The 72,089-nt window shown below is 33.5% G+C and overlaps 4 protein-coding genes and 1 pseudogene across 4 annotated transcripts; 3 read left to right on the top strand and 2 right to left on the bottom strand.

Moving 5' to 3' along the window:
- Positions 1-1,646: 1,646 nt before the first annotated feature.
- On the bottom strand, positions 1,647-2,576 carry LOC127552511 (olfactory receptor 4L1-like). The gene has a single exon (XM_051983018.1). It carries the CDS (start codon positions 2,574-2,576, stop codon positions 1,647-1,649), a length of 930 nt encoding a protein of 309 aa, XP_051838978.1.
- Positions 2,577-17,193: 14,617 nt separating this feature from the next.
- Positions 17,194-18,135, bottom strand: LOC127546618 (olfactory receptor 4K13-like). The gene has a single exon (XM_051973644.1). It carries the CDS (start codon positions 18,130-18,132, stop codon positions 17,194-17,196), a length of 939 nt encoding a protein of 312 aa, XP_051829604.1. The 5' UTR covers positions 18,133-18,135.
- A 2,795-nt stretch (positions 18,136-20,930) lies between these two features.
- On the top strand, positions 20,931-24,570 carry LOC127546617 (BTB/POZ domain-containing protein KCTD5-like; annotated as a pseudogene).
- Positions 24,571-53,113: 28,543 nt separating this feature from the next.
- Positions 53,114-54,052, top strand: LOC127552510 (olfactory receptor 4K13). Its single transcript, XM_051983017.1, has one exon. It carries the CDS (start codon positions 53,114-53,116, stop codon positions 54,050-54,052), a length of 939 nt encoding a protein of 312 aa, XP_051838977.1.
- Positions 54,053-68,600: 14,548 nt separating this feature from the next.
- LOC127546616 (olfactory receptor 11G2-like) lies at positions 68,601-69,545 on the top strand. The gene has a single exon (XM_051973643.1). It carries the CDS (start codon positions 68,613-68,615, stop codon positions 69,543-69,545), a length of 933 nt encoding a protein of 310 aa, XP_051829603.1. The 5' UTR covers positions 68,601-68,612.
- Positions 69,546-72,089: the final 2,544 nt, after the last annotated feature.

The following is a 72,089-nucleotide window of genomic DNA, read 5'->3' as shown; positions in this document are numbered from 1 at the left end:
TTATGAAGAAATTTGGAAAGAGGAAGAATTTGGTGGTAAGAAGGAAGATAATAAATTATGTTTTAGCATTTTGGACATTTTGACTTTGAATTATCTATGAGACATAAAGTTTAATCTATCCATTTGACAATTACTGTTCTATAGAGGCTCAAGGGATAGGTAAAGGATCTGATAATAATCTGCATAGTGGTGATAATTGAACCTCTGGGAGCTGATGAGATGACAGAATGGAATGTAACAGTATAGAGTGGAAAGAAAAGATGCTCGAGGAAAGAGGCTTAATTAATTATTTTATTAGGGAGTGCAAGCCTATTGATTTTAAAGTGTATTATAAGTAGGAAAAAGGAGAGTAGACTCCTTAGTTGCTGGATTCCTTGATACCTCTTTCTCCTAATTCCTGATCCAATGTTAGAAAGTGCCCACAGGTTCTCATAATGCTTATTTAATTTTATTTTTATTTCTTAAGAGGTTATAGTGGATATTCTTTACTTCTTAAGAGGCATCAAACCTGACAGTCACTGACTCTTGCTAAAGTAATATTTTACTGTTAATGCTTATTCTAATCTAGAAATAGCCCAGGGACCTGTTAACTTTCAAATATAGCTTTAGCCAAGTTAGATTATTCTTAGTAATTGTGCCACCAGGGATAGTGTCCATCAGGCCATATGCATTGAATTCTATAAGTTCCTCAGCTTTTTTCTCCATACTTCCACCTTATACCCAAAATACACACATCTGTTAAATTCAATTATCAAACTTTGATTTTATAGCTTTTTAAGTTAAAACCTACAGCAACAGATACACTCTATTAAATATCACCTCATGATCTGGGATGTGTGGATGTGAACAGATTCAGTCCTTAAACAGAATTGTATATGTTTAATGATTTCTTCTTTATTGAAATGTGTTCTTTTGTTCATCATCATGTATAAGCATAATCAAATGAGCCCAGAACAAATTACTTACTTTTTGACCTTTCTTTGAAAAAAATACAATCATTTTTTACCTAGAACATAATTTATTTTTCTCTTCAGACTGCTATAAGTTTTTCTTTTATATAAAATAGATTTGATATGTTATAAGTTAATTTTTTAAAGTTTATTTTCATCACAATAAGATGAGTAAATCTCAATCAATTTATCAATAAGAAATACAATAAATTAGCCAAGTGTTTTGCATCCAAAGAAAAAAGGCTTTATTACCAGGTTCACCACAAGGAGATGATTTTTCTATCCATAGAAAATCATAAAGACCACAAGTTGAGATCTTCATGAATTGCCCAAATAAATAAAATGTGGGTGAATTGAAATGTTGGATTTTTAAATGTCATCTATTATATTTTATAGAATGTTTATTAGTGACATTCTTAATATAATACCATCAGCTATTTGATTCATAGCATATGTTAAGGTTTACAAAACACTTTAAAACTTTTATTCTCACAAAACTCCGAGAGTTAGACATTATTAACTCCATTTTACAGATGATAAACTGAGGCAGATAAAGGTTAAATGATTTGGCCAGTGTCACACAGGAAGTATATGAGGCCAGGTTTTAATTAATTGAATTTTAGTCTTCCTTGACTCCAAAGCTAACACACTATTCTCTGCTACATTCATCTTCATATTAAGTTGCATACAAAAGGTTTATTTGGAGTTAATATGCTGGGTCCTAAGTTTTCTGATGGCTACCTTCATCTCTTGATTCCTCAAAGTATAAATAATGGGGTTTAACAGAGGTGTGATAACAGTATAAAACACAGAGAGAATTTTAGTCCCTGAAAAGTTGCTAAATGGCCAAGCATAAATGAAGATACATGGCCCAAAGAAAAGAGTCACCACAGTGATATGAGCAGAGAGTGTAGAGATAGCTTTTGACAGTCCACCAGTGGAGTGATTATGAACAGTGACCAGAATGACAGTGTAAGATAAAAACAATAGAATGAAACAAATCAGTGAGAGTAACCCACTGTCAGCAATGACAAAGAATTCTAGAATATAGGTGTCCTTACAGGCAAGTTTGATCACTAGGGGAAGATCACAGAAAAGATTATCCACAACATTGGGGCCACAAAAAGGTAAGTTTATAGTCAAAACCATTTGACTCATAGTGTGTATGAAACCAATGGTCCATGAGAATAGCACAAATCTTTGGAGTAGGTGACGGCTCATGATAGATGTGTAATGAAGAGGTTTACATATGGCAACATATCTGTCAAAAGCCATGGCAATGAGGAGAGTCATCTCAGCACCCCCAAATAAATGCATAAAAAACATCTGAGTCATACATCCCCATAAGGATATAGTCCTCTGTTCTCTGAGCAAATCAACAATCATCTTGGGTGTAGTGACAGTAGAGAGGCACATGTCAAAAAAGGAGAGGTTTCCAAGGAGAAAGTACATTGGAGAGTTCAGATGGGAACTAAATGTCACTGTGAGGACAATGAGGAGGTTGCCCACAACAGTGGCACCATAGAGCACAAAAAAGAACATAAAATAGAGAATCTGAAGTGTCCATGATCCAGAGAGACCTACTAAAACAAATTCAGAAATTGTGGATTTGTTCATGTGATCCATCAGTCCAACTAATAGGTATTGCAGATGTCCTTTAAAGGAAAAAAAGAAATAGAAATCAATTTTAGTTAGTATATATTTTTAATCTTTACTTTTTTCTTTTATAATAATACATAACTAGTTTTTAAAATAGTATATCATTAAAATATCTTGAACCATGAACTGTTTTGGGAATCCCTAAAATGGCATTATGTTGTAGATTAAGATGCCTTAGAAAGACAATTTGGTACTTTTCTAGGTAAATAACCTTTTAAGGAGTCTAACAACAAACTCTATTGATTAAATGCCTCTGAATAGCCAATAGTGCTGTTTTGCTAGTTTTATCAGACTTGTTATTGGTTCTGGGACTCTTCTGATGTGAAACACTCTCTACCAATGCAGATTCATTTTCAGTGCAACAAATTCTAATCACAGGAAATTACTTGAGAACACTGAGAGTTTAAATGGCTTAAGGACACATAGCCAGCACACATTGGAGGCAGAACTTGAACCCAGATCCTTCTAATTCTGAAATCAGCTCTCTAGTTATTACTCCACATGCCCTCTTAATGTTAGGGATCAAAAATTCTTACTTTTATCATTTTCTTTGATTCTTATCCATTTTCTTCTCTTATTTAAAAAAAATAAAAAGCAACAAAATTTCCTGCTAATATTTTTTGTTTGTTTTCAGAATAGCACACCAGATTTTCAAAAGGCTATGATTCTATTTTTCAGTCATATTTTCAAATAATGAGAAATGATTTGCTTCCAATTTATTCTATAATATTTTTCTAATGTTCCTCTAGTAATCTGAGATAATTTACCACTTTTTACATTTTTTAATTTTTTTATTAAAAAGCAAAATAAGGGGAAAAAAAGAAAAATGGAAAAGGAATATAGAACAAAATAAGACAAAACAAAGCAAAACATTGTCACATACCCAGCAGAATATTAGGGAGGATTCAAATACTTTATATCAATAATTTTGCAGTTCAAGAAAACATAACAATAGAAGAAATTATATTCATAAGTTGATAATTTACTTCTAACAATTTATCTAAAAGTGGAAAATATTCTCATTTTTATTACTTTGTAAATATTAAAGTACAATATATAGGCTTATCCATACATTCACAAAATGTGAGAAAAAAAAATTTTAGGGATCACCTACACCAACTTGAATCTGAGTAATGCTCCTTCTCACATAAATGATCAGCAGTATTATATCCTTTCCCTGGAGATGGCTATGTAAAGGCTAACTCATCCCAAATCTAGAAAAACTTTACTTATTTGGCCTTTCCCCCCACATCACATCCAAAATTTGCCACTTTTGAAAATTTCTCTCATTGATTCTATTTGGGTATTTCTGGAGATTTGCAGAATAAGCATATTTTCTTTCATAAATTTACAAGCACTCAAAGAAATCAATCCTAACCTTTCCTCTCTCATCTCCTCTATCCCATGCTAAAAATCCATAATTCCTGAAATTAATGCTCAATAAACCATACTCTTAACTTCTTTCAGTAACTTAGTCCCTCTCATTTAGATATGCTATAGACTGCAAAAGTTATTCCTAAAAATTAGCAATCATAATAGAAGCCAATGCTTCAGATGTGGTCTAACAAGGACAGAATACAATAGATTGTCACTTCATTTGTGAACACTGTACCTTTTAGTGCAACCTAAAATGAGATTTTTTGCTGTCATATCACATTTTTGAATATTTTTATCCATTTTTATTCATTAAAATTTTAGATCTATTTCACATGAACTGTTATCTAGTGACATTTACATTATACTTGCACTATTGATTTTTAAATGCAGAACTCCTGTTGGTACCTTTTCTTTTTTGGTCATCTTCCCTCATTTCCCATAAACTTGGATTTAGCTTCATTTCCTCTTTCCCTTATACACCATATCAATTTGGTCATAATTTATTTGACCATTATTCCTATTAAATTTTGTGATATAATTTTACCTCAAATATTCAAAGCCATCAATATATAATTTCTGCCTCTGACATCTTCTGATTATGTGATTTTAAGCCATTTAAACTCTTAATCTTCTCAAATAACTTTCTTTTTTTAAATGTCATTTTATTTTTTCAAATGCATGCAAAGTTAGTTTTCTCACTTTTGAAAAGCCTTCCCTTCCAAAATTTTCTTTTTTTCTTCTTCCTTCTTTCCTTTCAAGAGAATAAATAATCTAATATAAATTAAACATATGCAATTCTTCTAAAGATATTTCCATATTTGTCATGCTGCGTAAGAAAAATGAGATCAAAAGGGGAAAAAACCGAATTGAAAAAAACCCAAGCAAACAAACAACAACAACAAAATGTGAAAATAATATGCTTTGAACCACATTCAGTCTCTGCAATTTTCTCTAGGGATGCAGATGGCACTTTTCATCACAAGGCTATTGAAGCCCCAAATCTTTTCCTTTGAAACCTACAAGTATATGATTTTATGTCATGGAATATACAAATTGGAAATGACATCTCAAATAACTGGTTAGAAATCCTTTCTATACTGTCCCCAAGAAGTTGTCACTCACATTTGGAAACCTTATGAATGACTGGAAATGCTTTACCTATATAGAAAAGACTATTTTATAAACTTATTCCCCCTTTTCATTTTTTCTCCCCTCACTTCCATAAACTTGGAGTTAGCTTCATTTTCTTTCTTTCATTCATTGCCAATAACCATTTAGTCATCACTTGCTATCACTTCTTCTTCTTTCAACTGATTGTGCATTCCAGCTTACCCTTGCATTTTATCTGCCATTACTGTATAACTCCAACTGCCTGCTAGTTGATTTCTCTGTTTGTAGTCCCTGGACATTCTCAACCCATAGCTATTATAGTCATCTTTCAAAAGACACCATAATATGAATTTCACTCACAAATTCCAGAATTTGCTATAGATCCCCATTAGCTATTGACTCATTTCTGTTCATTTTATCCACCTCCAAGATGATGCTTCTTTTTTCTTCTTGAATACTTCTTTTATTATAACTAGACTGATCTTGTTTTTAACTAATTTTTTTTTTGCTTTAATGACTTTGCTTATGTGAAAGACTCTGCTGTTCTGACCTTAAAACTTCTGATAATTGATGTTTTTGATAAATCAATTGTTTGAAAACTAAAAGAAAATTCAACCAAAATAATTATTTGGCATCAAATAGTCTAGAAGTATAATTCATTGAATTAAGAAGGATTTTAAAATATTTACACACTGTCAGGTCAAAATAGTTTTGTATGTAGAAAAAGTAAAATGATTTTTCCTGTTTAATTTCTTTATAAGATATAAGTAAGCACATTGAAATATCAACTTATGGACATGTTGACAAGCAAGAGCATGTGCTCAGCCAGCATTAATAACACTTAATGTAATATCTTCTTTGTGAAGATTTTAGACCTCATGTAAACATGAGGGACATGTTGACATGTAGATGTCACTCTGAATCCATTAGAATATAACTTTACTGCTATCTTCTTAGTTCAACTTATATGAATATAATTTTCCTCATCTACCTATCTAAAGGCAAAACCAGAGACATAGCAATATGTTGAACTTGAGTATTTTAGCTTCTCAATCGTTATTAATATATACAACACATATGTGTCTGGACACAAAGACAAAAAAGAGAGAGAAAAAGAGAGAGGAAGAGACAAAGAGAGAGGGCGTGAAAGGGGGAGACAGAGACAGAGACAAACAGACAAGCAGACCTTATTTCCACCCCTGCCTTCAAGACATTCCTTTCTTTAAGGTAAAAAGAAAAAAAAAAAGCTGTTTTGGACAATTGAATGAATCCTAATATATACGGTACAGCCTTGAGAATTTAAACAGCTATGGGATTTATTACAACTCTAACCAGCTTCAATTAGCTCCTTTTGGTTGTTTTTGAAAAGAGCTTCACTCTTTGTAGGCCGGGGCAAGGAACACAGATTTCAATTATTAACATTAATATTGGAATAGTAGATTTAAAGCTGGGAAGACCTTTAAAGATAATTTAATTCAATTTTACTCCATGTCTCATTTTATAGATGCCAATGGAGATCCAATTTGCCAATAATATACTCAAAGTCATAGAGTAAATAACCAAGCCAGCATTTGAATCCTTGTCTTTTTTATATAACATTTTTTTCCAATTACATGCAATTTTTTGTATTATAACATTTTATTGACAGAGCTCATGCCTGGGTAGTTTTTTTTTTTTTTTTACAACATTATCCCTTGCACTCACTTCTGTTCCAACTTCTCCTCTCCCTCCCTTCACCCCCTCCCCCAGATGGCAAGCAGTCTTATACAAGTTAAATATGTCACAGTGTATCCTAGATACAATATATGTGTGCAGAACCGAACAGTTCATTTGTTGCACAGGAAGAATTGGATTCAGAAAGTAAAAATAACCTGGGAAGAAAGACAAAAATGCAAGCAGTTTACATTCATTTCCTAATGTTCTTTTTTTGGGTGTAGCTGCTTCTGCCCATTCTTGATCAATTGAAACTGAGTTAGATCTTTTTATCAAAGAAATCCACTTCCATCAGAATACATCCTCAAACAGTATCGTTGTTGAGGTATATAATGATCTCCTGGTTCTGCTCATTTCACTTAGCATCAGTTCATGTAAGTCTCACCAGTCCTCTATGTATTCATCCTGCTGGTCATTCCTTATAGAACAATAATATTCCATAACGTTCATATATCACAATTTACTCAACCATTCTCCAATTGATGGGCATTCACTCAGTTTCCAGTTTTTAGCCACTACAAACAGGACTGCCACAAACATTTTGGCACATACAGGTCCCTTTTCTTTCTTTAGTATCTCTTTGGTGTATAAGCCCAGTAGAAACACTGCTGGATCAAAGGGTATGCACAGTTTGATAACTTTTTGAGCATAGTTCCAAATTGCTCTCCAGAATGGCTGGATGTGTTCACAATTCCACCAACAATGTATCAGTGTCCCTGTTTTCCTACATCCCCTCTAACAATCCGCATTATCTTTCCCTGTCATTCTAGGCAATCTGGCAGGTGTGTAGTGGTTTTTCAGAGTTGTCTTAATTTGCATTTCTCTGATTAATAATGATTTGGAGCATATTTTCATATGGCTAGAAATAGTTTCAATTTCTTCATCTGAGAATTGTCTGTTTATAACCTTTGACCATTTATCAATTGAAGAATGGCTTGATTTCTTATAAATTAGAGTCAATTCTCTATATATTTTGGAAATGAGGCCTTTATCAGAACCTTTGACTATAAAAATGTTTTTGCAGTTTATTGTTTCCCTTCTAATCTTGTCTGCATTAGTTTTGTTTGTACAAAAACTTTTCAATTTGATATAATCAAAATTTTCTATTTTGTAGTCAATAGTGATCTCTAGTTCTTCTTTGGTCAGAAGATGCAAAAATTTTAATGTTACATTTTTTAAATTTTAAGTTTAAAATTTTTTTTACCTGTCCTCTCATTCAGAAATCAAACAATTTGATGTAGTTTTTAGATGGATACATGTGAAGTCATACAAAAATATTTCCATATTAGCCTTATTTAAAAAAAAATACAGAGGAAAAAACACACAACAAAAATAAAGAAAATAAAAAGAAAGTATTCTTCATCTGCATTCAGATTTCATGTTATTTCTGTGGAAATGAATTGAATTTTCCAACATAAGTCCTAAGAATTGTCTTAGGTCATTGAATTTCCAAGTCTCCCTATTCTACTTTGTTGTTAATAGATAGAAATGCTGGTGATTTATATGGGCTTCTTCTGCAACTTTCCTGAAATTGTCAATTATTTCAATGAGTTTTTAGTTAATTCTATTCTCTGCAAAAAAGAATGATAGTTTAGAGTGTTAGAAATGCAAAGGACTTAGCTATTAAGAGAAAGAAGAGAAAAATTAGAATGAAAAAAAATTTCTGTGGACAAAGAGATAGAAATATGTGGCAACAAACAACCAGAAAATCAAGAATAAAATCCCACAGAGTTGCTAGAGTCATTCATACTCTACCCTCATTTCCTTTTTGCTTAGGCACCTGGTGATGATTCCTAACAGTTTAGTTGTATAAATAGTGGGTTGGGAAAATGAGAGGACAGAATATCATAGAAGAAAAAAATAAGAAGATGAGAGGATTCAATTCCAGGAATGCCTATTCTTTTTAAGAACCAAGAATGTATTGAAGGTCTCTGTTAGTAGGGTGATCCTGGGAATAGACATGAGATTTTTGTAATTTTGGTAAATACCTAAAATATTTTTCAAAATCCAGAATTTATTGCAATTTTTAATTATTGCAATAATTAAAGATTTAAAGCTTGAAGAGTCCAATTCTCTCATTAATAGATGAATAAATTGAGGTTAAATGAGATAAAATAGTTTACCTAGGACCATACATTAATAAATAGTAGAGACAGCATTTCTTTACACTTTATAATTAATTTATGCTCTATTCACTATATCATTTATTTAAACAAAACATACATATAAGGGGAATCAAGATTAGTAGAGAAAAGGCAGCGACTTCCCTGAGTTCTCCCCATCATTCTTCCAAATAACTTTTAATAATGCCTCAAAACTGAGACCATGAGAGAATAAGGTACTTAACTATGTTTATACATGTTTTATATCTCCAAGGTAGGAGAATTTACTTGATTCATGATATATTTTGTTTTGTTTTAATAAAGCAAATCAGGAAACAATCTCCTAAGATGAGATATAATTGTGTCTTGATTTCATGGAGGGAATAGATCTACCTGTACCAAAATCACAGAAGTTTTAAAATAAAGAAGTAATACAGATTAAAGAATTTTAGAGGCAGAAAGAACTTGAAAGAGCATCTTACAGAAGAAATAACACTCTTAGGGAAAAATACACTCTGCTACATTGGCAATTAGACATATTACTCATTGAAATCAGGATTTGTTTTCTGTATATTTTTGAGCTATATAGGTAATATGAAGGTGAGGATTTATTACTCAGATTATAAATCCAAACTATGTAGATAAAATATCTTTACAATTTAGGCATAAAATACTACTCCCCAAAATCTTTTGATTGGGGAGAGGAAGGAAAGGAAGTAAGGGCCTAGGTGAATAATCCATAATGTTAAAATATTCAGAAAGTAGGTAAACCTTATCAATTAGTTTGTCTGAATTTTTGTTTCTTCAAAGAACATTTTTTGGTAAATGCTGCCTTCTAAAATGAGAGAGAGAGGAGAAAAAGAGAGAGCGAAAGATATATATATATATATATTATATATATATATATATATATAATATATATATATATAAGAGAGAGAGAGAGAGAGAGAGAGAGAGAGAGAGAGAGATTTTTAAAGTCTAAAAGCCTAACTATTTCCCAAATTTTTGACACTGTTATGGAAACCAAACCTCATAATAGTTCACATTAATAGAGTACATTATAATTTTAATTATTATTATTTTAACCAATTTAAAAGGAATATTTAGGGAATTCTTTAAAAATATATTTCCATATTAGTCATGTTGTGAAAGAAGAATCAGAACAAAGGGGAAAGACTATGAGAAAAGGAAAAAAAAAAACAACCAAAAACATGGAAATAGTATGTTTAAATAAAATTGAGACTACATATTCTTTCTTTGGATGTGAATAGTATTTTCCAAGATAAGTTTTTTTGAATTGTTTTTGATCATTGTATTGCTGAGAAGAGTGAAGTCTGTCATAGTTGATTTTCACATATTATTGCTATTATTGTATACAATGTACTTTTCATTCTACTCACATCACTCAGCATTCTTTCATCTAAGTTTTTCAAGGTTTTTCCTGAAATCTGTCTGCTCATTATTTCTTATAAAACAATTAATATTCCAGGGCATTCACATACTCTAACACATTCGACCATTTCCCCAAGTGATGGACATCCCCTCAATTTCCAATTCTTTGACACAATAAAAAGAGCTGCTGTTAATATTTTGTATATGTGGTTTCTTTTATATTTTCCATGATCTCTTTTGTATACATATCTATAATTCAGAGAATTCTAGGGCAATTGAAAACATAAGCCAAAATGATGATGTATGACTACTCTAGAAGTAATCTTGCTGCTATTAGTTTAGAAGCACATAATTATTTTCAATTTAGAGTATTGTCCTTACTGACAGTTTTTAACTATATCATTTGTAAACTATTAGTTTCCTCCTCAATTCACTTTTATTGATAATAGTTAATGCTGAGATTCTTCTTTTTTGAATGGATGGATCTGCTAGGGCAAACTCATGGGAGGACATGGACAAAAGTGCCACAGGAATGAAAAGAGACAGATGGTCGTAATCTGTATCACTGGAGGGAATGTGCAATTTTATGAGCTTGTGAATTAATTCATAAACATGCAAGGTAAAAATGAAACAACTTAAGATGTGATCTAACAGATACTTTTCATATCAAATTTTTTCTCAGTAATAAAAGCAAATTGAAAGGATCATAAGACAATCAATTAATAATAGGAAGATGACTCAGAGATCAAGTCCAACAATCTCATTTTGAGCATTAGAAAATGGAGTAGAAGGTATTTTTCTTTTTTTGAACAGCAGTCTTGATTTCTTCTAATGAATACTTGCCCCAGAAATATGGGGAAGCCATTAAATATTTCTAGCTCTCTGAAAGAATTTGCTAGTTAGGATTAGTTTGTTCATGGAATAAACAGTTGTTCATCCCATTTGAAACATCAAAGTGACAAATGAAATTTCAAAGCAATTTCAAAACGGATTGTTTCCATTCTCTTTCATAACCTTCCTTCTGTGTGAAGTGGTGCATGTGTGTATGTTGGAAATTGAGAGTGAAGAAGGAGAAGGTGAGTATAAGTACCACTTATATATGCTGTTTTCCTTATGTTGGAGCATAGTCATCTTTAAAGAATCATATGAAGCAGCAAACAATTTTGCTTTTTAAGGAATTACCTTCTTCAGCAGATTTTTATGCCTTTTCTACAATTTGGCCTAATCTGTTTGGCTTGAATGCTCTTGCATAGCCAAATTGATCTAAAATAACTATTGTGCACTTACTATGTAACCCACACAGCGGGAGCTGGCAACTTTGTTAGGTAGGTAGTTCTGATACATGTAGAGAAAAAGGAGAGGAGGACCTTTTGTTGCAAATGAAAGATCCTAATACTAGAGACAAACATTTGCTTTACTAATGACTTTTGTATATCATGAAATAAAGTATATTAAGTTAAACAGAAAACATAGAAAATAGTGTTCTATGTTATATCAATCTACTTTCTTCCTTCTGCTCTCTCTTCACTTAACATCTTTCTCTTTTTCTTCTTATCTCAAAGATAATTTGAAATTATAGTTCTTTAATGTCTGTACAAAGTGTGCATCTTATCTTATGCTATGTATTACTATGCTACTTTTGTCCATTTCCAATTTTACAATTAACTACTTGAATAACTTTTGGGAAAAAGTTTAATCTGTGTCCCAATGTCCTCAATCATAATATGAGAGAGAAGCTATCTCTATGATTTGTTCCAACTATGACATTTTATAATTAAGCATGCGTTAACAAACATTGAGTGCCTGGCTTATAAATTTGGATTTATTCTATAATATAGTAAGGAAAGCTAAAATTACATTTGTCTTTGTAATTGTGTGTTTGCCAGAGAACTTTTTTAGGAATTAAAGTCCATCATATATGTTTAATCCACATATATGTTTACGTAATATACAGAGTATATAAAATGAATGTATATACATATACTTGGATATATGTATGTGTGTATGTAATATCTAAAACAATGTAAATCTGAGTAGCAGTTCAATTTGAACTAACAAAATGGATATGTGGGAGGTACTGAAAATTTCTAACTTTGAAGAACTGTGTTAAATGTAGTATTTTCATAAAGATTAATCTAGTGGAACTAGATAGTATAAAATAAATAGAAAAATAAAATAAGAACTAATAATAATAATCCAGATCATAAGGACTTGAAATGTGCTGTGAAAACAGAGGACAAAAAGGAATATCTGATAAAATTGAATACACCAAACAGCATCTATGCTGACAAAATGCACAATGAATAACACACAGTAAGTACTAAATAAATGATTTTTTTTTACAAATTCAGGCACTGATTCATTTATTCAACATAGATAAAATCTTCAATATAGCAATAACTTTCTTATTTTTCTATTTGTATTCTTAGTGTATTCCTTTGTACATATAAGTGATTAATAAATGCTTTATTTGTTCATTCACATGCTATTATTGTATTTGTCTTTGGAATTGTTTGCTTGCTAGAAATAGAGTACTTTTTTCAGGGAACCAAATTTCCTCATTTCAGATGGTTGCATTACATCCTAATCACACAATATGATATAATTAAATGTGAAGCAATGAAAATTCTTATTTGAACATACCCTATTATCTGAATAATTAGCTTCTGAAATAAAATATGTACTATTTCTGACTGACTTTTATACTTCTCTTAGACATGTGTATGTATAAATGTATACATTTATGATTTACAACTTATAGTCTCAGAGAGTTGGTTATAGTTACAAAAGGTTGAAAGCATTACTTAATATCCCACTACCAATATATTTTAGAGGAAGTAATTCAATTCAGCTCTCCTCTAAGTATTACATTAAATTATCTTTCAGATTATAGCATATTTCATGTATATGATTCATCTTCCAGTAAGTTAAATTTTAGTTTTATTTATAGGTTTTGCATTTCTTCTTTCCTCATTTATTTTGCTGATGTCTTTCTTTGGCATTATGATTGAATATTTTTCTCTTGTTGTCATTTAACAAAAGAGATACATTTGACTTTCCCTTTCTTTTTTCTACACTCAGTCTCTCAGAGAGTTCATCAATTCTCATGTTTCAACAATTAATCATAGATGATAATTTCCAAAACAATAATAGTATCTTCATTTTCCAAAAAGATTGGTTAACTTGTATTTCAAGTTTAACCATGAAACTTAAAAATAAAATTGGACTTGGCTTCTTTCCCCCTTTCCCATCAAAACCCCTGCATTTAAAAAAAATTGAATCCAATTACTTATTTCTATCTTCTCTATTAGTGCCAATAACAGTCCTATTCTCCTTTTTCAAAGCCCCACCAAAACAGTCTTGGGATTATCTTTGTTTTTTTCCTTTCCTTCTCCCCCCGCCCTCCACTAAATCTAATCAATTTAATCTGCCATTTCCCCATTTCCAGTATCTTCTGTATCTTTATTGCTATTTTTGTTGCTCTTATTCAGTCATTTTCATTCTAGTGCACTTTCTGTGGCCCCCTTGTGGGTTTTCTTTGGTAAAGAATGATTTGCCATTTTTTTCTCCAGTTCATTTTACAGGTGAAAAACTCAAAAGGAGTTACGCACCCTGTCCAGACTCACATCTAGTTATTTGTCTTTTGTTCTTGAAGAGGACCATGGCATCAAACAAGTGCTATGACATGCAAATGAATTAGATTTAAGTGAGGAAAGGCTGTGTAAGATCACCTGTCTCACTTCCCCCTCCGAAGTCATCTCGATTCAGTAATCAGATATATAGTTAAGGATGACTGGAGATAGCCCTGAATGCAATGGAAGAACTTGGTCTTTTTAAACTAAGATCTTCATCAGATTTCAGTTTCATTGAGGTAGCATCTATTCAGTGATTTGTAGCAACTGAGGCAAAGAATCTCCTTTTTCACCTAGTCCCTCCCAAATCTAAATAAATAAATGAATCTGGGAGGGGAAGATCCTCAAGGTTTCTGGCTACTGCAGAAATTACTGATATTTATATTCAATCTAAGTCAATCAGGACCCAAACAAGCACAAAATGGGATTTGACCTCACAGTTAGTCAGTTTCTAATTTTGTTCATGGGTTTATATTTCATGAGATAAAGAATGCTGAGTTACTTGCTCAGGGCTACACAGCTAGGGAATGTGGCCAGATTTGAATCAAGGAAGTTAAGCCTTCTTGACTGTAGTCCTGACACTATCCACTGCACAACCTAATTGCCCCCAATATAAGCCCTGTTATTATTAATAATTATTTTAAATATTTCAAATAATGAGTAATATGCACTATTATAATAATTAATATTATTTAAGCAAATTTGTGATTATAACCATAGGTTTAGCTCATCATTTCATAATTTTAATATGAGATTTTTAAAGTATCTAGAAAGTATCACCTTTTGTCTATGTTGATTAACACATGGCTCCCAAATATCACTATGATTTGGAATTATAGCTTTTATTGGGAGTATTTAGGCATCCTCTAACTTTGAATTTATTAGGTTATGTAATTAGCATAACATTGTCAGAAGATTTGAGTATAATTTTATTCATCTACTTGTCCTAATGATTGAAGCTGCATATTGATCACAAGTATCTTTGGTTCTTATTCACTTCTTTTTATTCTCACTCTTATGATGCTGGTATATATAAAATTTTATTAAGAACCATTTCAATTAGAGGTTACTTTGTAATTATATATTTGAAGATATTGTCAAGCCTTGGGAATTCAACTTTTCATGGAATATATTAAGATAATAAGCCAATGCTTGACATCCTAGGTAAAAGATCTGATCGAGAGGACAATGGCTCTATGTAGAGATGTGCCAAAATTGGCAACATGGAATAACTACAGCTAGTGTTGGGTAGGACATTCTCTTAAGAAGAATGAACATTCCTACAATTTGTTGACCTTCCTTTTCCACAGATTTTTCCTGTTATGTTGTCCCCTTCTCTCCTCTATTCTCTATGAAAAGATGAAACTAACCTCTTGAAAGCCAAGCACTGGTTTCCAGATATTTAAAAACAAAATAATCTGAGAATAGGATTATTTATGTGAATTTTCTTGGCAATTTTGCAGCTTTAGTTTGGATTATTTGAATATTTTAAACAGCTAATTAGTATGACTGAACTCAGAATCAGGAAAATTGTTCAAGCTCAAATATATTTGAGCATCTAGCCTCAAGTATTCACTGGCTGTGTGACTTTGAAGAAATCACACAACCTCAATCTTCCTCAATTTCATCTCTTTAAAAGGGGAATAATAATAGTTTATTCTTAGCAAGGTGTTAATGAGGACAAAATGAGCCACTTTGAGGGAAAGATGGGAGTCAGCATGAACCATACAAGTCAAAAAATCATTCTGGGACACAATTACAGATAAGCCTGAGCCCAAGAATCTTAAGAATAGCAGAGTCTCTCAGACCACCAGACCTGATTTTAACTCAAACCTAGATCTTCATGTCTTTAGCATCTTACAGAGTGTCTGAAATATAGTAGGTGCTTAATACACGCTAGTTGTTTGATTGATAGTGAACCTGAATTTTATGTATTAATAATTTTTTTCTATTTTATCTATTGATGAAATTTTAAAATTTGTTTTCATTTCTTCATTAATACCTTTAGTGTTATTTACAAAATAACAGCATGGTATAAGGGATAGAGAACTGCACTAAGTCAGACTAAGATTTAAATTCTCCTTTTGACATGTACTGGCTATATGACCTTGTACAAATAATTTAACCTCTTAATGTTTCAAAAAGTTCTCTAAATTTTACAGAGAAGGTGGCAACATATATCATTAATAGGAGTTTCCCTTTGCCAATAAAAACACAATTTATTTACAAGTATCATTTAAAGATCATCTATGCCAGTTCTTCATTTTAGAGTACTGGGCCTGGAATCAGGAAAATCCAAGTTCAAATTCAGGCTTAGACATTTTTTAGCTATGTGACTCTGGGCAATTCCCTTAACTTTAATGTGCCTCAGTGAGGGCAATTAGAAAATAAGAATAATAGTAGAATCTACTTCACAAGGTTGTTATAAGGATCAAATTAGATAACATTTGTGAAGTACTTAGCATAGTGCCTAAATATATTAGGCTTCAATTAAATAGATACTCTGTTCTTTTCCCTTTTTATAAGAAATTGAAGCCAAAAGTATATAGTGTGTGTGTGTGTGTGTGTGTGTGTGTGTGTTTGTGTGTGTATGTGTGTGTGTACTGGGAGGGGAGTTAACTGACTTAATTGAGGGCAATACAGACATTAAATTATAGAAGTAGAATTTGAATGCTGTTTTACTGATTCCAGAGCCAATATTCTTTCCATTATACTTATTCCCCAACAAGTCAGATTAGATAACAGAAAACATGGTGTTTAACCTTATTTTATTTTTGGTTTCCTTTAAGCACAGTAGTTGAATGAGTCTTCAATTTTCAGTTCCAAGTGGTACTATATCCTTCTAATTATAAGTCTTCTTGGGGGAACATTTTTGGGTTCTCAAATAGTGGAAAATTAAAATATTTGTGCTTTTTGGACTATCATAGATTATCATATTTAATTCTGGAGGCCATTGAGAACATATACTCTTGTCTTATAATTTTTAGATATTAGATAGTTGACAGTTGAAGTAACTTATAATCTAAATAAGTGCTACTGAGTAATCTCAGATATAATATTACAATATAAATACAATCAGATCATGAGTGGATATGTATTTAGGATTTCATAGTCCCACAAAGTTACACCTATTGTGTACAAGCTTATGAATGATAAGGATAATCCAACTTGCTTTTTACAAAGTCTGGTACAAATGTATTTAAAGTTCTTTTAATAATGATGCTGCTGAATCTAATAATTACAATGATAGCGTGTCAATTAAAAGGTCAATCTGCAACTCACATGCTGATTTTTCAGTTTTTTAATAGATCTCTTCATATCTTTATTTCTGAAAGTATAGATGATTGGATTCAAAAGGGGGGTAAAAATAGTATAAAACACAGAAAGAGTCTTATCCATTGAGATGCTACTGAAGGGCCACACATAAATGAAGATACATGGTCCAAAGAAAAGAACTACCACTGTAATGTGTGCAGACAGTGTAGACAAAGTCTTGGAAGACCGACTAGAGGAATGAAGTCTCACAGTGACTAATATGACGCTATAGGAGATGAGCAGGAGGATGAAGCAAATCAGGGAGAGTAACCCACTATCTGCAATGACCAAGAGCTCTAGGACATAAGTATCAAGGCAGGCGAGCTTGATCACCCGAGGAAGGTCACAAAAAAAACTGTCCACAACATTGGGACCACAGAAAGGCAAAGTCACTGTAAAACTCATTTGGCTCATGGTATGCACAAAACCAGTCATCCAGGAGAGCAGCACAAGCCCAAAGCAAGTGCGATAATTCATGATGGTTGCATAATGAAGAGGTTTGCATATGGCTATGTATCTATCAATTGCCATGGCAACAAGTAGCATCATTTCACTGCCACCAAAGAGGTGAAGGAAAAACATCTGGGCCATGCAACCCTGGTAAGTGATGGCCTTGTGCTTACTGGCTAAACTATGGATCATTTTAGGAGTGGCAAAAGAGGCCAGGGACATATCAATGAATGAGAGGTTGGCCAGTAAGAAGTACATGGGAGAGTGAAGATGAGGTTCAAAGGTGACTGTGAGGATGATAATGAGGTTCCCAAACACAGTGGCTGTGTAGACAATGGCAAAAAATATGAAAAAGAAAATCTGCAACTCACGAGACTCAGTGAGTCCCAGCAAGATGAATTCTGCTACCATTGAGAGATTTCCCTGTTCCATTGATTCACTTCTTCGCTTCTGAACTAACCTGTAAGAGATATAATTAGAAAGGAATCACTTTTCTAAAGATACAAGTTAGCACTCAAATTTTAAATGAGAATATAAAAATCTTTAATTATACATTTTAAACAAAATGAGTTCCAAATTTAGTGGTATCTAAATACTCCAAAATTTGTGTTATTTATATTTGGGCATCAAAATACTTGACTTTATAGAAAGTAGAGCGGAAAATGTCTTTATTTACTCAGCTGATCTAGATGAGGTATATCTATCCTCCTACACAGATTTCACTGAAGCCTTACATTTGTAATTTGAAGGAAGACTTTGACATGTGAACTAAACTATGATGGGTCTTCAAACATACCAATTTAAATTCCAAGAGGTTTATCATCAGAAGTTTGGCAGATAATTACCTACTAATGGTTATTTCATTACTGTTGTTGGCCACAAGTACTCAGGAAGCCTTCTTTTAAACTATGGATGACTGCCACTGGCTCTTCAAGTTTTTGTTTTTTTGGCTTTTTTAATATGCATAATGCACTTTAAGTTTAGTCTGCATCACTAATTTTCCCCATAATTTTCTTAATTCTAACCAATCAACAAAATAGTAATCTGAACCCTTATTTACAATGTGTTAATTTCTGAGATATAGGTGCTCACACTGAAAATTTTGCAATTGGCTCTCACAATCTATGTGACTTGGTTCCAACACACTCTTAACTGTATTTTAAATTTATGGAAGGAATATTTGTAACTGAAGAATTCACAGTTCTTTGAAGCATTAAAGTATCACATAGTTTAAAAAAACATACACAAACACATCTAGGATTTTATTAGTATAGAAAATTCTTGGTGAGGCACTTCCTTGTTTGCAACATTATATATATATATATAGTCTTAGAGAGATTCCTGGGGACTGATAAGTCAAGTGACTCTAATTCCATAGATAATGTGTTGCCAAAAAGGATCTTGAACTTATTTGTCCCACATTGCACTTAATCTTTTATCAGGGATCACAAATTGTGGAATTATCCAATTTGAGGAATCTTAGAGATGAGGCATCACAACCCCCTAAAGAAATCTGGTTCTCCCTTTCTTTGTCAACATAAATATAATGATAGGAAAGTGGGTTTCTTCAAAGAGCAACACTTTTTTTTTTCTATTGCAGATTCAAAACTAATTATAGGAACATGGCTATTTCTAAATCAGTTTTATTAATTTCCTCTTGAAAAAATAAGTGTCTTAACAATAACTACAGCATAGATGAATCATTGACATTATTTAATTTTTAGAAGGAGAGATAGAAAAGGATAAAGAGCTGCTTTTTAGAGAGATCAACATATAGATTTTTCCATGTGTGTGAATCACAATAATGTTATGAAGGAAGAAATTAGTTAGGATACCATTATCTATATTTTTCTAGTCTTACAATATTTCCAATACTGAAAGCCTGGAAGAATCCTTGAACAATACAATATGAATCCATCTCCCTGACTTTATTAAGAAACTTAATGAACTTAAGGAAATGCATAAGGAATCAATAAATTTAAGGGTTAAATTAGGAGCTCTTTTACACATAAGTGCTCAATAAATATTTAGTGAATTAAATTGAATTTATTTTAAGAGCATCTACATGATAAAGAACTTGAGAAAAATCAGCATTCCAGAGTTTAGCTATTATCACTAGCCAATTACCACTAGACAACAATTATCCATGCCAGTCTCACTCAATTATTCATTTCAATGAGAAAAATCTAAATACAGTTTAGTCTTTAATAATTAATGCAAATTAATAGAATTAGAAGAGAAGTTGACTAATAGCTATCAATGGAGTTATGAAATCATATATGGCAAAACAGGTACTAGAACACTGGCAGCTTGGGTTGTTATCCTGATACTGCTCATAATTCAGTGTACATTCATGAGCAAGTCACTTCATTTGTTAGGTGCTCAGCTTCTTCAAATATCAGATGAGGAAGTGGAATCGATGCTTTCCAAGGTCCCCTATATATTTATGAGTCTATTATTGGAACTGTCTTCTCCTTTCATCTCTCTTCATTCTCCTACTGGTTTCCTCAACCAGTCAAGCTCCCCAACAATAAGCCAACCAAGAACATAAACTCTCTTTGTCTTAATGAAATTTTCAACCATAAAATTGTCTTCAGAGCCTCTACCCTCCCTCTATTCTTAATTTACAAGGAGTGTCTATCAGATGCTGAAAGCTGAACTTCCTATGAAGAAATATGGACAGCAAGCAGTCATGCAATCATAAGCTTAAGAGCTGAAAGGCTGTCAGATATTCTAAAAGAGACTAAAGACCTGTAAAGGTCACAAAGGTGGTAAATATGGGGGGTGGGAGCAATCAGAGGACCTGAGTTCTAGTCTCTATCTTATCATTTATTACATATGTGTCCTTGGATAAGTCATGTCACCTTTACATATCTTCGTTTCCTCATGTGTAAAGTGAGAGGGTTTGGATTGCAGGACTCCTAAGGTCTCTTCCAGCTACAAAGCTATAATGCAAATTCAGGACTCCATTCATTTTATCATGCTATATTTCATATACTCTCCCTCTTAAACTATTGAGTTTATTGAACTTGAAAAGTCCCATAGGAAGAAAAATTAGGATGTATCAAATTGGGAGTAGAAGAATATGGTTTTACTCTGAGTATATTGCCTATTACTTACACCTATTTTCTTAATTTAGTGAGGAAATTCTGAACATTTTTGGCAGTATATTGAAAGTACTTTTCCTTTCTTTATCCTTGAGACTATTTTAGTACTGAAGTGAATGTACCATGGCGTATATATATATATATATATATTATATATATATATATATATATATATATAATATGTAATTCCCTTTATTTGCTAAATCATACCTGTGGCTGCTTCCACAATGCTGTCCTTATATAGTACTGTGAAGATCCACGTTGTCTTCTGAGAGTCAATATTTTTCCATATTTAATAATTCATGCTTGACAAGCAGGTAAAATCTATAGTTGGATTCACTCTGTTTTGGTATTCTCACCATCTGTCATGTATCATTTTAAGGTTGTATATATCACCTACTGAAAGAGAAGGGGAGTTTAAGGAAAAAGAACTTTGAGTGATCATAAAAGATCTCTCTTAATGTCTATATTTCTGTAGGCATATATAATTCTATTCATAAGCTCTGGTGCAAAACATAAAGATGGCACTATTCATTGAGATGTTTCTAAGATATTTGGCATTGGTCATATAGTGATGATATTCCCACTACTCATTTTATATTATTAATTATTTTTCTTGAGTAAAAGCAATTTGTTTACTTCATGACCAAAAAGTGATGCACTAGAGACCAAGTAGGTCATAACCAGTGAGTAAATTGCAATGGGGATTGTTATAACAAGTTAGCTTGGTTTCACAGGGATTTTAAAGAAGAACCTTTTTAAAAATAGCTTGTCCATCGAATGTATTGTTGACTTTTGTTTTAATTGAAGGAGCCAACAGATCTAAAAAACTTCTGTAGTAATATCAATCAATAAATAAACATTTATTAAGTGTCAACTATATGCCAGTCTCTGTACTAATTCCCTTGGACAACATAATTGGATAAATGATATCTTTTTTTAAATATAGAACTGACAGCTTTATAGAAAAGTAATCAATAATCTTGAGTAATTCATAATAGATTCTATAGCAGTACAGTAGAGGCTAATATAAGAAAGTAAATGATTAAATAAGGATGTAAGCCATTGTAGGATATAAGTTCCTTGAGGTCAAGGGTTTTTGAGGGGAAGTCTTTGCATTCCCAAATTCATTAATATAGCACCAATAACTTGTGAATAATAGGGACTTTATAAATTCTTATTAAATGGATGAAAGTTAGCATATATTTGACTGATTTTCTTATTATGCTAAGCAGAAGTTTTAGTGTGATTTTTTAGAGAGAAGCAGATTCATATAGATGTTTGATTACCATTTAGTCCTCTTCCTTTTTCTGCTTCTATCATGGGGAAGGGCTTTAATCTTTTAGGATAAATGTAGCCCAGGATTAGGTCTTGAAGTAATAGTTCTGAGTTAATTTTGGAGAAAAAAATGGAAATTTTTTTGGCCAGAGTTATATAGCCAGACAGTTATGTTTCTGAAGACAAGATTCCTTTTGGGAGAAGGATAAACTGGTTGCCTTCCTTCATTCTCAAAGAGGACCAAAATGACATCACTATGTTAGAATAAAATTAGTGTATCTAATTGTGGCTTATTAGATCAATACAAGCTTGGAATGCCTTGTCAAAGGTCAGATAGAAATAGTTCATATGAACATTTGATGTGAATTCTCTAACTTTGTGCATTTCGTATTTCTCTTGCAGTTCTGCTTTGCTCATAGAGTGTAGCATCTTCTGTGATAAGGGTATGTCATGCTGGGTAGTCCTGTGCCAGTATCTTCCATGTCATACTATTAATTCTAAAGTCCTTAAGAGAGATACTGAGAGTGACATTGTATCACGTTTTTTTCTGACCACTTTGTGAATGCTTTTGATATGTGAGTTCTTCATAAAATAGTCTTTTTGGCAGATTTACATTTTGCATTTAAATAATATGACCAACCCAATAAGTACATTGAAAGGACATTCTTGATTTGTTAGTACACAAAGACTACCTGAGCAAAGTGCATGATGAGAAAGTAATTATGGTCTAGATGACATGTTGCTACTGATAGTCCAGTCTTTATGTTGCATTTCCATGTCATTTTTTCCCCTACAAACTAAGTGACACTACCTGAAGAATGAAGACTGAGAAATAGCAACAGCTCCTGTTTTGACCAGCTAGCATGTGATCTTATCTTTCCCCTTCTCTTACTTATTTGCAGATATGTTACTTGTTGCCAGTCCATCAGGAGTCTTGAAGTAAGTTTTGAGCAGTTAATTTTGGAGAAGTGAAAATGTTTTGGCCAGCTGTGCAGCTAATTATGTCATATAATCTGATTCTTTTAAACTCCCCTCCAAATAACATAAAATAATGCCTTAAATTGAATTGTAGAGTGCAGAAATAATAAGGTCAAAGTAAAGCAGTTGCCCAGACTAAGACAGTTTGGGAGAATGATAAGAAAAATCTGACCTACCAAGGTGATGGTCTGGATGGAAGTGAAGTGTAAATAGTGTCTTATCGATCAACAGTAAGTCTTGTGGACAGTGCTTCATCAGGGCCTTGGCTTTGGGAACTTTCACCCTAAGGATGGTGAGGTGTCAGATGACTTATGAGGAGAAAGGCTCCCTCCTTTGTGGTAGCTGTCAAGGAGAAGCAAGTACAAGTTGATAAGTGTGGTTATGGAGAGGGTGAGGGTTCTGCTTGTAATTCCTGGATGGAGAGGATTGGTTGTGTTCACTTTTAAGAGAACAAAGGGGAAAACTGATGCTTGTGACTGAGAGAGAATAATCAGTGGTACATTTCCAGGACCTCAGGGAGTGGGAGATTTTATGGCAGCAGTGGAAAAGGAAGCCTCAGTCCTAGCTTAGAAGTAAAAAAGTTAAGGCATAAGCCCACAACTAGCCATCCATCATTGTACACTGGCAAAATCAAAAGTCAAGCATTCCCAGATAAGAGCTCTGAAAACAAGAACACAAATGATTCCTCACACAGTGGGAGCAGAGCCAGATTCTAATAGATAGTTAACAGCCAAGAAACAGGTTATTACAAACAAGCAAACAGAAAAAGAAGCTGGTCATAAATAGGAGAGAGAGTTGGGCCTGAGAAAGTCTAGCATCCCAAGCTGTGTGCAAGGCCCAGTTGGAGGGCTCGAATTACCTGGAGCTGCTCCTGTTTCCTGGCGCCGCTGTGCTAGAGGTGGGGCCGCAGGGTGGCTTGTGTTGGCGCTGAGGCTCTGGGCTTGTGCCCGGCACTCTGGAAGCGGACTACTGGAGGTGGCTCCAAGCTGCATCTACATTTTAACCAACCCGCAGACGCTGAGCCGGACCCAAAATCCTTCCTGCACCACCTATGCCAGGGACATTCTGACTTGGACTCAAACAAGGATGAAACAGGTGATTATTTAATAGACAGAGATCCCACCTATTTTGGCCCAGTCCTTAACTATCTGAGACATGGAAAATCGGTCATTAATAAGGACTTTGCTGAGGAAAAGGTGCTGGAAGAAGCTGAATTTTATAACATAGCTTCACTAATAAAACTTATAAAGGACAAAATTAGAGAGAGAGAGATAGCAAAACATCACAGGTACCAGTCAGTATACTTCTGTGTCAAGAGGAAATGCTCCAGCAAATGGTTTCAATCATGTCTGATGTCTTGAAGTTTGAGCAGCTGGTCAGTTCATCTTATAACTATGGAAATGAAGACCATAATCCTTCTTATGGCACAACTAGTAAAACCAGCAAAAAGGCAAAGATTTCCCAAGAGGTAGTTCCAAGACATAAAGACTGCAGTGTGGAGAGTTGAAGAATTTTCACTTTTTTTCCCTCCCAAAATACAATGAAATGCCTGGTGTGGCTAAAGAAAAAAACCTGCTTTAGACAATTTTTCTATGAAATCTGGGTTTGAATTTGAACCTTTTTTTGGGAGGTGGTTGAAGTAGTGTGAGATTGACTAGGTATAAGATCGTGAAGAAATCACTCCACAGCACAGTGCACAGAGAATGAATGTGTGCACGCTGGTGCTGGCACATGGCAGGACTGGCCCTGGATGGAACTAACACACTCGCTGAATTCTTTCCTAGGTCTGTCTGTACATGATTGGGGCAAAAAGATCCCATAATGATCCATGTGAAGTGATTTTTTTTAAACTTTATTTTTCTTTAGTATTACTCAATGAAGATAGTTTAAAGAACAATGCATTTGATGCTATATATTACAACCCTGAAATGCAGGTGTTTGGGGCCTTCGCTGTTAGGAAATGTTTGGCAGCCCTAATTTACTATCTTATACTGTTTGGTCACCCCATCCAAGCTTTAAGAGATCAAATGATATCAGAATGTAATATGTTCATTCTAAAGGGGATATTTATACTTTTATACTTTTTAGATATCCATATTTTATCAGCTTAAAATTTAATGCCTGTTTCCCCTTGAAAATAACAATTCATGTATGTTTACAGATAAACATAATAGCTCTCAGTGTCTTAAAGTAGATGTAAAAGTCTCTGTTGCCAAAGTCCCTAGGTAAATATCTGACACTAGAGATTTATTATGTTGAGCTCTAGATGTAGTTGCCAGTATTTCTGCTACCATCAAGCCATTGGTTTTGCTCTTGTGAGTCAGACCCAGTAAGCTCAGTTTTCTATTTCTTGGCTGTGTTTTATTTGACTTAGGGAGCAACAGTCCCAGTTCCCAAGAATAAGACTTACTTAATGCCTACCTCTTGTCATCTGCATTCCAATCACTGCACAAGCTTCATCTCTTTACTAGCCAGTGACTTTTCAGGACTAATTATAGTCAGCAAACTTGAAAGAAAAAGAGCATCAAAAAGAAAGTATATAGATTGTTGGAAGTAGAATTTGCAAAGTATTCCAGAACTGAAGAATTTCCTTTATGGAGTGACTTTATACTGGAATACTTTGGCATTGTTCATTTGCTTCTACCAATGGCATTGCATTCCTTTTTTGCCTCCATTATTCCTCTGTTTGGGGAAGGGTGAAAGGAACACCATTTAAAAATGAAACTTTACTGATATCTCATAAAGTTATTATTGCTATTTCTGTCACTTTTTTGACAGAAAATAAAAATAATGCTGTAAATGATGAAAATAAATAAATAAGAAAAAAGATCAAGATTTAAACTCAGAAGACAATGAAATCAAAACAGCTACATGTAAAACTTCAAGGAAAAATGTAAAAGTCACAAGTCCAAAATAACTCCTTGGAAGTGTTTAAAAAGGACTTTAAAAATCAAATAAAATACTAAGAGGAAAAATTGGAAAAAGAAATGAGTAATGCAAGAAAAGAAAGCCATCCAATTGGGAAAAGAGATCCAAAAACTTCATGAAGAAAATAACTTTTTTAAAAATTAGAATTTGAGGAGGCAGTTAGGGGGCTCAGTGGATAGAGCACCAACCCTCAAATTAGGAGGACCAGAGTTCATTTCTCTTCTTAGACACTTAACCCTTCCTAGCTCTGTGATCTTGGGCAAGTCATTCAACCCCAATTGTCTCAGGAAAAAAAAAATTTTGACAAGGTGAAACTAATGTCTTCATAAGACATCAAGAAATAATGAAACAAAATTAAAAGTAGAAAAAATGAAATATTTTATTGGGAAAACAATTGACCTGGATAACAGATTAAGTGAAGATAATATTAGAATTGTTGAACTATCTGAAAGTCATGGTCAGGAAAAGAATACCCACTACACTTCAAGAAATATTTAAGGAAAATTGTTCTGAAGTTTTGGAGCTAGAAAGTAAAATAAAAGTTGAAAATAAAATCTAATGATCACTGCCTGAAATAGATCACAAAAGAAAAACTCACAGGAGCCTTATAGCTATGTTTCAAAGTTCCCATGTCAATGAAAAAAATATTACAAGTAACTAGAAAGAAAAATTCAAATATTATATAGCTACAGTCAGGATGACACAAGATTTAGCAGCTTCTACACTAAATTACCAAGGGACATGAGAGATGATATTTTAAAGATCAGTGGAGCAAGTTTTGCAATCAAGAATTATCTACACAGTACGACTGAATGTAAACCCATGAAAGGAAAAATGAAATTTAATGAATTAAAGGACTTTCAGAAATTCTTGAGTAAAATGCTGGAACTGAACAGATAATTTGACTTTCAAATGCAAGAATAAAGAGAAATATAATAAGATAAACATGGAAGATTAATCATAAGGGATTTAATGTAGTTAAGCTGTTTATTGTCTTATTTTGGAAAATATTTGTGACACTGAAGAATAGTGTCATCATGAAGGTAGTTAGAAAAATAGAGGGTAGGCATTGTGGCAACTATGTCCAAACCTAATTTGGTTAAAAGGAAAATAATATATACAATTGGTTTTAGTATAAAAGTCTTATTTAGTTCCAGAGAAATTTGAGAGCAAAGGGATGGGACAAGCGAGGATCTCTTTGCAGGTTATGTGGATTAGAGAGACAATAGTCAAAAGTAAATAATACTTCTGAGGAAGAATAGGGTAAAAAAAAAAAAGAAAGAGAAGGAAAAACGATGGGGAGAAGTAGGATGGAAGGAAACATGACTATCATGATTTTGAAAGTGAGTGGGATGAACACACTGATAAAACAGAAATAGTAGAATGAATTTAAAAAACCCTCCAAGAATCTGCAATATTTAAAGAAATATACTTAATGTTTTTAATAATAGCTTTTTTATTTTCAAAATACATGCAGATATATTGCAAAATCTTGTAAAACTTTGTGTTCCAAATTTTTTTCTCCCCGCCTCCTACACTCTCCCCTAGACAAGTAATATGTTAAACATGTGCAATTCTTCTATATATATTTACACATTTATCATTCTGAACAAGAATATATTAAAAAGGAAAAAAAATGAGAAAGAAAAAAACAAGCAAGCAAACAAAAACAAAAAGATGAAAATACTATGTTATGATCCGCATTCAGTCCTCTTACTCCTCTCTCTGGTTGTAGATGGTTCTCTCCATCACAAGTCTATTAGAATTAATCTGAATCCCCTCATTATTCAAAAGAGCCACATTCATCAAAATTGATGATTGTATGATCTTGTAGTTGCTATATACAATATTCTCTTGGTTCTAGTCACTTCACTTGGCATTAGTTCATATAAATCTCTCCACGCCTGTCTGAAATCATCCTGCTGATCATTCCCTATAGAATAATAATATTCCATAACATTCATATACCATAACTTATTCAGCCATTCCCCAACTGATGGGCATCCACTCAGAAGAAACACATTTAAAATTGAGAGAGACAGGGGGTGAAGCCAAGATGGTGGAGAAGGCACACACAACTTTCTAAGCTCCTCTCATAACCTCACAACCAATTATTAAATTCAGCCTCAAAAATAGAACTTGTCTGGTAAAACCCAAGAGGATTAGAAATACAACTCACCAGCTGAAGATAATCTGGAAGATTGCCAGGAAAGGTTTGTCCTGAGGGGTGGGAAAGACCAGTGCAGGCAGGGAAGTAGGATATGCTAGCAAACAGAGTTTATGGGAAAGGGGGTGGCCTCTGTTTTAGAAAATTAGAGAGGCAACTCTGGCATAGGCTGATTGCTCTGTCTTGATTGCAAAACAGCAGATCAGCAGAGAAATTAAAGCCAAAGGCAAAAAGTACCCTAAAAAAAAGCCAGAACCTAACAGAATCTGGCTCTACTCACCCAAAATCGGAAGTGAAGGACTCAGCACAGACTGTAGCATAGCTCAGCAGCCACATTCAGCAGTACAGGGCTTGCTCGGGGCAGTTACAAATCTGCACAGCAGGTGGGCACAATCTGGGGCAGCTTCTAATCTGCACAGAAGGGGGCTCGGCCTGGGCCAATACATCTTCCACAGTGTGACTGTGGTTCCCTGGGCAGAGACACTTCTAATCCATGTGGGACTACTCTCTGGTCAGCTGCTAATACTCACAGCCCCCTAGTGGGCTTTGGCCTGGGGTAATGACACTTCCACTACTCAGTCTCTAGTCTCAGGACAGTTGCTAATCTACACAATGGGGTTCTTCACAGGGCACTGCTGCAGGTTGGCTAGGCTAACCAAGTCTGAATCACTTCTAGTGGTGGGGAGTGGGGGGGACAGGACTTTTTCCCAGAGCACTTCCATACCTTGCTGCCCTTTGCAGCCCATTTATACATATCCCTGCTTTGCAGAGGAAGCTGATAACCTCCTTGCCCTGAAGGCAGAGCCTAAGGCTTTAAAAATGAATTAAAAAATCAAAAGTACAATGGATAGCTTCTATACAGAAAAAGGGCAGATTTGCAACCCCAAGGAGACTAATGGCAAACAGTCTCCAGACAATACCCCAAAAGGGAATGTTACCTAGCCCCCATCATATAATGTTCTCCTAGAAGAGACCATTAAAAGTCTTAAAAGAGAGTTAAAAGAAAAATGGGGAAAGGAAAGAGAAGCTATGCAAGAAAGTAACAACTTCCTGAAATGTGAATTGGGAAAAGTAAAAAAAAAAAAAAAAAAATCCCAGGAAAGTAGAATTTGTGAATTGGAAAAAGAAAATAACTCACTAAAAAAAAATAGTGAAATGGAAAAAAACTCCATAGACCAAAACAACTCATTTAAAAACTTAATTGGACAAATATATACAGAAGTAAAAAAAAAAAAAAAAAAAAAAAAAACCTAATGAAGAAAATAACTCATTAAAAATCAGAACTGAAGAAATAGAAACCAATGATTCATTAAGACATCAAGAATCAGTCAAGCAAAAGCAAAAAAAAATGATAAATTAGAAAAAAAAAAGCATTAAATATCTACTTGGAAAAATGACAGACCTGGAAAATAGATTTAGTAGAGATAATCTGAGGATTATTAGACTTCCTGAAAATTATGATTAAAAAAAAGCTGTCCAGATGTAATAGAATCAGAAGGTAAAATAGCCATTGAAAGAATTTATTGAACACCTTCTGGAAAAGACCATAAATAAAAACTCCAAGGAATATTGTGGCAAAATTTCAGAACTATTAGATTAAGGAAAAAATTTTACAAGCAACCAGAAAAAAAGAAAACAATTCAAATACAGAGGTGCCACAATAAGGATCACTCAAGATCTGGCTGCCTCCACATTAAAGGATCAAAGGGCCTGGAATCTGATACTCCGAAAGGCAAAAGAACTTGGAATGCAGCCAAGAATAAACTACCCAGACAAGCTGAGCATTTTCTTCCAGGGAAGAAAATGGACATTTAATAAAACAGATGAATTCCATTTGTTTCTAAAGAAAAAACCAGAACAAAACAAACAAACAAAAAAAATGATATCCAACCATAGGACTCAAGAGAAGCAGAAAAGGTAAAAGGAACTCTTGAGAATTGTATTTCTGTTGTGGATATACATAAAGACTACCTTATAATTTGATTTTACTGATATAACATAAAAAGGGAAGTAGAAATGGAAAAGGGATAGTGTCAGAGAAAGGGGGAAAAGGGGATAAAGAAAGGGAAACTACATCCCATGAAGAGGCAAAAAAAAACCCTATCATAGCTGAGGGAATTTAGAGATGGGGAGGAACATTGTGTGAATCTTATTCTCATCAGAGTTGGCCCAAAGAGAAATAATTGACATATTTGTTTTACAGAGAATCTTCTCTCACCTCATTAAAAGGGGGGAGAGGAAAAAGGAAAAGGAAAAGAGTAATTTAAAAAAGGGTACAAGAAAAGAGAAGAGATTCAAAGGGGGGAGGGAGGAATTCTAAAAAGGGTGAGGGGCCTGATGCAAGTGGGGACCATAAGTTTAAAACTGGGAAAGAGGGGGGTCAAGAAAAAGAAAAGCACAATCTAAGGATAATAAGATGGCAGGAAATACAGAATTAGTAATTTTAACGGTAAATGTGAATGGGATGAACTCTCCCATTAAGCGGAGGATGATAGCAGACTGGATCAAAAATCAGAACCCTACAATATGTTGTTTACAAGAAACACATTTAAAGAAACACATTTACAGAGTAAAGGTAAAAAGCTGGAGCAGAATCTATTATGCTTCAGGTGAAGTCACAAAAGCAGGGGTAGCTATCCTTATCTCAGATCAAGCAAAAGCAAAAATTGATCTAACTAAAAGAGACAAGAAAGGAAACTATATCTTGCTATAAAGGGTAGCATAGACAATAAAGCAATATCAATACTAAACAAATATGCACCAAGTGGTATAGCATCTAACTTCCTAAAGGAGAAGTTAAGAGAGTTGCAAGAAGAAATAGACAACAAAACTATAATAGTGGGAGATCTTAACCTTGCACTCTCAGAATTAGACAAATCAAACCACAAAACAAATAAGAAAGAAATTAAAGAGGTAAATAGAATATTAGAAAAATTAGGTATGATAGATCTTTGGAGAAAACTGAATGGTAACAGAAAGTAATATACCTTCTTCTCAGCAGTTCATGGAATCTATACAAAAACTGAATATATATTAGGACATAAAGACCTCAAATTTAAATGCAGGAAGGCAGAAATAGTAAATGCTTCCTTTTCAGATCAGGATGCAATAAAAACTACCTTCAACAAAAAGTTAGGGATAAATAGACCAAAAAGTAATTGGAAACTAAATAATCTCATCTTAAAGAATATTTGGGTGAAACAGCAAATTATAGACACAATTAATAATTTCACTCACGATAATGACAACAATGAGACATCATACGAAAATTTGTGGGATACAGCCAAAGTGGTAATAAGGGGAAATTTTATATCCTTAGAGGCTTACTTGAATAAAATAGAGAAAGAATAGATCAATGAATTGGGCTTGCAACTTAAAAAGCTAGAAAAAGACCATATTAAAAATCCCCAATCAAATACTAAACTTGAAATTCTGAAATTAAAAGGAGAAATTAATAATATTGAAAATAAAAAAAACTGTTGAACTAACAAATAAAACTAAGAGTTGGTTTTATGAAAAAAAAAAAAACAATAAAATAGATAAACCTTTGGTAAATCTGATTAGAAAAAGGAGAGAAGAAAATTAAATTAGTCGTCTTAAAAATGAAAAGGGAGAACATTCCACCAATTAAGAGAAATTAAAGAAATAATAAGGAGTTACTTTGCCCAACTTTATGTCAATAAATTTGATAACCTAAGTGAAATGGATGACTACCTCCAAAAATATAGGTTTTGCAGATTAACAGAGGAGGAAATAAATTGCTTAAATAGTCCCATTTCAGAAAAAGAAATAGAACAAGCAATTAATCAACTTCCTAAGAAATAAATCCCCAGGACCAGATGGATTTACATGTGAATTCTATCAAACATTTAAAAAACAATTAGCCCCAATGCTGTATAAACTATTTGAAAAAATAGGGAATGAAAGAGTCCTACCAAATTCCTCTTATGACACAGACATGGTATTGATACTGAAAATAGTAGGTTGAAAACAGAAAAAGAAAATTATAGATCAATCTTCCTAACGGATATTGATGCTAAAATCTTAAATAAGATATTAGCAAAAAGACTACAGAAGATCATTCCCAGGATAACACATCATGATTAAGTAGGATTTATACCAGGAATGCAGGGCTGGTTCAATATTAGGAAAACTATCAGTATAATTGGCCATATTAATAACCCAATTAACAAAAACCATATGATCATCTCAATAGATTCAGAAAAAGCATTTGATAAAATCCAACATCCATTCCTATTAAAAACACTTAAGAGTACAGGAATAAATGGACTTTTCCTTAAAATAATTAGTAGCATCTCTTTAAAACCATCAGTAAGCATCATATGTAATGGGGACAAACTGCAACCATTCCCAATAAGATCAGGAGTGAAACAAGGTTGCCCATTATCACCATTACTATTTAATATTGTATTAGAAATGCTAGCTTTGGCAATAAGAGTTGAGAAAAAGATTAAAGGAATTAGAGTAGGCAATAAGGAAACCAAATTATCACTCTTTGCTGATGATATGATGGTATACTTAGAGAACCCCAGAGACTCTACTAAAAAGTTATTAGAAACAATCCACACCTTTAGCAAAGTTGCAGGATACAAAATAAACCCACATAAGTCATCAGCATTCTTATATATCACTAACAAAACCCAACAGTTAGAGTTACAAAGAGAAATTCCATTTAAAGTAACTACTGATAATATAAAATATTTAGGAATCTTATCTGCCAAGGGAAAATCAGAAACTTTATGAGCAAAACTACAAGACACTTTCCACACAAGTTGAGTCTGATCTAACCAAGTGGAAAAATATTAAATGCTCTTGGATAGGGTGAGCAAATATAATAAAGATGACAATACTCCCTAAACTAATCTATTTATTTAGCACTATACTAGACTTCCAAAAAACTATTTTAATGACCTAGAAAAAATAACAACAAAGTTCATATGGAAAAACAAAAGGTCAAGAATTTCAAGGGAATTAATGCAAAAAAAAAATAAATAAATGAAGGTGGCCTACCTGTACCTGATCTAAAATTATATTATAAAGCAGTGGTTACCAAAACCATTTGGTATTGGCTAAGAAACAGACTAGTTGAGCAGTAGAATAGATCAGGTTCAAAGGACAAAACAGCCAATAACTTTAATAATCTAGTGTTTGACAAACCCAAAGACCCCAGTTTTGGGTATAAGAACTCACTATTTGACAAAAATTGCTGGGAAAATTGGAAATTCGTATGGCAGAAACTAGGCATTGACCCACACTTAATACTGTACACCAAAATAAGGTCAAAATGGGTTCATGATCTGGAAATAAAGAATGACAGTATAAATAAATTGAAAGAGCAAAGGATAGTTTATCTCTCAGACCTGTGGAAGAGGAGGGAATTTACTACCAAAGAAGAACTAGAGATCATTATTGATCACAAATTAGAAAAATGTGATTATATCAAATTGAAAAGTTTTTGTACAAACAAAACTAATGCAGACAAGATTAGAAGGGGAGCAACAAATTGGGAAAACATTTTTACAGTCAAAGGTTCTGATAAAGGCCTCATTTCCAAAATATATAGAGAATTGACTTGAATTCATAAGAAATCAAGCCATTCTCTAATTGATAAATGGTCAAAGGATATGAACAGACAATTCTCAGACAAAGAAATTGAAACTATTTCTAGCCATATGAAAAGATGCTCCAAGTCATTATTAATCAGAGAAATGCAAATTAAGACAACTCTGAGATACCACCACACACTTGTCAGACTGGCTAGAATGATAGGGAAAGATAATGCAGAATGTTGGAGGGGATGTGGGAAAACAGGGACCTAATACATTGTTGGTGGAATTGTGAATATATCCAGCCATTCTGGAGAGCAATTTGGAACTATGCTCAAAAAGTTATCAAACTGTGCATACCCTTTGATCCAGCAGTGTTACTATTGGGCTTATATCCCAAAGAGATTTTAAAGAAGGGAAAGGGACTTGTATGTGCAAGAATGTTTATGGCAGCCCTCTTTGTAGTGGCCAGAAACTGGAAACTGAGAGAATGCCCATCAATTGGACAGTGCTGAATAAATTGTGGTATATGAATATTATGGAATATTATTGTTCGATAAGAAATGACCAACAAGATGATTTCAGAAAGGCCTGGAGAGACTTACATGAACTGATGCTGAGTGAAATGAGCAGGACCAGGAGATCATTATATATTTCAACAACAGTACTATATGATGATCAGTTCTGATGGACGTGGCCATCTCCAGCAATGAAATGAACCAAATCAATTCCAATAGAGTAATAATGAATTAAATCAGCTACACCCAGTGAAAGAACTCTGGGAGATGACTATGAACCATTACATAGAATTCCCAATCCCTATATTTTTGTCTGCCAGCATTTTTGATTTCCTTCACCAGCTAATAGTACACTATTTCAAAGTCCAATTATTTTTGTACAACAAAATAACTGTTTGGACATGTATACTTATATTGTATTTAATTTATACTTTAACATATTTAACAGTATTGGTCAATCTGCTATCTAGGAGAGTGGATGGGGGGAAGGAGGGAAAAAAGTTGGAACAAAAAGATTGGCAATTGTCAATACTGAAAAATTACCCATGCATATAACTTGTAAATAAAAGGCTATGATTAAAAAAATTACAAAACAAAAATTGAAAGAGACACAGAATAAAAATAAAGAATAGGAGCAGAATATATTATTCTTCTGCTGATATAAAAAAGCCACATAGCAATCATGATCTCAGATGAAGTTAAAACTAAAATAGATTTAATTTTACAAAGATAAGCATGAAAACTACAATCTGTTAAAAGGTACCACAGATAATGAAATAATACCAAAACTAAACAAATATGCATCAGTATTGTAACAGACACATTTTTAAAGGAAAGGGTATATAAATTACAGATATATAGCAAAACTATGATAGTGGACATAAACTTTCAAATTTCAGACTTGGATAAATCTAAATTTAAAAAAATTAAGAAAGAAGTCAAGGACATAAATAGAATATTAGATAACTTACAATAATAGACATCAGATTTAAACCAGTTGATTACCCTCAACTTGATTTAGCTCATCTCCCACAATGGTTTGTGGGATGTGGCCACTGTGAATGCAACAGCTTCTTGGAGTCACAGGTGAGTAGACTGCCAGGTGAACACCAGAGGAAGATGAACAGCCCTCAGAAGGAATTATAAGCCTTCACACCACAGGGGTTAGTCCTCCTTGAACATCCCATAAATCCCATTGAATATAGTAGATATTAAATATCTACACAGATATCCTATCTACTATAGCCTTTGATTAATTTTTATATTACCATATCAAGATTCTCTTTTTGGTCATAGCTTTCAGGTTGTCCAATTATGTCTTTTGTTTTATCTTATGTTTCTCTTTCTCTTCTATTTTTTCATTCTTCATATTTTGTCTGTTGTTTTATTTCTTATAACTTCACTGTCTTCTTGTCCACTTCTAATTTTCAAAGAATTAATTTCTGCTTTAAGACTTGGTATCTCCTTTTCCAACTAATTAATTTTTTTTCATAATCTTGTTTTTTTTGGATAGTGCTTTTTTTTTTCTTTTGGTTTTCACTCAATCTCTTTCATTTGATTTTTTAGTCTCTTTTGAGTTTTTCTATAAATTCTTTCTGGGTAGATAGCCATTTAACTTTCCTCTTGGGGTTAGAAGAGAGTTTTTTTTTTTTTTTTAACTTCACCATCCTCCATTTCCACACTAAGTGTCTATGGTTGGGTTCTTCTTTGACTGTTAATTTTTTTTCCTAATGAGAACTATTAGTGTAAGCACCTCTAATTCTGGGATAAGGGAATGGTGCCTCTGGTTTTTCTCCAGCTTTTCCCTCTGACCTCCTCTTCCAAATGAAAATATCTACTCTCCTACAAATGCCAGTAGCTGGAAATTTTATTATCCTAGTGCTTTTGTACTCATTATGTGTTGTGGCCCCTTCTCGCCTAGGACCATGTCTCTGCAACACATCTGGGCTTAACATTCCTAATAAGCAGAGGTCCCCTCAGTCTTTCTGGGCTTGGACCCTAGACTTCCCATCCTATTCTGAGGTGAAAATTCCTGTGCTTTGGACTGAAGATCCCTCCAAAGCCAGTTAACCCCATCACTCCCAACTTATTTTTTTGGAGCTAGTCTGGAGGTGTTTAAACTTCACGTGGGTTAAGGCTCAATCCTGCAGTCTTTGTTCTAATCTTTTTCTTTTTTTTATTATTATTATAGTTTTTTATTGACAAAACATATGCATGGTTAATTTTTCAACATTGACCCTTGCAAAAACTTCTGTTGCAACTTTTCCCCTCCTTCCCTTCACCACCTCCCCTACATGGCAGGCAGTCCTATAAATGTTATAAAGGTTAAATATATATTATGTATAATAAATGTATCCATATTTATAGAGTTGTCTTCCTGCATAAGAATAATTGGATTTAGAAAAAAGGTATAACCTGGGAAGAAAAACAAAAATGCAAGCAAACAATAACATTGAGTGTAAATGCTATGTTGTGGTCCACACTCATTTCCCAGTGTTCTTTCGCTGGGTGTAACTGCTTCTGCTCATTACTGATCAGTTGGAATTGATTTGGATTTTCTCATTGTTGGAGATAGCCCCTTCCATCACAATTGATCCTCAGATATTATTGTTGTTGAAGTGTATGATGATCTCCTGGTTCTGCTTATTTCACTTAGCATCAATTCATGTAAGTCTCTCCAAGCTTCTCTGTATTCATCCTGCTGTTCATTTCTTACAGAACAATAATATTCCATAACATTCATATATCACAATTTACCCAGCCTTTCTCCAATTGATGGGCACCCATTCAATTCCCAGTTTTTAGCCACTACAAAGAGGGCTGCCACAAACATTTTTGCACATACAGGTCCCTTTCCCTTCTTTAAGCTCTCTTTGGGGTATAAGCCCAATAGAAACACTGCTGGATCAAAGGGTATGCACAGTTTGATAATTTTTTGAGCATAGTTCCAAAGCACTTTCCAGAAAAGTTGGATCTGTTCACAACTCCACCAGCAATGAATCAGTATCTGAGTTTGCCCACATCTCCTCCAACATTCATCATTCTTTTCCTGTTATCTTAGCCAATCTGAGAAGTGTGTAGTGGTATCTCAGAGTTGTCTTAATTTGCAATTCTCTGATCAATAGTGATTTGAAACACCTTTTCATATGAGTAGAAATAGTTTCAATTTTATTGTCTGAAAACTGTCTGTTCATATCCTTTGACCATTTATCAATTGGAGAATGGCTTGGTTTCTTATGAATTTGAGTCAATTCTCTATATATATTGGAAATGAGGCCTTTATCAGAACCTTTAACTGTGAAAATGTTTTCCCAGTTTATTGCTTCCCTTTTAATCTTATCTGCATTAGTTTTGTTTGTACAAAACTTTTTAACTTGATATAATCAAAAATTTCTATTTTGTGATCAGTAATGATCTCTAGTTCTTCTTTGGTCACAAATTCCTTCCTCCTCCATAGGTCTGAGAGGTAAACGATCTTATGTTCTTCTAATTTATTTATAATCTCATTCTTTATTTCCAGATCATGAACCCATTTTGACCTTATCTTTGTGTGTGGTATTAAGTGTGGGTCCTAATTTCTGCCATACTAATTTCAAATTTTCCCAGCAGTTTTTGTCAAATAATGAATTCTTATCCCAAAGGTTGTGTTCTTTGGGTTTGTCAAACACTAGATTGCTACAGTTATTGACTATTTTGTCCTGTGAACTTAATCCTTTCCACTGATTAACTAGTCTATTTCTTAATCAATATCAAATAGTTTCGGTAATCACTGCTTTACAATGTAGTTTTAGATCAGGTATAGGTAGGCCACCTTCATTTGATTTTTTTTTTCATTAATTCCTGTGAAATTCTTCACCTTTTGTTCTTCCAGATGAATTTTATTGTTATTTTTTCCTAGGTCTTTAAAATAGTTTCTTAGGAGTATGATTGGTATAGCACTAAATAAATACATTAATTTAGATAGTATTATCATCTTTATTATATTCACTCAACCTATCCAAGAGCACTTAGTATTTTTTCCAATTTTTTAGATCTGACTTTATTTGTGTGGAAAGCATTTTGTAGTTTTGCTCATATACTTCCTGACTTTTTCTTGGCAGATAGATTCCCAAATATTTTATACTATCCACAGTTATTTTAAATAGAATTTCTCTTTGTATCTCTTGCTGTTGGATTTAATTAGTGATGTATAAAAATGATGAGGATTCATGTAGATTTATTTTGTATCCTGCAACTTTGCTAAAGTTGTGGATTATTTCTAATAGCTTGTTAGTAGAATCTCTGTGGTTCTCTAAGTATACCATCATATCATCTGCAAAGAGTGATAATTTGGTTTCTGCATTACCTACTCTAAATCTTTTAATCTCTTTTTTATTTCTTATTGTCGAAGTTAGCATTTCTAATACAATATAGAATAGTAATGGTGAAAGTGAGAAACCTTATTTCACTCTTGATCTTATTGGGAATGGTTCTAGTGTATCACCATTACATATGATGTTTACTCTTGGTTTTAAATAGATGCTACTGACTATTTTAAGGAAAAGTCCATTTATTCCTATACTCTTTAATGTTTTTTAATAGTAATGGATGTTGGATTTTATCAAATGCTTTGTATCTATTGAGATGATCATATGATTTTTGTTAAATTGGTTATTGATAATAACCAATTATCCTAATGGTTTTTTTAATATTGAACCAGACGTGCATTCCTGATATAAATCCTACTTGTTCATGGTATATTATCCCAGAGATGACTTTCTGTAATCTTTTTGCTAATATTTTATTTAAGATTTTTGCATCCATGTTCATTAGGGAGATTGGTCTATAATTTTCTTTCTCTGTTTTTATCCTCCCTGCTACCAGTACCATGTCTGTGTCATAAAAGGAATTTGGTAGGACTCCTTCAATTGCTATTTTTTTCAAATAGTTTATATAGCATTGGAGTTAATTGTTTTTTAAATGTTTGGTAGAATTCACATGTAAATACATCTGGTCCTGAAGATTTTTTCTTAGGGAGCTGATTAATAGCTTCTATTTCTTTTTCTAAAATGGGACTGTTTAACTAATTTACTTCTTCCTCTGTTAATCTGGGCAAGCTATATTTTTTAAAGGTATTCATGCATTTCATTTAAGTTATCAAATTTATTGACAAATTTGGATAAAGTAACTCCTAATTATTGCTCGAATTTCCTCTTTATTAGTGGCAAGTTCTCCCTTTTCATTTTTAAGACAAACAGTTTGATTTTCCTCTTTCCTTTTTTAAACTATATTTGCCAAGGGTATATCTGTTTTGTTGGTTTTTTAACAGTACCAACTCTTAGTTTTATTTGTTAATTCAATAGTTTTTTTAATTTCAATTTTATTAATCTCTCCTTTTATTTTTAGAATTTTAAGTTTAGTGTTTGATTGGGGGGTTTTAATTTGCTCTTTTTCTAGCTTTTTTAGTTGCAAGCCTAATTCATAGATTTTTGTCTTTCTCTATTTTATGCAAGTAGGTTTCTAGAGATATAAACTTTCCCCTTATTACAACTTTGGCTGCATCCCATATATTTTGGAATGTCCTCTCATTATTGTCATTCTCTTGGGTGAAATTATTAATTGTGTCTATGATTTGCTGTTTCTCCCATTCATTCTTTAAGATGAGATTATTTAGTTTCCAATTACTTTTTGGTCTCTTTTCCCCTGGTTTTTTACAGAATGTAGTTTTTATTGCATCATGATCTGAAAAGGATGTATTTACTATTTCTGCCTTTTTGCATTTAAATTTGAAGTTTTTATGTCCTATCATATGGTCAATTTTTGTATAGGTTCCATAAATTGCTGAGAAGAAAGTGTACTCCTGTCTGTCTCAATTTAGTTTTCTCCAAAGATCTATCATACCTAACTTTTCTAGTGATCTATTTACCTCTTTAACTTTTTTCTTATTTATTTTTGTGGTTTGATTTATCTAATTCTGAGAGTGCAAGGTTGAGGTCTCCCATTATTATAGTTTTGCTGTCTATTTCTTCTTGAGCTCTCTTAAGTTCTCCTTTAGGAATTGGGACACTGAGGCATTGCTGGTGGAGTTGTGAATGAATCCAACCATTCTGGAGAGAAATCTGGAATTATGCCCCCAAAATTATCAAACTGTGCATACCCTTTGATCCAGCAGTGCTATTATTGGGATTATATACCAAAGAAATTCTAAAGAAGGGAAAGGGACCTGTATGTGCCAAAATGTTTGTGGCATCCCTCTTTGTCGTGGCCAGAAACTGGAAAAATGAATGGATGCCCATCAATTGGAGAATGATTGGATAAATTGTGGTATACGACTGTTATGGATTATTATTGTTCTGTAAGACATGACCAGCAGGATGAATACAGAGAGGCTTGGAGAGACTTACATGAACTGATGCTGAGTGAAATGAGCAGAACCAAGAGATCATTATATACTTCAACAATGATACTATATGAGGATGTATTTTGATGGGAGTGGATTTCTTTGACAAGAGAAGATCTAACTCAGTTTCAATTGATCAATGATGGACAGAAGCAGCTACACCCAAAGGAATAACACTGGGAAATGAATGTAAACTGTTGGCATTTTTATTTTTCTTCCCGGGTTATTTTTACCTTCTGAATCCAATTCTTCCTGTGCAATAAGAGAACTGTTTGGTTCTGCACACATATATTGTTCTAGGATATACTGTGACATATTTAATATGTATAGGACTGCTTGCCATCTGGGGGAGAGGGTAGAGGGAGGGAGGGGAAAAGTTGGAACAGAAGTGAGTGCAAGGGATAATGTTGTAAAAAATTACCCAGGCATGGGTTCTGTCAATAAAAATTATAATTATTAAAAAAGAAAGAAAGGGAAAAAAAAACCTTCTCCTTTAGGAATTTAGATGCCATATCACTTGGTGCATATATGTTTAGTACTGATATTGCTTCATTATCCATGCTTCCCTTTAGTAAGATATAATGCCCCTCCTTATCTCTTTTAATTAGATCAATTTTTGGTTTTGCGTGATCTGAGATCAGGATGGCTACCCCTGCTTTTTTGACTTCAGTTGAAGCATAGTAAATTCTGCTCCAGCCTTTTACCTTTACTCTGTATATATTGCCCTGCTTCAAGTGTGTTTCCTGTAAATAACATATTGTAGGATTGTGGCTTTTAATCCAGTCTGCTATCCACCTCTGGTTTATGGGGGAGTTTACCCCATTCACATTTATGGTTAAAATGACTAATTTTGTATTTCTTGCCATCTTGTTAACCCCAGATTATGCTTTTCTCTTTCCTTTCCCCTTTATTCCCCTCCTCAGTATTAAACTTGTAGGCACCACTTGCATCATGCTGCCTTCCCTCTTTAGGAACCCTCCCCCCAATTAGAGTCCCTTCCCTTTTCTTAAACCTTTCCTTCCAATTTCTGTATTCCCTTTTATTTAGCTTACTTCTTCCCTTTTAGCTTTTCCCCTCCCACTTTTCAATGAGATGGGAGAAGTTTCTCTGTAAACCAAATATGTCTAATATGTTCTCTTTGTGCCAAATCTGATGAGAATAAGATTCACAGTATGTTCACCCCTCCCCCTTTTTTCTCTCAGATATAATAACTTTCCTTTGCCTCTTCATGAGATGTAGTACCTCTACTTTTCCCTTTTTCTGGTACAATTTCCTTTCCACCTCTAGTTCCTTTTTGATATTATAACAGTAAAATCAAATTATACATGTACTCTTTATGTATACCCATAATAGAAATACAGTTCTCAAGAGTTCTTTTTACCTTTTTATGCTGCTCTTGAATCCTATATTTGGAGGTCAAGCTTTTTGTTTAGCACTGGTTTTTCCATCAGAAATAAATGGAATTCACCTATTTCATTGAATGTCCATATTCTTCCCTGGAAAAAAAAAATGCTCATTTTGTCCAGGTAAGTTATTCTTGGCTACATACCAAGTTCCTTTACCTTTAAGAATATCAGATTCCATGTCCTTTGATCCTTTAATCTGGACACTGATAGATCCTGAGTAATCCTTATTGTGGCTCCTCGGTATATGAATTGTTTTTTTTTTTTTTTCCTGGTTGCTTGGAGTATTTTTTCCCTTGGTCTGATAGTTCTGGAATTTAGCCACAGTATTTCTTGGAGTTTTGATTTGGGGATCTCTTTCAGTAGATGAGTGATAAATTCTTTCAATGTCTATTTTACCTTCTGTTTCTATAACATCTGGGCAGTTCTCTTTGATGATTTCCTGAAAAAAGTGTCTAGGCTCTTTTTTTTCATCATGATTTTCAGCAAGTCCAATAATCTTTAGATTATCTCTTCTAGATCTATTTTCCAGGTCTGTTGTTTTCCGCTTAGGTATTTTACATTTTTTTCCCTATTTTTTTCTTTTCTTTTCTTTTCTTTTTTGTTTTGCTTGACTGATTCTTGCTGTCTCCTCACGTCATTCATTTCCATTTGTTCAAATCTGATTTTTAATAAATTATTTTCATCAATTTCTTTTTTCTTCTTTTTGTAATTGTTCAGTTGAGTTTTTAAACGAGTTGTTTTGTTCTATGGAACTTTTTTCCATTTTTGCCAATTTTATTTTTTTAAGGAGTTATTTTCTTTTTCTAATTCATGAATTCTGTTTTTCAGGGAGTTGTTTACTTTTTCACTCTATCTTTTAATGAGTTACATGCTTTACCCAGACCCTCTTGCAAAGCTTCTCTTTCCTTTCCCCATTTTTTTTCTAGCTCTCTTGTAAGAGCCTTTTAAATTTTTTCTATGAGACCCTTATGTGGGGGGAACCAGATCATCTCCACCTTTGAATTTTCATCTAGAGACAAACTGTTTTTAGTCTCCTCAGGATTTGAAATCTGTTCTCTTTCAGTATAGAAGCTATCTATAATTAGAGCCCACTTTGCCTTTTTACTCATTTTAACAACAACAAAAAACAAACAAACAAATAAACAAAACAAAACACTGCAGTCTTTTTATGGGATAGTGGGGTATTTCTATACTGCCTCTACAGACAATAGGAAGTAGCAGTGAAGTGACAATGGGAGTGACAATGGGACAACAGTGGCTGAATTGGGGTTAGCATCTGTGCTGGGATTATCAGTTATAAGTTGCAATCTTGCTAAGTCCCTCTAGGTGCTGGGTGGGTGTGGCCAGGTCCTGAGAGACTCTAGCATTTTGGGGTTATAGTCTTTATGCTCTATGTTTATAGCTTCTCTGCTGATCTACTGGCCTGCTGCCAGGGCAGAGTAGCCAACACTGTAGTAGGAGTCTTCCCCAGAGATTCTCTGCCCATGGAGACTACACCCTACTACTCCTCACGTCTGCTCAGTGTGAGCTGTTTCCCATGATCTCACTACCAATTTGCCTGATGGTGGTGCCTGACCTAACTGTCCCTGCCCATGAGCAAAAACAGACCTTTTCTGGTGAATTTTGAGATTATCTTCTGTTGGTAATATGTTGTACTCCCAATATTTGTGGGTTCTGACAGTCAAGCATTAATTCTGAGGCTGACTTTCATAAAAATAGTTTGAGGGTAAAGAAGAGCTCAGAAAGATGTGTGTGTCCTTTCCGCCATCTTGGCTCTGCCCAGCTTCTGATCTTTTTCAATTGTCTTGAGAGGGTCCCTGTTCTGCCCCAAGTCTTATTTGTTTTTCACCAGTCTATGTTTTTCCTGAGATGCAATTTTGTTTTGTTTGTGGGGGAAATCTGGAGATCTTGGAATTTTCTTATTTACTCAGCTATCTTGGTTGGGGTGAGAGAGACAATTTGGGACTTGAAATGTAGCAAAAGAAGCAAAAAAGCAAGGAACAAGAAAGTAAACATAGTCATCAAGAATTGATTAAGAATCTATTGTGGGAAAGTCATTATGCTTAGTGCTAGAGATCCGGTGAAAGGAATAGTCAATCCTTGCGCAAAATCTTAATAGAAAAGACAACATGCAAACCATGCACAAATAAGACATGTGTGTTTGTGCATGTGCTTTTATGTATATATAGATGTATGTATATATACATAGATATATATACACACATACACAAATATACATATATATGTATTTGATAAGTTGAAAATAATCTCAGGGGAGGCACTGGTTTTAAGGAAAGTTTGAAAGAATTCTTAAAAATGTGAGATTTTAGCTGAGAGTTGGAGAAAGCTAGGGAAATCAGATATAGATTTTTTTTTAGTTTAATTTTTTTATTTTGAAAAAAATCTCTTTACAACATTATCCCTTGCACTCATTTCTGTTGAGACTTTTTCCCTCCCTGCCTCCACTCCCTCCCCCAGATGGCAAGCAGTCCTATACATGTTAAATATATCACAGTATATCCTAGATATCCTAGATATCCTAGATCCTGTGTGCAGAACTGAACACTTCTCTTGTTGCACAGGAAGAATTGGATTCAGAAGGTAAAAATAACCCAGAAGAAAAACAAAAATGTAAACAGTTTACATTCATTTCCCAGTATTCTTTCTTTGGGTGTAGCTGCTTCTGTCCATCATTGATCAATTGAAACTGACTTAGATCTTCTTTTTGTCAAAGAAATCCACTTCCATCAGAATGCATCCTCATATAATATCGTTGAAGTATATAATGATCTCCTGGTTCTGCTCATTTCACTTAGCATCAGTTCATGTAAATCTCTTCAAGCCTCTCTGTATTCATCCTGCTGATCATTTCTTACAGAACAATAATATTCCATAACATTCATATACCACAATTTACACAACCATTCTCCAATTGATGGGCATCCATTCATTTTCCAGTTTCTGGTGATGACAGAGAGGGATGCCACAAACATTTTGGCACATACAAGTCCCTTTCCCTTCTTTAGTATCTCTTTGGGGTATAAGCCCAGTAGTAGCACTGCTGGATCAAAGGGTATGCACAATTTGAGGCATAATTCCAGATTTCTCTCCAGAATGGTTAGATTCATTCACAACTCCACCAACAATGCATCAGTGTCCCAGTTTTCCTGCATCCCCTCCAATATTCATCATTATTTTTTCCTGTCATTTTAGCTAATCTACCAGGTGTGTAGTGGTATCAGATATAGATTTGAAGAAGGAATGAATACCAGGCATGAGATATAGTCAGTATATGTAGCATAGGTTTTTAGCACAACCTTTATTTAATATGGCAAAAATTGTTCTCATTCCTTCTCTGGTGAGCCTTACCTCTCAGGAACTTGTGCAGCCTTCTAGAGCTATAGTATTGCTCTGAGCACAATTCTTTTACCTTGCATGAGAAAAGTATATGGAGTTATTAGAGAATTAAGCAAAGCACAACCCTCTCATTCAGTGAGCCCAGCCTTGGGGATTACTAGAATTCCTTTCACTCAAGATAAACAAAGAAATATCAGATTGCTACTTTTCAGGAACATTGTAGAAAATTTCATAATTGACAAGAATGACCAATGAAATGCTTTTCAGTGTTGTAATTTTATTTGTAATTTTTAGTATATATATGTATATATATATATATATATATATATATATATATATATATGTATCTATCTATCTATCTATCTACATATAAACATTCATATACTCCTTACTGTGTGTCAAGCACTGTGCTATATGCTTTATAATTTTTATTTCATTTGATATTCACAATAACCTTGTGAAGTAGGTACTAAGATTATCCCCATTTTATAGATAAGGAAACTGAGGCAAAAAGAGGGTAAATTATTTGGCCAGGATCACAGAGCTATTAATTGTCTGAGAAAATATTTGAATTGAATATTTTATGTCTCCAAGCCTAGAGGTCTACCCACTGTACCACATAGCTGCCCTGGTCAGCATCTTATTTGCACCAAGCTGTAATTATTTTGTTCCTCAGTTCCCATATTGATTGCACTTGGAAATAAACAATAAACTCAATACAAAAACACTATGAGGTAAGGAATAGTATCCTAGTTACAGACAAGACAGGAAGAAATGCTATGATTTGACTAAATTAAGATGAGTTGTGAATGGCAACAGTAAGAATCCAAATCAAGGTCCTTTGATATCAATTTAGTGCTCTTTCTATCGTCATGTTTTTTGAATTTTAATTTTTATTTGAATAATATTTTATTTTTAAAATTACATTTCTAGGTAATTTTCAACATTCATTTCTGTAAAATTTTGTGTTCCAATCTTTTTTCCCTCTCTCTCCTCTTCCTCCCTCTCTAAGATGGCAAGCAATCTGATATAGGTCAAATACGTAGGATTCTTCTAAACATATTTCCTTATTCATCATGCTGTACAAGAAAAATCAGATCAAAAGAAAAAAAATGAGAAAAAACAACTAATAACTGCAACAACAAAAATGTTAAAATATTGTGCTTTGATCCACATTCAGACTCCATATTTCTCTCTATATATGTGGTTGGCACTTTTTATTAAAATTGCTTTGAATCACTTCAGTGTTGAAAAGAACTAAGTCCATCATAGTTGATCATTTCATAATCTTGTTGTTACTATACACTATGTTCTCTTGGTTCTGCTCACTTCAATTAGCATCAATTCTTGCCTTTCCAGGCTTTTCTGAAGATAGTCAACTCATCACTTCTTATGAAACAATAATATTCCATTTTATCCATATATCATAACTTATTCAGTTATTCCCCAATTGAAGAACATCTTCTCAATTTCATTGCAACTACAAAAAGACCTTGTTAAAATATTTTTGCACATGTGGATTCTTTTTCTTTTTTTATGATCTCTTTGTCCTATAGACTTACTAGAATCACTGTTGGATGAAAGGATGTGCAGTTTTATAGTCCTTTGGACATAGTTCTAAATTCCTCTCCAGCACGGTTAGATCATTTCACAACTCCACCAACAATCCATTAGTGTTCCACTTTTCCCACTTTTCCTTCCATTTTACTATGTCATGTTAAAATATCCTTTAGCATTTATATTTTAGCTAAGCACTCATCATAAGATCTTAATCAGTAAACAAACATTACCTGAATACCCATTCTGTCAAGATTTATGCAGGTACTAAGGATTCAAAGAGAAAAACAAAACAATTCCTGACTTCAAGGAGTTATTATTTAATCTGGGAAACAATATTTAAATTTATCAGTATTAAAAAGTAATTTATTTTAGGAGCAGTGGTAGTCAAAGTTATCAGAAAAATTTTTATGTAGGAGGTGGCTCTTGATCTGATTTCTGAAATGGTTGAGGGATAGTAAAGGATGGTATTGTGGAAGGAAATATTTCAGGCATGAAGAATATGTATGTGTGTGTGTGTGTGTGTGTGTGTGTGTGTGCACGCGCAAAGTCACACAGGCATGAGATGAAATTCTGTGTCTAAAGAATTGCCATTTTTGGATAAAGACTGCGTAAAGAGGAGTTATGAATAATATGGAGGCTGGAGCCAAGTGTAAAAGACATTAAATGTCAAAATTTGTATTTCACCTACAAATAATAGGGAGCCACTGGTGTTTTCTGAATAGAGGAGTGACATGGTCAGTTGTATGCTTTAGAAATACTATTTTGGCAACTGTGGGTTTCAGTTATTAATTCCAAAATGAAAATAAAGAACCATATATAGTTGTCCTCTTACTTCCTAGGAATTCTATGGGGGAATGATTGCTGTGGCTTATATATATATATGAAAATTTTCCAATTACTCTTAATTCTATTTCCTTCCCTCTGTCAAATTTTAAAATATATTCTGTATGTAATTAATTTGTACATAAGTTTTTTTGTAAATTGCCTCCCTATTAAAGTGTGAAATCCTTACATGTAGGGACTGATTTTTGCTTTTATATTTCAGTGCTTAACATTGAACTTGGACTTGGAGTATACACAATGTTTTTTTGACTCACTACATGACAACAAAAAATGCTGATAAAAAGTGTGAGTCAGTGATATATTTTAACTACAATTTGGCAGAACATTTTTTTCTATTTTATAACCTTGGCAAAAATGAATTTGGGGTTGCTTTTTTATGTTTTTGAATAAAGACATTGATCAATCACTTGGTTGTGTCTGTTTGATCCTAGTCCCATAATACAAGCATGCTTCTTGGCCATGAGAAGTAAATTGAGAATCCACTATTAAGTCTTTGCTGAGCACTATGAGGAAATCACCTAAGTACTAAAAGTAAACAATCCTGAACAATAAAGAACTTTTCCTCTACTTTTTTCAAGGTCATCTTGATTTTGCGGTAATTCTCAGTGTACAAAAGATGTCCATCTTTCCACTTCTTACTTTTTAGCTCCATATCACTTTATTCCCAAGTGCCCTATCAAATACTCTATCTAAAATTGGATGGAATCCATTTCACCTTCTTCCCTTTGTTCGCTTTTCCTGTATCTGAAATAATCTGCTTTCTCATTCCTGATTATTGAAATTCTACACATCTTTTAAATATCAGCACAAATACCACTATGTCCATGAAGATTTTACTTGCATTATGAAATTTAACAGATACAAATATGGAGATTTTGAATGGAGTAAATTTCTGCCAGTTTCATGCATTCCAAGCATGTTCTACCATTATGAAGATATATCTAGAAGTTTAGTACCTATCTTTGATAATGCTAATTTCTCTTCCCAGCAAAATCCATGAATGTTATTTATGATGTAATGTCAATATAAATATTCTCTTGGCATCATGGAGGAAAAACCAAATTGGTGTTTTTTAGTAATTCCCATTTGACTTTGATTGCCAGTTGGGTATTTTCATGTCTCCAAGTGCTGCATCATCTTTCTCATTATCATCAGTCTTTCTTGGATATATTCATTATTTTCTTTTTCTTCTCTTATACAGTTTGTTTCTCTCATATAAATTTATCTAATTTTATCTATCTTCGCTCAACAACTCTCTATAATAGCTCTCTATCTCCATATGTTTTTACTGTTAAAAGAACATCATTAAACTGTAGGCAATCTCTATCTATCTATCTATGTTTTTATTTAAAGAAGAACACCATTAAAACTGCATCAAATCTCCATATTATCATTAATGCTAAATATCTGAATTCCTGGAAGCCTTCAACACAAGGGGTAGGTGAATAAAATAGCATTAAAATATTTTAAACAATATAAGAGCATGTTGGATCATAACTCTAATGAAGAATGGAACTGTATAGGTAGGCTCAATATAGGAAAAATATATGCAATGTGTTAGAATGGATAGGAGCAGAAGGGATCAGAGAAGTCAATATTGAATCAGAATTGAAACTGTTAAAAAAATCAATTACAAGTACTAAAGAAGGGTCATAGGCTTTAGAGATGGAAATAATTGACGAGATTATCAACAATGCTCTCATTTTACAATTGATGAAAATAAGATCTCTGAGGAAGATGAAGTATGGAGTACTAGAGATAACAGTGCCAATTAATAGCAAAGACAAACAGGCAGACAAAATAACTAGGTGGTATAGTGGCTGATGTGTTTAGATTTAGAGTCAGGAAAATCTGAATTTAATCAGAATAGAGGCTTATTAAGCATCTACTATATATCAAGCACTGTGCTAAGAGCTGGGGATCAGAATAAAAGTAAAATGCAATATCTGTTCTTGAGGAAATTGAAAACTAATACAGAAAACATTTCCTTGCTGTGTGTCTGCACAAGTTACAACCCTTTTCAGTTCCAACTTCTTTATCTATATAATGGATATAAACATGATGCCTACTTCATGTAGTTGTTGGAAGGATGAAATGAAATAATAGGTGAAAAGCAATTTGCAACTCTTAAAGTACTTCTCGGATCTCTAGCTAAAAAGATATGGCATTTTACATCACATAAGAACCACACTGATTGCAATGGTGTGCTCTTTCCTTTTCATTGTGCTGTCTCTTTGCTAAATCAGATCTTTTGCTGTCCTAGATCTCCTGGTGATCAGGTCATAAAGCTTTTTAAAAATCTGAGAGACAATCACAATCTTAATATCTTGAGAGTAATTCCAAAACTATGGATTTGAACTACATTGTACCCCCATCTCCACCTCCCAGTGCCATAGAATCTGATAAAAGCCAACTAAAAACTTGGCAAACAGCTTCAGGAACTGGAGAGGTAGTTGCTCATTTCATACTGTCCTTCATATATTCCATATAGGGGATCATGGTATCTTTCCTAGGCTTTGCCATCTCCAGTGGCATTTCTGCTAACGTGAATTTGTCATGATCTAGAATCGGTTGGATCAAATATTGGTCTGCAAAATCTAGTCATGAATGTGATAAAAGTTCCATTTCTTTCTGTGGAGCATGGAGGAGAGAAAACTAGCCTGCATTGGACCATTATCTGTTGTAAAAGACACCTCTTGTGGAGTTCTTAGATTTTTAGACTATTTTGGACATAGTGACGATGATGGAGGAATTCGTTTTTCATAAATGAGATGGGACTATATATAATTTGAATTCATCAGGAAAAATGGCTTTTGATTGTGTATATTAACAAATTCTAAAAACTGAATCATTTGAACATAGTATGAGGCAGTGTTGAGGGAAATGTTTAGACAGGGCTTTAAAATGACCTATTGAAAGGAACATCTTAAATCTAGGAATATGATATTAATTCAAAGCAGGCCTTTCCACCATGAGATTAAGAAATAGAAGTGGTCTCCTGTGTAAAAAGACAGTGCAGAGCTACAGTGATAACAAAAAAGCCTTATTTCTCATTAGCAATGATTTGGAGTTCCCATCTTAGAAGAAATGGCAGAAAGGGCCTGATAGTGTTTTGTAATTCCAGAACAGTGGGTCTGATAACCTTCTAACATGGTAATTCCATTTGGCTTGGAGGTGGAATTTTAAAAGAGAGCCCTCAGAAAGCTAGGGAAGCCCTGAGACTGGATAAGGAGAAGCACTGAGAGTCTTCAGTTTCCCAAAACATGGCCATACTAGACTTTCTAGTACTATTCTTGTTCAGGGATTATAACCTGCATTGGGGTTGGAGATAGCAACAAATAGGAAAAGAGGTTCACCAGAAGTAGAAAAAATGTCATAAAGGCATAGATGAAGCACCTTTCCTATTTACACTCAGGAAAAAAAGAAAAAAAAATTCACATGATATCTTTATTATATTTAATAGAAATAGCAAATTGTACACAATAGATTTGTAATTTCAGCTTTGTGAAAATTATTCTATGTTATGGAGATGTTTTTTATTCTATAAATTAAAAATGAAATAAATAAAACTAAAAAAATGAATAAGACATCATATTGCTGTAGAGATTAACACTTGTTTGCTTCCTAGTTAAGTCAGTTATCACCTGTGGGACCTTAAGCAAACCATAATCTCTTTGAGTCTTAGTTTCCATAAAAAATGAAGAGGATGAACTATATCACCTTAAAGATCTCTCCAAGCCCTAAGTCTAAAATCTATATGTTTTGCTCCTATGATAGGTGGGCATAGTGGGATGAGAGGTAAATCAAGGTATGTGAAAGATGAAAATCCTTTCTGTTCAAAGATAATAAAAAGCTGGACTTCATTTTGCCAAAAAACAGGGAGACCTGTAAAATTTCTGAAAAGGAGACTGACACTGTGCATTAAGCAGATAATTTGGGCAGCTATGTATAGAGAGAATGAATTATTTTTTAGTATCTTAAGATTCAGCTAGGTCCCTGATTTTTAAGGCTCTCAATCAAATCTTCAGCTGACCTTGCATTGAATAAAAACCTAGAATTGCAGACTATTATATTTGCCTTCCCTGGTGCCATCTTCTGGCATTTTAGAGATTAGCATACCTCATGGGCTGTTTTTATTTATCTATCTATCTGTTTATTTATTTAATATTTCACCCACTTACATTTAAAACAAATTTTTATTTTGTTTTTAATATTTGAGTTCTAGGTTTCTCCCTTATTCTCACCCACAATTAAGAAACCACATGTGAAGCTGTGCAAAACATTTACATAAAAATTCACTTGTGAAAGTAAACATAAATCTCCCACCCTAATTAAAATAAAACCCCTCAAGATAAATAAAGTTTAAAAAAAAGAAAGAGAAAGAGAGAATGCTTCAATCTCTATTTGGGCACAATCAGTTCTTTCTCTGGGTATGAATAGGATTTTTCATCATCAGTACTTCAGAATAGTTGTGGATCACTATACTGCTGAGAAAAGCAAAGCCACTGACAACTGGTCATCCCAAAACATTGCTTTTACTTTGTATACAGCGCATTTCACTTTGCTTGAGTTCATGAAGGAATTTTCTTTCTTTCTTTCTTTCTTTTTTTTTTTTTTTTTTGATAGCATCCTGCTCATCATTTCTCATGGGATGTTTTGTGACAGATTTCTATGGTTTTTCAATTCTACCCTCTCCATTCCTTTAAAGAACGTATTGAACTACATCTCTCTTCATTTTCCCAGGTTCCTAATTCTGCTCTTTTGCTTTGATGGGAGCTTGTTTCAGATGAGAAAGGAACTAGAAAATGTCCCATAAAGAAGTGGGAATTGAGATGAAAAGAAAAATCATTGTTTTCAATTTTTAAAACCTCAGCACAGATGATTTCCTCTCCCAGATTCTGTTCCCATTTGTGGCTTACTAGAACTTTCAATTTTTCCTTTCTGCATCTGTCACATCCTAGGGAAAGTAAAGATTATAGCTGACAAAGCTCTAATTAAAAGAGGCATTTCACATTTGACCTCAGATACTTACTGAATGACTCTGGGCAAATAATTGAACTATTGACTCCCTCATTTCCCTCAACTCTAGGAAATAATAACAGCATCTACCTCGCAGGCTTGTTGTGATAATTATATGAGATAATGTTTGCAAAGTATATGCCATATATAATAATATTCAGTTTCTTCCTTTTAAAAACTAAAGAATATGAGGGCAATTAATTTTACAGTATATTGCATAAAAGGACTGGATATCAATGTTTCAATTAAATAATTAGAATTTCTTTTTCTCCCTTCTTTCAAATACTTGGAACATGGCCCAAGAAAATGGAACTGAATAATTATTCTGTAGTATCTGAGTTCATCTTGCTTGGACTAACCAAATCACAGAATCTCCAAATTTTCTTCTTTCTTGGATTTTCTATGGTATATATTGGAATTGTATTAGGGAATCTGCTCATCTTGATCACTGTGACCTTTGACTCACGTCTTCACACTCCAATGTATTTTCTGCTGGCAAATCTCTCCTTAATTGACATGATCTTGGGCTCCTTTGCTACCCCAAAGATGATTGTGGACTTTCTCCGACAGCACAAGACTATCTCCTGGTGGGGTTGTTTCTCCCAGATGTTTTTTATGCATATTCTTGGTGGGAGTGAAATGATGCTGCTTGTTGCCATGGCAATTGATAGATATGTTGCCATATGTAAACCCCTCCACTACATGACTATTATGAACCATCGGGTGCTTTTGGGATTGATATTGACTTCTTATGCTGTTGGTTTTGTTCACTCATCAAGCCAGATGGCGTTTATGTTGAATTTGCCTTTCTGTGGACCCAATACAGTGGATAGTTTCTTTTGTGATCTTCCCTTGGTGATCAAGCTTGCCTGTAGAGACACTTATGTGATACAGCTCCTGGTAATTGCTGATAGTGGGCTTCTGTCCCTCATATGTTTCATCCTTTTACTCTTCTCTTACACAATCATAATCTATTCTGTTCGGCACCGGGCCTCTGGTGGGTCTTCCAAGGCTCTCTCCACTCTTTCAGCTCATATTACAGTAGTCACTTTATTCTTTGCACCATGTGTCTTCATCTATGTGTGGCCTTTCAGCAGATATTCTGTTGATAAGATACTTTCTGTGTTTTATACAATTTTTACACCCCTACTGAATCCCATTATTTATACACTGAGGAATCAAGAGGTAAAAGCAGCCATTAAGAAAATACGGAATCGACAAATAAATTCCAAGCATAACCTATAATTGAGAGTTCTAAAGAACTTTCTTTTCTAGACATTTTAAAGAAATAGTTTGGTAAAAGACCTTTTCTGACAGAAGTCCTTCCTTTTTGAAGGACATTGAAAGTGTTTTGTAAAGTGTTTCTTTAATGTCTAAAATATTTTTTCTCTCTCAAAGTATATTATTATGTGTACCACCCAATGAGGAACCTCTGATCCTTTTACTAGGTCTGTTATTGGTGACATTCTACTTTATATTGAGATTTGAGAGAGTGTGTGTGTATGTGTGTGTGCCTACCAGAGATAAGAACTTGAAATAATTTCAAGGAGAATAGAATAAATGCAGAGAAGAGGAGTAAGATGAGCTGTTGAAAGTGAGCAAGACTTGATTTAGGAGAAGTGATACAGCCCAGGATACCCAAACAGAGTGAAACATGCCTTTTTCTACTTTACATTTTGTTGCAGAGTCGGGAAACAAGATTCACATTCAGATTCGGTCTGATCTCTGATCTAATAACTTAAAGCAAATGGTTCTGAGTTGGTAATTAAAATCTTCATCCATGAAAACCAATCCAGAACATGAGTAGTTCTCTTCAAAGCAGCATTTTTCCTGGTCCTCAGCAGAAATTTCTTGCTGATATTTCTTAAAACCATCAGAATGTTTTCTTTTCACATATCTTTCCATGACTGAATGTCAGTATCTAAGATATTCTGCTACATAACTCATAAAATACTCCCTGATATATTAGCTTCCCCAGTCTCTTTTCACTGAACCACATTCTAGAGCTCTATCATCTCAGAGTACCTATCCTGGACTAGCTCCCCTCCCACACCTGATCTCTTGTTTCCTTATTCTGAATAAAATATATAGCAGAAAAAGGCACAAGTTTCAATACTATTTGGGCTTTATTACTTCTCCTAGACCCAGTATTGTTTACTTTTAACAGGCCATCTCATGCCTCCTCTCTGCATTCCTTCTATTCTCCTGGACTGGAAACTTAAAAGTCACAAAAGCTATAGATGAATGTGATGTGTCATTGCTCTAACAGTACAAATTGCTCTAACAATATAAAGTACTAAACAAATCTGTTTTGTGTCGTATGTCCTTTCCTGGGTTAGGAAGGAAGGAGCAGTTACTATTTTTCACAATTTATTGTTTATCCTTCATTCTTGAAGAGAATTGAAGGACCAAACCAATGATATCAGAAAGGTGATGTCTTGATTAATAAGTGAACTGAATTTAAATGAGGCAGTATTGTGCAAAGTCATCAGACTCACTCTCTCCTCCAGAGCTATTTAGATGCAATAGCAAGTCATTGATCAAAATGACTATAGAGGAGAGAGAATAAATCAGGGGGAAATATTATGGAAAGATATACAATTAGTAATTGTAACTGTGAAAAAAAAATTATAGTAAGTTTCTCTGATAAAGAACTCATTTCTCAAATACATAGAAAAATAAGTCAAATTTATAAAATTAAGATCCATTCTTCAATTTATAAATGGTCAGAGTATATGAGCAGAAAGTTTTGAGACAAAGCTATCTATAACCATATGAAAAAATGCTTTAAGTCACTCATGATTATAGAAATACAAATTAAAATACTTCTGTGATACAATCAACCACTATAATTTTGGATAATATGACAGAAAAGAAAAATGACAAATACTGAAAGATTGAGACACTGGAATTAAGAGCTGATTCAGCCATTCTGTAAATTAGTTTGACACTATGCCTCAAAACTAAAAAATTATGCAAATCCTTTGACCCTGCAATATCTCTATGAGGTATGTATCCCAAACAGATAAAAAAAATCAAAAAGGAAACAGCTATATGTACAAACATATTCATAATAGCTCTTTTATTGGGAAGAAAGACTTCATAATTAAGAAGATGTCCATTAATTGAGGAAAGGCTAAACAAGTTCTGATATTTTATTATGATGAAATGCTATCATGCTATAAGAAATGATAAGTAGGATGCTCTCAGGAAAACCTGTAAAAACTTATATAACTGATACAAAGTAAAGTAAGCAGAACTAGGAGAACATTTGTTACAATAAAAGCAATATTGTATTATTATCAACTGAAATTGACATAATTCTCAGCAATCCAATAATCCAAGATAATTCTGAAAAACTTGTGGTGAAAAATGTTATCTACCTCCAGAGAAATTTATGGAATTTGAATGAATATTAAAGCTTACTTTATATATTTTTATTTATTTTTCTTTCTTGGGGGGGGGAGGTTTCTGTGTTGCTGCTGTTATTGTTATTACAATATGACAGAGTTGTGACAGTGTGACAGATATAGAAATATTTTGTATGATCACATATGTATGACACATACCAAAATACTTGTCTTTTCAAGAAGAGAAGGAAACGGAGAAAAGGGAGAGAAGTTGGAACTCAAAACTTTTTTATAAATAGTAAAAGGTTTTTTTTTTTAATAGGTAATTGGAAAAAATAAAATGAAAGAAAGAAAAAAAAACAAAGAAAAGCACAAAGTAATTGGGACAAAATGAATTAGCAATCTAGGAAAGAAACCATTTGAATTTGTTTGATGACACATGACTATAAAATGAATAAGACTTGTTTTTTTGGGGAGGGAGAGCAACTAAGTTTTCATGTTAACTCATAAGTAATTATACATTCCTCTTTCAAGGGTCACAGCAATACAGGCATATTAGAGTTGTAATTTAAGGAAAAACTTTCCTTCTATTCTCTTGCATTTATTCAATGTAGTCCCTATGCTGATTTAAAGTTATTCTCTTTCTGATATGGAGAATTTGTTAAAGAAAGGAGTAAAATCAAAGATGTTTTTCAGAGAAGACAATGAAATAAAAAATTTGGTCCCTTAGAGAAAAGATAAATTAAATTAGCTAAAGTGTTCAGTTTCTAGTATCTGATCTATATTGAAATGATATGAGAGTTTTGAAGTACATATGTGGGAAGTCCTAAGTATGGAACTTTTAGGGGACTGTGGAATGATTTTATATTATCTAATTATGGTTTTGCTGAAAGAAATACAGATTTGGGGTTTTCCTTATAAAATCAAAATAAATTATTTCAGATGAAAGATTGTTTTAGACTAGTGGGGTTGGTGAGAACCAGGCATCTGAAGGGAAAGACCAGATCTCCAAGTAGACTTAACTCTAGTACTTAAAGTACAGTCACAGTAATACTTCAAAGATTGAATTGCTGTTGCAAAAATTTCTACTTCAAGAAAAAGCTTATTGGAAGAAAAACTGTTGATTGACAGAACTGATTGGAAGGAAATGCTTACTATTTAGATAAACTAGTTAAACAGGAAAGGTTCTACCTTCACCTAGTCCTCATAATACTGTGTCTTGAATTTTCCGGTTAAAATGACATTTGCACAAATCTCTCATAGCACCTCTCCTGGAATTCCTTTGTCTCTAACATTCTTTCTTATATCTTATTCATTTACATTACATTACATAAATCCTCCAACCTCCTTCCTGGCAGAGTTTAATGTCAATGAAGACAAAAATTGTATGAGTGTGAGTGGTAGACTCCAAGGTATGGTGGAACTTCCACTGGTTTTGCATCAGATGACCTAGTGAACTGCTACTTACTACTTTTAGTTTTCTATTCTGTAAAAAGAAGTCAGGATGTGATAATCAGGATAAATTCAGAGACAACAAGACCTGCTTCTACTATCACTTCTGATGAATATAATTAAGTGATGAACAAATCATATAATCTCTCAATAAATGAATGAATGATAAACACTTATTAGAAAGCTGCTATTTGTAAACACTGTGCTAAATGCTGGGGATATAAGTAGAAAAATAAAACCCAATTTTAAAGAGTTTATAATTGGGGTAGACAACATATTAAAAAAGATCCATCTACAGAGCATGTGAAAAGCTCCAAGATCCTAAGGTTATTACAATGGGGTGAATGTCAAAATCCAAGTGTCTTTAAATTACACAAATAAATCAGATGATAGTGTTAAGAATACTGAAAGGCAAAGATAAGGTAAGGTAAAAAAAAGGTAAGGCTCCAAAGATCCTAAGAGTCAATGGTAGTGTACAGGCTAAAGCTTGGTGGTCTCTCATCTCGTTGGAAGAGTGTTATTGATTCAGATATTATCCAAGCCATTTGAATAATCAGTTGTCCTGAGTAGTGGCTCTAGCAATTAAGAATACGAATTGCAAAAAAGATGCCAATCTGCACTGTTAGAGAGCTGTTCCTTACTAGGAGTTCCTTATATGTTCGAAATTGCAGTTTTAGTGTAAAAAACATTTTTACATTTAAGGCCTCATTTCTAAAATATATAGAAAATTGACTCGAATTTATAAGAATTCAAGCCATTCTCCAATTGGTAAACAGTCAAAGGATAAGAACAGGCAATTTTCAGATGAAGAAATTAAAACCATTTTAGTGATATGAAAAGGTGTTCTAAATTACTATTGATCAGAGAAATGCAAATTAAAACAACTCTGAGAAAAACAAATTAAAACTACTATGCATCTCTCAGATTGGCTAAGATGACAGGAAAAGACAAGGATGAATGTTGAAGGGAATGTGGGAAAACTGTGACATTAATACATTGTTGGTGGAATTTTGAATGGATCCAGTCGTTCTAAAGAATGCTCAAAAAGTTATCAAACTATACATACCCTTTGATCCATCATTATTTCTACTGGGCTTATATCCCAAGGAGATCTTAAAGAAGGAAAAGGGACCCACATGTGCAAAAATGTTTGTAGCAGCCTTTTTGTAGTGGCAAGAAACTGGAAACTGAGTGGGTGCGCATCAGTTGGAGAATGGCTGAATAAGTTGTGGTACACGAATGTTATGGGATATTATTGTTCTATAAGAAACAGGATGATTTCAGAGAGGCCTGGAAAGTCCTACATAAACTGATGCTAAGTGAAATGAGTAGAACCAAGTGATCATTATACATGCTAACAACAAGATTATGCAATGATCAATTCTGATGGACATGACTCCAGCAATGATTGTGGCCAGTTCCAAAGATCTTATGATGAAGAGAGCCATCTGCACCCAAAGAGAGGACTGTGGGAACTGAGTGTGGATCACAACACGGAATTTTCATTTGTTTTTTGTTTTTTTGCTTGCATTTTGTACTTTTTCTCATTTATTTTTCCTTTTTGATCTGATTTTTCTTGTGCAGCAAGATGATTGTATAACTATGTACACATATATTGGATTTAACATATATTTTAAGATATTTAACATATATTGAATTACTTGCCATCTAGGAGAAGGGGTGGGGCAAGGAGGGGATAATTTGGAACACAAGGTTTTGTAAGGGTCAATGTTGAAGAGTTATCCATGCATATATTTTGAAAATAAAAAGCTTCAATAAAAAATGATTAAAAAAAAAACCCAATAATACCAAAGGGGAATTGAATTAGATAATTTCTAAGGTCCATTTAAGGTTTATAAATTGAGACTTATTTTTTCTTTTGTATCTTTAGCATCTAACATGTGATAGGCATTTCACTAATATTTATTGAATTTCTTAAGGAAAATAAGATTATAGAATCTATCAACAAGGTTTTAAATAATTTAATAATTGTTACCATTTAAAAAATCAATTTTCAATTATTCTTCAGAAACTTTGTGAAATTCCTGGAATATAATAGAAGCTAACACCATTTTTTAAGCCATTTTTCCTTTTTATCTTGAAACAATCAGGGTTAAGTGCCTTGCCCCAGGCATATAGCAAATAAGCAGCAAGTATCTGAGTTCAAGCCTATAGATTCTATAACTAATGCTCTATCTATTCTGCCATCTAGCTGACCTTTCTTATTTTTTTTTAATAAGGCAATTGGATTTAAGTGGCTCGTCCACTTCTGGGAATAGTGAGACTTGGGATTTCATTCTAAACAAGAAAAATTCAGGATATGGAATAAACAAATCAAATAATGCTCAAGAGGAGAGTCCCAAACCTCAAAAGGCTAGGGAAGGAAATAAACACCTATTGTGCCTTTATCCAGTCTTTCACAATTGTCAGTGAATACTCAGAGGCTAAGGAGTGAAATTCCTTCCAGATTCATAGTGTACAACCCATGGCAGGTTACAAAGCCACTGATCTTATCCCTCTTTCATACATATCTTCCCCTAGAGCAATATTTTACTTGCTTGCTTTGACCACTTTCTTCAGGAAAGAACTAAATGGTAAATCAAAGCATGATACAACCACTTGCAACAAGAATTTTGTCTGGAGCTAGAATGTGTTCAAAAGTCAGCCACATCTATGCTTTCTTCTTACCTCTGGAAAAATCGAAACATAAAAAATTGAACATAAAAGTCCAAAAGATTTTCTTGTTGTTTCCAAGAGCTTTTTAGTAACGGTGGGGAATTATTTCCTAGTTCCCTAGCTTGTTCATTACTTCATAAGAATTGTTTATTAAGGGATGCTAAGCATTGTTTGTTAAGCAATATGAGAATTTCAGGAAATTTCAAGTAAAAATTCACAAAACATTAAAAAATGATTGCCACAATGGTTCCTATTACTGTTACAGAAAAATAATGTCCCAGACTACATGTGCATTCCTGTTCCTTAAATGTTAAGTGACATTCAGTATATATTTGTACTTGGATTGTACTTAGAAATATCATTCTGAGCAACTGACTTCTGCATGAAATATTGGAAAAGAAGCTCCCACCATTGTAAGTATGGATATTTAAGTAATAATATTGATTTGAAATGATGCTATAAAGAAGAACTTGACCAGTGAAGAGCAAGTCATACAATGGAATATGTCTCGGATCATAGACAAGAGACTAAGTGGCATCATAGAACTAGTCTTGTGATTTCATAGGGATAGATGAAGAGATATCCTTATAAAAAGTTAACAATTAAATTACTAAAAATGGAGGGCACCTTCTTAATGTTCACTATTAATATTTTCTCTGTCATTTTCTAATATGTAGACAATCAAGAAAACAATAAATCAAGCCATAGTTTGTATTGCTTGCCAATTTCCAAGACATAGGTACTTACATAATAAATCTGTTCTTAGCAATGTTTTTGTTCTAGGATATTCCTGAGTATATCCCTTTACAATGCAGATTTTCATTGGCTCTACATTAAAGAATCATTTTGCCAATGGCAGATATAAGAAAATCTTTCTCAGCATTTTGAAAGATAGCAAAATGATGTAGTGCATAAACCACTGGCATTGGAGTAATAAAATTCTGAATTTGCCAATTCTGCATATGATATTGGTAAAGTTATGACTTCTCTAGGCCACATTTTTCTCATTTGTAAAAAGTGAGAATAGAACCAGATTATCTGAAAGGCCACTTTGGGATCTAAATCTATGGTCTTATTAACTGACCAAATGAATATAGAAATGCCCACAAGACATTATTCAGTGTAATTTTACTTTTAATTTGGTACATTTTATAGGATTCACTTTGGTCTCTGAACTGAGACAGCTGCTTGTCACACTAGACTTCAGAGGAAAATATCTTGCTAGAATGAGTAGTGACAGGGATTTGAAGTAATCCTGTGAAGAAAGGTAGCACGGATTCCTGGCTATAGAGTTGGCCTTCAACCTGGACAATGTGGGTTCAGGCCCTATCTCTGACACATAATAGTTGTATTACCCTGGCTACCTCATTTGACTTCTCTCTGCTCTAAATAACCCTCTAAAACTACAAGTTAGAGAACAGCTCCATTGGTAGAAGTCATTTCCTATATTAATAAAATCATAGGTCCACAGCAAAAACAAAATAGAAATAACATTGTTATTTCCCATTAAGATTGTTATTGTTCTAAAAAGGGACAATATAGTCCATAAAAGAAATGCTATTAATTCAAAAGGAACTGTGTAATTTTCAATTTTCAAATCATCTCACGTCATATTTAGTACATGTTAATTGAATTAAGTTAATTGAAATTAAGTAATTCAGCCAAATCTATGACTGTCCTAAGAAGAAGCTGTCAAAAATAGTACTTGTTTGTTATTCTAAAGGTCTTCTAATCTCTCTTCTTTCATGCTAGACATAGACAAATATATAATAGGCAATCCATGTTTTCTTTATTCTTTGTCACTTTGTTCCTAAATTGTAAGTATGTAAGTATTCATAGAACCTGAGAATGTTAGAGTTGGGAAAGATGGCCTGGCAAGATAAGTTGATTGATCCAATACCATATAAAGGATCAACTCATATTTATTGAATCAGGCAGTATTTCAGATTTCCTGAATCTATCCACTGCTTTCTACACAACCATGAAAGTGATAACTCAATATAGCATAATAAGGCTAATAAAGCATCTTCGAGATAATAACTTATTTGATTCTCACAGCAACCATGGAAGGTAAAGTCAAGAGGTATTATCCCCATTTTATAGATGAGAAAATGGGAGCTGAGAAATGTTAAATTATTTGTCCATAGCTAATGTTTGAGACAAGATTCTAACCAAAATATTCCAGACTCCAAATCTAATACTTTATTCCCCTATGCTATACAGTTTTTCATTGCCAAAGGATATAGATAGATATTTCTCCAAGTTAAAGTCCTGACCTGAGAGAGTGGGGGAAGGCTTAAGGGAAAAAAAAAACTTATGAAGAATAGAGCCATAAACCAATAGGAGAGGAGTCAAATAATTGCCTTGTTGCATTAAGGGTTCAATACAGACTAGAGAGCATAAAATTATATTGAAAACTTTTGGGATATTTTTCAAACTTTATTAACTATCATATGTATAGATGAAAAGGAGGCAGATGGCAGAAACAATTCAGGGAGAGGTTTGGTATGATGAATGATGGATTCTGGGATTCTAGAGTAAAAAACAATTAGAGTTGAAACATTGATCAGAAGGGAAAGAGAGAGAGAAAGAGGGAGGAGAGAGAAAAGGAAAGAAAGGGGGGTGGGGGGAGAGACATTTAGCCAGTGCAGGAGTGATGGCCTGAAAAAGAATTGAAAATTAGATGGTATGATGAGGATGGTGAGGAAGAAGAATAGAGTTGGTAATAATGCATAGAGAAAGACAAAATGATAGATGATGATTTTGTAAAAGACTTTCAGAGTTCAGGAACATGGAAGTGGGACACTTGAGGATGATGGCAAGATTAATGCTATAATCATCTCTAAGCATAGCTGAAGTAGAATGGAGGAGTGAGTCTTAGAAACCAGTAGTTTGAAAAACCTGAAAGTTCAGTTATATAAGTAGGCATCAATAGATACAGTGGAGTCCTTTAATCTGAAAGGAAAAAATGTCCTAGATAGAAAGATAATGAGCCAGACACTGAACTTATTCAATAATGAATGTCCTAGTAGTTGTAGATAATAGTCACTTGGATCTGGACTGCATGAAAAATTTAAGTAGTGTGAAAAGTTGCTGAATGATGAGAGAGAGTATTTGCAAGTGGCTTGAAAAGAAATAAGTATTTTTATATGGCCATACTAATCAGTAAGCGATCAACAGAAAAGGTATAGCATGCATTGAAAAGAGTATTGAAAGAAGTTGTATCACCAGCAGACAACATATCAGTGAGGAACAAAAGATGGAAGGAGTAAGAGAGAAAAAAGTTTAAGATAAAGCGTGGTTTGTTAATTACAGAATAAAAGTTTCACAGGGAACGTTGGTGAGGATGTGGGTGCAGGCAGATCTAAAGCAGGACAAGGAGAGGAATACCGAGGAGGATTTGTAACAAAGAAGCAATAAATTAGTAGTAAGGTACTACTACTGAAAATTTGTGCATTGGTAGACTAAAGTTCAGCATCATTGGGATAAAGAAGAATTCAAAGAGGTTAGAGTAAGCTATACATTTAAAAACAAAAACAAGCCTAGACATAGTATCAAGAGTTAGAGAGAGATCCCTTAACAGAAGGATAGGCTATTCAACATTGGCTCTACAAGGCCTATGAGAAATCCCTGAATCTATCTAGGTTAGCTGAAGCTGGCTTCCTTTGGTCCAAGACCAGAAACGATGGAGAAAGTATTAATAGTGCAGATAGACCTTGAACATTTATTGCACATACATTTTCCCTCTAGAGAGCCTACTGTTAAACATTTGCTAATATAGCCATAAACAGAATACTGAAGGATATTCATTTCTTTCACAAGAAGAAAAAGAACCACAGAGTTTTCAGATTTCTGGCCAAGATCCAGGATAACTGAACACTTAGTTGAGAAGATATTTCAGTTAAGCTGAATATTTGGTATCATCATCTGCAAAACATCTCTACTTCCATCTTCTAAAGGGGTTTGTAGGTTCACAAATTTAGAACTGACCTCAGGAACCATCTACTCCAATCCTTCATTTTATAAATGAAAAAAGTGATGATCTTTGACATAAAATAACTTGACCAAAATCATACAATAAGTATAAATGATGAGTTTTGAATTCAGAACCTCTCACTCCAGATCCAGTGTTCTTTTCACTGTAGTGCATGCAGGAATTCTGTTTTTGTATTTTGATGAAGCAAATGACTTACAGATACAAGTTGGGCAGAGGTAGTCTCTTTAGTATTCATTAAAACAGGTTAGCCAAAGGTAATTTCTCATCATCTCCCAACTAGGAATAAGAATTGCTAATGAGGAAATCTTCTCCATCAATACAGATCAGAGACTTGTCAAATTAAAGCAACAAGTTTTCACTGAGTATTGACTGTGAGTCAGAACCTGTTAAACATTAGGTATACAAAGAAAGTCTTTCACCTAATAGTCCTTAATCTTAAGGATTTCACAATCTAATGGAAGATAGCATGTAAACAACTATATACAAATAAGATATATACAAAATAAATAAGAAAAAATCTCAGAAGGAAGGAACTAAGATTAAAGAAGACTAGAAAAGGCTTCTTACAATGTTATTTGGGTTTTTTTTTTCTTTTGGTTAAGAGATATATTCACAAAGCTTTTCTGCAGCCTTTCTCCACATTTTCCACAGTAATTGATTTTTTAAAATGTAATGTTCTCAATAAGAGAATATTCTGTAATTTCAGTACCAGAGTCACCAAAGTTTGTATACCAATGTCAAAGATATTTCCTAAGCAAAATTTGAATCTGACAGCATAAGCAAGAAAGCAAACATTATAAAATAATAAAATGTATCTGCCTAAACAGGACATGCAAATGGCATATTTTGCTCTTCTGCCCCTACCTTCCCAATGTGTGCATGACTATAATACAAAAACAGGATATAAAGAACACAATAGTGTTTTGCAGAAATAAGACTATATATATATATTTCTATATCCACATGGTGACTGTCCCTAATCCCTTTCCAGTTTGATTCTGGGACTGGGATCCTCTTCAGTCACTAGAATAGATGTAACTTTAGTTTACATAATACAAAAGAAGAAACATAAATAATGAAGAAATACTGTCAACCAGTGAAAGTGACTGTAATTGGAAGAGGGAAATGCTTGCTAGTAACATCAAGGAGGCTGTTGCCTCTGGATCTTAGAATATGTAGAAGAGAGTAGAGTATAAATAAAAAGACAGGAAAAGTAGGTAGTGACCAGGTTATTAAAGGCCTTTAAAAACCCATTGATCTAGAAGTAATGATAAACCACTAGAGTCTTTTTTGTAATAGAAGGATGATATGATCAGATTTGTGCTTTAGGAAATCAATTTGACAGATAAAATAAAGTGGCCAATCAATATACTATTGTAACACAGTTGTCCTTTCTACTTTGTTATTTTCTCAATCACAGGTTCAATATATTGTAGTTTGACATAAAAAATTAAATGGTAATATTTTGATAATTTTATGGAAGTAGTAGATGACACACCAAAGTCAGCAGATGTCACAAAAGTTTAAAAACTCAGAAATGCATAAAACATATATATGTATATATATATATATATATATATACCATTATGTAATTTAAATATTTTAATATCATAATAATTTAGACCTTTTCTCTTGTATAAAGAAGGGGCCATTTTTTTGAAGTTTTTTTCAGATTGTGGGGACATCATATCCCCAATTCTTGTGGTGTAGTAGGAATAACTGTAATTTGCTCATGAAGTGATAAGAACCATCACAAAAGTGTTAGCATTGTCAAAGAAAAGAAGGTAAAGCATTTGAAAGATATTGGGAAGGTATAAATGACAGGATGTGGCACCTGATTTGATTTGGGGGAAGAGAATGAAGATTTATGCTGACATGTGGGTTATAAACCTAAGTGACATAGAGTTCTTGCTAACAATAGAAAACTTAGAAACAGGAGGACTTTGGGAGGATAAGGATATAAATTAAAGTTTAGATATGGTGAATTTTCAATAGACAGTTGGAGATGTAACACTGGAGGACAGGAGAGAGGTTAAGGTTGGACAACTAAATCTGAAAATCATTTGCATAAACATGATAATTGAAACCATGGAAATTGTTGAGATCAACAAGCAAAATAGTTTGGAAGAAAAGAGAAAGCACCAGGTTGAGTTATAGAGAAAACTCACAATTAATGTATATAACCTGGATAAAGTTCCTGAAAAGGAAGCTGCAAAGTCAAATAAGTAGGGTAAGAATCAGGAAAGAGTAGTGAAATGAAAATATAAAGAGAAAAGATCATCCAGAAGCAAAGGTTAGTCAGCAATATTAAAGACAGAGGAAAGATTTTTTAAAAATGAGGATTGGGAAAAGGCCATTAGATTTTAGGTAATGAAAAAACTTTGATAAGATCAATTTCAGTTGAATGATAAAATCAAATGCCAGACTGAAGAAAATTAACATCTGGTAAGAAGGCAGTGGAGGTACCCATTGTAAACAGATTTCTCAAGGAGTTTATCTACAAAAAAAGGAGAAAAGATATGAAAGAATAGTGGATGAGGATGGGTAAAATGAGGAAGGTTTTTTGAGGATGAGGGATGAATAGGCAAAACAGAAACAGCCAGTTAATAGGGAGAGATTTAAGATAGTGGGAAATTGAGAAAGATAGAGGGGAGAAACAAAATGCGATCACCAAACACATAAAGATAGTGCTTTTGACAAGGTCAAGGGGATGTTCTTCTTCTTCTTAGACTAGGATTAAGAGGTGAGGAATAAAATATAATTTGAAGAGGGAAAAAGGAGGAAGCTTTAGGTTAATGATCTTATTTTCTTTAGTGAAATAATCATCTAATAGGATGAGAAGAGGAGAAGCTATAAGAGGTTTAAGGAAAGATTAGGAATAGACACTGTTGTGTGTGGTTTGTGGAGTATTATGATGTGGAGTTTTAAAAGGATTACCTGGTTGCTGTGAGGACTCAGTTAAGATTATGTAAAATAAATTTAGAGTAGATCCCTTCAGAAACTCATCATTGTTTGTAATTTTCTCTGCTTTCTTTCAATAGAGTAGGAATGAAGACTGCTGATGCTAGAAGTGATCTAAGGCTGAAGCTTGACAATATCATTGATAGGTGAAGAGGTTCAAGGGACATAGCCAAAGAGCTCACTGTAGAAAAAAAGGGAAGAGAGTATGGCCATAGCAGGTATGTTGCCTTGAGGAGAAAATACTGAGGACCTGAGGGAATGGAGAGCAGCATTTGGAGTTGGAGGGCAGAGAAAGATATGGACTGATAACAGAAAACAATTAGATAAAGGAGTTTCAGAGTCTATGGACATTTATGAGGAATGCTTTTAGGTGAGGTGAGATCAAATGCATGACCATCTTTGTTTCATCTGACATGAGATGAGGAATCTTTCATAGGAATGAATAAATTGAGGAATAGAGAGATTAGAATTTTTGAGGAAGTATCAATATGTACATTGAAGTCCCTTAATATTAGAGCAGGAATTGATGAGAAGAGATTGTGAAACAAGCCCTAAACCATTGCAAAAAGGGAGGAGTGTCCTAGAGATTGATACACAACTACCACCAGAATTTTGATAAATATGGATTCAAATAAACTCAAAATAGTTATTGAGTGATAATGGTAAAGGGAGATCCTGAAAGTGACAATGGGGAGAATACAGGATTCCAACTCTTCCAACATCACCAATAAATCAGACAGTATGAAAGAATGTACAACGAATGCTGGAAAAGGGGGCCAGGAAAGTTGATGAGAACACTCCTTCCATTGTTCTGCAATCTACAGCTGAAGAATTGAATGGGATACTTACTGGTAGACTAAGTGACCTGTCTGTAATTATGCAGACAATATATGTCAGAGACATATTAAATTTAAAAACTTAAATTCGGATCTTCTTGATTGTAAGTTTATTCCCCTATCATAGCCATATTACAGATAAGGAAATAGAAGTAGGTTAGGCAATCAACCCATAGTCAAATAGAAGGGGGTGGCAAATACAGGGCTAGATACATCAATTTGGATTCTAGTTCAATTGTCTTTGCTAATTAAAATGTAATCTAAATCACTAGTGTGTTTTGCTTTGTAGTGCTGTGTTTTTTAATAGGCTAAATGAATTCTTTATTGGGTAAAAGTTCATTCATAGCAATAGGTAAGGGACATTATAATTTTTCTTCTCCAGCAAAAATCAGGATACTTACCCTTTGATTAAAATGAATGAAAATGTAATTCATATTTCTTAGGGAAAAGCAACAAACTATTTAATTTGTGTTTTTATATTTAGCACCATCTTCATGGCTTCTGAAAAAAGAAATATATCTGATACAGAAAACATGGTCAATTCTGTTAGTCACTTCATCCTCCTGGGATTTATCTCCAGCCAGAAGATGCAGAAGATCTACTTTGTGGTGTTCTCGGTGACTTATATCCTAACCTTAATGGGAAATGCAGCTATTGTCTGTGCTGTGCACTGGGATCGGCATCTCCATACACCCATGTACATACTCCTGGGGAATTTCTCCTTCCTGGAAATTTGCTATGTCACCACAACTGTTCCCAACATGTTGGCCAATTTCCTTTCTGAGACCAAGACTATTACTTTTGTTGGTTGTTTTGTCCAATTTTATTTCTTCTTCTCCTTTGGCTGTGATGAAGGTTTCTATCTTTGCATCATGGCATTTGATAGGTACCTTGCTATCTGTCGTCCACTTCATTATCCAACCATCATGACTACCCATCTCTGCACTGGCTTGGTTATCTTTGGCTGGTCATGTGGTTTAATTGTTTTTGTAATACCAGTTGCTCTCATCTCACAGTTGTCCTATTGTGGCCCAAACATTATTGATCATTTCATATGTGATCCTGTCCCACTGATGGCCCTTTCCTGTTCCAAATCCTATATCACAAAGTTCATTTACTCTACTTTCAACACTATTTTTATGGTTGGTACTTTTCTTTTTGTGCTCATCTCCTATGCCTTGGTCATTATTTCTGTGCTGAGGATCCCCTCTGCTGCTGGCAAACATAAAGCATTCTCTACTTGTGCTTCACATCTAGCTGTAGTCATCTTATTCTTTGGTTCTGTTGTCATGATATATGTATTGCCAGGATCAGAGCAATCAGTAGAATTCCAGAAAGTTGTGACACTGTTTTATTCAGTTATCACTCCACTCATCAACCCTTTGATCTACAGCCTTCGAAACAAGGATATGAAAGCTGCTCTGAGGAAAATTCTAGTGACCAAAATGATTGCTCACAAGACATGAAATGCCATTGTGAAATCCATTCATTACCTAATCTGAAATTACAATGAAAGGGGACATAGTAGAGATTTGTATCTATAGATTTCTGTGAGATAATCCTATAGGTTTACTTCTCAGTTTAGGAACCAAACCTAAATTGGTAAATATAACTTTTTTCAAGAATCAAAGTAAAGTAAAATTCTATTTCATATTTTCTCACTAATGAATATGCCCTACAAAAGTTTTTTTTAAGTCTGTAATTCAATTTCTAAACTAATAAGGACATAATCTCTGTGTTAGTATTTAATGAGGCTAATCAAAACGATAGATTAAATTTAAAGGACCAGACATATCATAGAATATATCTCTCCTTTCTGTGTATTGAACTCCAATTGAAGATGTTTTAGCGTGATAATTTCTTTCTATACTGTTACTTTGTGACTTAATATTATCCATTTTACTGTAATGTCCTTTTTCTTTTTAAATTTGTGAATTATAAAAATGGGTCATATGTTTAAATGTGATGTGTGCAATATCTTTAATTCCAAAAAAAATTTTATGAGAAAAAGGCCTTCAACTCTCCCCTCAATCAGAGGAAAAAGTGAATGTGTTTTTTAAAATTAATTTTACATTCTTGTTTGGAAATTTCATCTCGTCCACAAATGAAGCACACCTGTCATTTTCTTCCTTTTCTGCTGCCCCCAAAAGTTAAAAAACACTGGAGCACTGACAAATGTCTTCCTTTCTCTTAAAAACTTGGACATGTTTGGCAGAGGTTGAAATGCATTTGTTTATCTTACTCCTAAATTCTTAAGGGCCAAATAGAAGGATCACTATTGAAAAAAACCAAGTTCATTATCATTGGTCATCTTATTGTTACTATGTTGTTACTATGTACCATGTTCTCCTGGTTCTGCTTACTTCATTCATCATCAGTTTGTTTTTCCAAAACTTTCTGAAATTAGCCTGCTTATCATTTCTTACAGAACAATAATACCCATTACATTCATAAACTTTAACTTATTCAACCATTGTCCAAGTGAAGGGTATTTATTTACTGTTCAGTTCTCTGACACTAAAAAAAAGAACTGCCATAAATATTTTGTACATGTGAGTGCTTTTCCCTTTATTATGATTTCTTTGGGATGCAGACCCAGTAGCAACACTGCTGGGTCAAAGGGTATGCACAGTTTAATAGCCCTTTAGGCATAGTTCCGAATTTCTCTCCAGAATGGTTGGATTGTTTCACAATTCGACCAATAATGAATTATTGTCTCAGTTTTTCCACCTCAAAGTTGTCTTAATTCACATTTCTCTAATCAATAGTGATTTAGAACATTTTTTTTCATACAACTATAGATGGCTTTAATTTCTGCATCTGAAAATTGGATGTTCACATACTTTGACCATTTATCAATTGAGGAATGGCTTGTAGTCTAATAAATTTCAGTCAATTCTCCATATATTTTAGAAATGAACCATTGGCCATAAATCTTCTACTTTCCATTTGATTTTGGCTGTATTGGTTTTATTTATACAAAAACCTTTTTAATTTAGTGTCATCAGAATTATACATTTTGCATTTCATACTATTATCTATTTTTTCTTTGGCCATAAATGCCTTCTAACTTCACAGATCTGACAGGCAAAGTATCACTTGTTCTCCTTTTGTGTTTAAATCATGAAGCCATTTTGACCATATCTTGGTACAAGATAATAGGTGTTGGTCAATGCCTAGTTTCTACCTTATTATTTTCCAGTTTTCCCAGGAATTTTTGTCAGTGAGTTCTTATCTCAGAAGCTAGAGATTTGGGGTTTGTCAAATACTAGATTATAATAGTCAATGACTATTGTGTCTTGTGAACTACACTTATACCACTGATCCACTATTCTATTTCTTAATTAGCATCAAATGATTTTAATGACTTCTTTATAATATGGATTTATGTCTGATACAGCTAGGTCACCATTGATTGGATTTTTTCATTAATTCCTTTTTTAAAGAATTAATTAATTTTTAAAAATACACATTTCTTTGTGAATCATGTTGGGAAAGAAAAATCAGAATAAAAGAGAAAACCACGGGAGAGAGGGAAAAAAAAAAACAGAAAAAACATGTTAACATAGCATGTGTTGATTTATATTCAATTTCCATAGTTCTTTTTCTGAAGGCAGATGCCATTTTTTTAATCCAAAATTTATTGGGATTGCCTTCAGATTTTCACTGAATCACTGAGAATTAAGTCTTCCATAATTGATCCACGCACATTCTTCCTATTATTGTGTACAATGTATTCCTGGTTCTGCTTATTTCATTAAACATCACTTCATGTAAATCTTTTCAAGTCTTTCTAAAATCAGTTTGTACATCTTTTTTTTTTTTATAAAACAATAATATTGTATTACTTTCCTATACTACAACTTCTTCAGTCATTTCCCCAATTGATGATCATCTACTCATTTTCCAATTCTTTGGTACCACAAAAAAAGCAGCTACATTTTTGCACATGTGGGTAATTTTCCCTTTTTTATGATTTCTTTGGGATACAGACCTAGTAGAGACACTGC

Source organism: Antechinus flavipes, chromosome 2 (assembly GCF_016432865.1).
Source record: "Antechinus flavipes isolate AdamAnt ecotype Samford, QLD, Australia chromosome 2, AdamAnt_v2, whole genome shotgun sequence".
NCBI lineage: Eukaryota > Metazoa > Chordata > Mammalia > Dasyuromorphia > Dasyuridae > Antechinus > Antechinus flavipes.
Note: the sequence above shows the minus strand (reverse complement) of the source record. Positions and strands in the feature narration are given on the sequence as shown.

Excerpts from the sequence above, each read along its gene's own strand:
- LOC127552511 (XM_051983018.1), bottom strand. The coding sequence starts at position 2,576 with ATGGATCACATGAACAAATCCACAATTTCTGAATTTGTTTTAGTAGGT.
- LOC127546618 (XM_051973644.1), bottom strand. The coding sequence starts at position 18,132 with ATGGAACAGGGAAATCTCTCAATGGTAGCAGAATTCATCTTGCTGGGA.
- LOC127552510 (XM_051983017.1), top strand. The coding sequence starts at position 53,114 with ATGGAACTGAATAATTATTCTGTAGTATCTGAGTTCATCTTGCTTGGA.
- LOC127546616 (XM_051973643.1), top strand. The coding sequence starts at position 68,613 with ATGGTCAATTCTGTTAGTCACTTCATCCTCCTGGGATTTATCTCCAGC.